At 36.1% G+C, this 72,089-nt stretch overlaps 2 protein-coding genes across 2 annotated transcripts; both read left to right on the forward strand.

The window, feature by feature from the left end:
• Positions 1–1,275: 1,275 nt before the first annotated feature.
• On the forward strand, positions 1,276–54,127 carry pkhd1l1.1 (PKHD1 like 1, tandem duplicate 1). The gene is made up of 77 exons (XM_046835209.1): positions 1,276–1,418; positions 2,315–2,458; positions 2,569–2,646; positions 2,881–3,025; positions 3,700–3,808; positions 3,904–3,961; positions 4,058–4,151; positions 4,258–4,311; positions 4,387–4,460; positions 4,569–4,611; positions 4,737–4,807; positions 6,332–6,442; positions 6,533–6,622; positions 7,479–7,744; positions 8,216–8,307; positions 8,889–9,048; positions 9,164–9,299; positions 9,471–9,614; positions 10,133–10,287; positions 10,896–11,006; positions 11,104–11,262; positions 11,451–11,575; positions 11,689–11,846; positions 12,351–12,517; positions 12,909–13,196; positions 14,128–14,250; positions 15,079–15,184; positions 15,290–15,397; positions 15,503–15,667; positions 16,818–16,939; positions 17,331–17,463; positions 17,832–18,024; positions 18,133–18,275; positions 19,386–19,490; positions 19,922–20,110; positions 20,633–20,803; positions 20,999–21,204; positions 21,847–22,822; positions 23,517–23,765; positions 23,875–24,024; positions 24,233–24,407; positions 26,229–26,379; positions 27,981–28,137; positions 28,483–28,692; positions 29,224–29,353; positions 29,584–29,825; positions 30,008–30,144; positions 30,263–31,292; positions 34,540–34,731; positions 34,936–35,087; positions 35,280–35,439; positions 35,574–35,742; positions 36,219–36,307; positions 36,553–36,698; positions 37,387–37,516; positions 38,313–38,431; positions 39,164–39,293; positions 39,416–39,589; positions 39,743–39,846; positions 40,675–40,801; positions 41,139–41,260; positions 41,361–41,451; positions 42,033–42,181; positions 42,407–42,529; positions 42,629–42,740; positions 44,241–44,357; positions 44,449–44,614; positions 47,019–47,251; positions 47,381–47,548; positions 49,061–49,218; positions 49,328–49,463; positions 49,888–50,235; positions 50,329–50,480; positions 51,580–51,726; positions 52,251–52,404; positions 53,321–53,398; positions 53,530–54,127. Exons 2-77 carry the CDS (start codon positions 2,368–2,370, stop codon positions 53,715–53,717), a joined length of 12,684 nt encoding a protein of 4,227 aa, XP_046691165.1. The 5' UTR covers positions 1,276–1,418; positions 2,315–2,367; the 3' UTR covers positions 53,718–54,127.
• Positions 54,128–62,999: 8,872 nt separating this feature from the next.
• Positions 63,000–65,106, forward strand: gdf6b (growth differentiation factor 6b). Its single transcript, XM_046835168.1, has 2 exons — positions 63,000–63,303; positions 63,694–65,106. The coding sequence occupies exons 1-2, from the start codon at positions 63,006–63,008 to the stop codon at positions 64,572–64,574; spliced, it is 1,179 nt and encodes a 392-aa protein (XP_046691124.1). The 5' UTR covers positions 63,000–63,005; the 3' UTR covers positions 64,575–65,106.
• Positions 65,107–72,089: the final 6,983 nt, after the last annotated feature.

Consider the following 72,089-nt stretch of genomic DNA (forward strand, 5'->3'; position numbering starts at 1 on the left):
CCACCAGAACTCTTCCTAGAGCGGGCCACCGGGCCAAACTGAGCGATCAGGGGAGAAGGGCCTTAGACAGCGAGGTGACCAAGAACCCGATAGTCACTCTGAAAGAGCTCCAGCAATTCTCTGTGGAGAGAGGAGAACCTCAAGAACAATAACCATCTCTGCAGCACTCCACCAATCAGGTCTGTATGGTAGAGTGGCCAAATGGAAGCCACTCCTCAGTAAAATGCAGAGGACTGCATGTCTGGTGTTTGCTAAAAGGCACCTGAAGGACTCTCAGACCACGAGAAACAAAGATTGACCTTTTTGGCCTGAATGCTAAGCGTCGTGTGGAATCAGGTACCGCTCATTACCTGTCCAATACCATCCCTACAGTGAAGCATGGTGGTGGCAGCATCATGTGGGGCAGCTGTGGGATGTTTTTCAACGTCAGGAACTGGGAGACTAGTCAGGGTCGAGGGAAAGATGAATGCAGCAATGTACAAAGACATCCTTGATGAAAACCTGCTCCAGAGCTCTCTGGACCTCAGACTGAGGCAATGGTTCATTTACCACCAGGACAATGACCCTAAGCACACAGCCAAAATAACAAAGAAGTGGCTACTGGACAACTCTTACATATATATATATATATATATATATATATATATATATATATATATATATATATATATATATATATAGGAAATCTAACTTTGCACCAGAAAACGAGTATTTTGATTATCAGTACATCTGATTGTGCTCCAGCACCTGAGCAAAAAATTCCTCACATCACTAAAACACAGACCACATTGTTGTCTATTTACACCACTTGGCTCTGGACACACTGTCCATTTACATAAATAGTAAAATGTCTTTGTTCTGATGATGACGTCATGGCACAGGAGCATGTCAGACATTGACATTGTGAATCTGATTACACAATGAAATGATAAGGGTTATGTAACACTTTAATTGCATTCAATTATAAGATTACACCGCTAGCAGCTAAACTGTTTTTACCTATTTAACTACTTTGATTATTGCATACTTGGGGAAACCAAAATTGGTGGTCAAACCTACTTTTTTTGTCATTCTTGTCCAGAAGTAATTAGTAGTAAATTTCTAGAATTCAGCAACAGAGACATCAGACGGGTTTTTCCCACACTCACAATGTCTTTGTACCTGGCTTCATTTCACCAGGTGGCCTGACAGGTTTTTTTTTTTTTTAGCTAAAATAGATTCCCCAGATAAGATGACTGACAGCATCCAGACGAAACGTGACTCGGGTGTTCTAGGCATTGTTACTGTATACAAACAACTACACGCGATGCTGTGGAGTTCTGCTCTACCTGCTTCTAGGTATTGGGAATATAAAAGGTCCAAGCTCATGACTTGCACGACATGAATAGACAGTGTGCCTGAGAGTGCAACTTTTACAGGTACGTGTCATCGGAAAAATATAATAATAATCATTCTTTTAATAATAATATGTATTATAATAATAACAATAAGGTTATTTGAGCTAAATTTGAACATAAATTTGCAGCTATGAGTCTTTTTAGTTACAAATGTATTGCTTTTTTACATATTTTTTTCCTGCAAACATTTTTGTTGATTGATTTCTACCTGTTTCAGTACTTAAGTTTTAGTACTATGCTCAATTAATTGCAATTACATGACATGACATAAATGACATACCTTCTAATAAACAGTACAGCTCTAATATCACCCCTTTAGCCCCGTGTGCTGCTCAGTTGTTTCAGGGTTATTGTGTTGTTGCAGTAAATGTTTGCAGACACATTTCATGTAGTTAGTTTTGTTAATTTGTTGTTAAAAATGTTGTTTTATTTTAAAATGATATTTGACATATTTCATATTTACCTCATCACCTACTTTTTCATATATGCAATTGTTTCTTGCATGCATCACATTAACCAGCATAAAAAAGGATTACTAATACGGCGCTGGTCAGAAGTTTGAAAACCCCTTTTAGTCTTTTAGGTTTAGGTTTTTGAAAATTTAAGTGTAAAAGCCATAAATGTCAAATTTGGACACATCTGTCCACAGAACGTTCTTTCAGTCGTTTACTTTTGTTTTTGAATTTTGCTTTGTTTGTTGCTTATAAACAAAAGATACATGCATGTGTTATTAGCACATGCATATACACACACACACACACACACACACACACACACACACACGCACACACACACACACACACACACACAGCCCTGGCTAGTCACATAACTACACCCACATGCAACTTTATGCTCTAATATAAAACCTGTAAATATGAGTTATTTAATTTTCCACCTTTTTCTCAAAAAATTCACAGAACAACAGCCAGTGCTGAGTTGAATGTCTTTCCGCATGTGACCAGATCCCTGGATGCGCACGCCTGGATCAGTCAACATGCAAAACGCAGGAGGGCACATGTACTTGTGCCTTTTGATATGGATTCTACTGATCAACTTTTCAGGTAAGATATGAAAGCATCCCTTTATGTTCAGTGGCAATGAACAATTTACAGCATGCTTATATTAATTAAATCATATCATAATCACACAATAAATATAAACTATTCTCTAGGAGCCCAACGTGTTCTGAGCGTGACCCCCAAACTGGGCAGTATGAATGGAGCAACCCGGCTGACCATTCAGGGAAGTGGTAGGTATTATTATTATTATTATTGTTGTTGTTATTTATTTATTTCTCATTATTATTATTATTATTATTATTATTATTATTATTATTATTATTATTATTATAAACATTAATATTGCACTTATTGGATACTTCAGCTACCTGACACTTTGCAAATACTGATTTTTAATGGGTTTTTTTTTTTTCAAATGATAAAGAATATTTTATTAAATATTTGTTTGGTTTTTTTTATTTCAGGTTTTGCCCAGCAGAGTCAATTCAGTTTTGATACCAGCAACCCAGACATTGGCAACACTGTGACTCTGGTGTCAAGCACCAGATCATTTCCTTGCGACGTTGAGAAAGATGCCACCCTTTCCACCAAAATCACATGCTACACTAGGTATCTCACACAAGTTATTACTACCAGGGCCAGCTAAAATAAAGAGCTACTTTTTGTTTCTATAATAACACCAAATGTAAAACTTGTGTGTCTGCATTATACTTATCATCAAGAGCTGGTCATTGGAAAAAGCAACATATGTAATGTGGAAAAAATATAAATGTTAACTCTTTACCATACTTAATTAAATTATAAATGATAAAGAAGCATTTTATTTTGATTACGATTATATTGCCATCCATAGGAAATATTTCGACAATATGTTGCTACAATAAATTAATTATAATTAATCCTAATAATTAAATATGAATTAAATACTAATTAAATATATTCATATACATCATTACTCAGCACATCGAGATGGTAGTGTTATCAAATGAGATAGATAAACTAATATAATTTGCTTACCTTTCACCAGCAATAGCAAGCTAGCTAATATTATACAGTTAGATTGTATAAATTATATTGCAATTAACAGCATACTAGCTTACACTAGGCTATTTAATGTATGGCAAATTTGTTATTAAAAAAAGTAATGGAAAACAAATACACAGAACAGTAAAAAGGAGAGGCTGAGGCTGAATTCTTTCTAGACCAGACAACACTTTCTGACAGTTGTGTCGATTTATTATGTTTGATGAAACTTGGCTAAAACTTTCTTGTCTTTTTTTCAGACCAATGCCACAAGATAACTACATGCTTGCAGTCAAAGTGGATGGAGTTCCCATACCTACTACTGGAGTGTGCAGTGGAAATCCATGGAATTACTGGTGTATTTTCTATGTACGTTTAATTCCAGTTTCATTCTCATTGCTTTGTTTTATACACTCTAGCACACGTGCTATTGTGCATTGTAATTGTTTTTCTCGAATTCTTAGACTCGTTGGTACAGGACACCTTCCATCCAGTCTATCACCCCTCTAAGTGGTCTTCCAGGTGCAGTTTTATTTAATTAATCTGTAATAAATACTTTAGCATATAATCACATGATTGGCTAAAACTCATTTTGAGAAATGTTGAATAATCCTACAGGCACTGTAGTTACTCTCCGGGGGAGAATTTTTACTGATGTCTATGGCAGCAATACAGCAACAAGCTCCAATGGATATAATGCCAGATTTCTGAGGTAAAACGATTACATGGTTGATCAAACTTTATATATGCAGCATATAGTGTTGAGCTACAACTAAAACTGTTTGTATTTTGTTTTTTAATGTTTTCTGTAAATATAGAGCATATATGGGTGGAATGCCATGTGATCTTTTGATCCCTAATTCAGACACACTGTGAGTACACACCATTTGTGCCATAAATGATAGATTTATTTCAATAATTATTACACAGTTGCCCTTTTGCCTTAGGTATGGTTTGACTTTGGATTCTAACACCAGCGATTGGGGATACATGAGCTGTAAAGTGACTGGAACATATGTAGGTAAGGGAACCTATTGCCGATTTGTGTCACTCAAATATTTCCATTGCACCAGGATCTAATATGTAGTGGACTTTAATAATGCTGATTCATTCATGTTGTTTTAACTAGGACATCACAACCTCAGCTACATTATTGACAGTGAATTCGGAAGGTCAGTGAAATACTAAAAAACTTGCTGCATATCTGAAATACTAAAAGACAGAAATGTCTATCAAAATCTATATCATTCTGCTATCAAAATTAAATAGGCTATTTTACATATATCTTGTTTTTCAGGAGCTTGCCAGACTTCGGGACCTACCGTGTGTCAGCTCTGAATAAGCTTTCGATGTTCCAAACGTTTGCAGGTAAATAAATGGGTGTGGAGGTAAAGAAGGGGAATGTACAGGATGTGTACTGGATAAACAATAATAAAAGTGACACTATGTGAAAATATTGTTAAATTGAACTAAAATATCCATATTTATTAAATAAAACTAATAGGGTTTTATTTGTTATAATATTTTATTAATAGACAAGCTGTAGCTGATAGATGTAGCGATAGATCTTTACAGCTGAAAGTGACAAGGAAAATCTATTTGAGGTTAAATGTGATCGACTAACATCAACTTTATTACTGATTATAAATTTTGTATAGCTGTATACTATAAGGTCATGCAGTACTAAAGGTATCGAAAGGAGGTTTCTCATGAAAATATTGTGAATCCTGGGATGAGCACAAGCCTATCAAAATGGTTACAGCAGTAGCTATTAGTTACAAATCGACAGTTTCAAGGGAAGATTTTGATAATAATAATAATAATAATAATAATAATAATAATAATAATAATAATACCTCACACTGCTAAATAAAAGAGCATTCAGATTCAATTCGGATTAATTTATTTCAGATAAAACTAGGATTTTATTCCAAATTCAAGAATTTGGAATGAAACAGACATGCGCACACACACACACACCGACACACACACACACAGATCAGCAAAGAAATTGTTCTTGATTAATGAGAAACACTGTATAATTAGTCCACAGGACACAATAGGGCTTTTAACACAATTTCACTCTTGTAATACAGAAGCAGGGTTAGCATGGCTATTTACCCAGGGTTATGAAACCCTTCTCTGAAGTAAAGTTATCATGCAACATAATTGTGCCGAACATGTACAGTGTAAAACGATGTGGTGTTAGAATATTACAGTTGTGTGCTGTATTGATCCAGTCAAAGCAAAATAACTACAAAATAATTACAAATAACAAAATAACTACAACACCACAGGTTTTAGGAATGTGTACTGTGAAACAGATAATAACCAGGAATAATCAAGTGAAGTATGAGCAGTGTGAAATGTGAAACTCTATATCTCTGAGTTCTCTTTAGCTTTAGAATAACCCAGAGATCACTACTCGACATGTGAAAAGTGCTATTTAGTCTAATGAACCAACAAAACACATTTCTATTTACAAGTAATATTAATATTTTTTTCTTTAATCTGATGAAAAGATTGTTTAAATCAAAATTGAAAATGGCAAAATTGATATGGATTATTGAAATGAAATAAAATAAACTTAAATAAAATTGTTTTTTAAATTGCCTAATCCACTTGGCTGATTGGGAATCCAGTACACCGGACATACAATGCCATACCATTACTAGCTTTTTTTTATTTATTCTTTATTGAACCAGAATTAAACTCATTGAGATGAAATCTCTTTTACATGTGTGACCTGACCAGAAAGGCAGCAAAACACACACAAGTTAAATATGAGAACAATGAAAATAATTTATAATAGGAATACAATTAAATATGTCTTACAAAGTCCTGAACTCATTGTATAATAATGGGCATTATATTACCACTTGTTTGTTACAGAGGTTACTGGAGTGTACCCTTCTCAGGGCAGTCTGCATGGCGGCACGTTGCTCACCATTCAGGGGAACTACTTTGATCAGACAGATGCTCCAGCGAAGGTTTTACTAGGAGGTACTAGTTGTCTTTATTTCACTGTTCATTTAAGAATTAAAAAGAGTCGCAGGAGAAATATCTGTACAATGACTATTTGTTTTTCTCAAGGTCGGGAATGTACAGTACAGAATGTAACTGATGGAGCGATCGTTTGTGTGACACCAGCATATGAATGGAGTTACATGACAGTGTTTCCAGGTAAAATTTTGCATAATCACTGTCCTGGCTGGCTTTGTTAAGTGCAGTACTTGGTTACAAAACAGCTTCTTACAATTTCTGACGGCATTGTTATCTCATGTTCTTTCTCTTATACACCGAAGCTTTGAAGTTTGAAAGCAGTCTGTCAGTCAAGTGATAACAATCACAAACTCCTGTATACTTGGATAATCTCACGCACACAGCGGAGTCTAATGAAACGTATAGTTGAACTGAAGTCTATTGAAATGGCAAGAAACCCTGAATTATAGATTTTTAAATTTGAAGTATTCACCTGTTTGGAAAGAAGATTCAATCTATTTATATCTTAATTATCTCCTTGAATAAGTAGATGATTGAATCCTGATTTCATTCATTATTTGTGGAGGTTCATCCCAGTTTATTCCAAAGGTGATTAAGGTTAGAGCACTGTAGCAGGCTATGCAAGATCTTCCACTTCAAACTTTGTACAGCATATTTTCATAGTTCTGGCTTAGTGCACATGGGCTTTGTCATGTTTAAACAGGTCTGGATCTCCTAGTTCAAGTAAAGGGAAAATGTAATGCTAGACATCTATATTATTACAATTATTAGACAGAATATTACAATTGTGTGACTACACTTTTGTGGCAATGGTACTTATGGTCCCAGTACTATCCATACTATTAATCCATATAGTCTAACTGTCTTATAATGTGGTTATTCAGACAACAGGGAAAAAATGGGCAATACAAAGATTTATGGTAATAGAATACTACAATTTGTTTTTTACTCTGGTGCAAATAATTTATCTATGAGAATTGTATTGTATTTATGTAATTAATTACTACATTATATAATAAAATATGTATATTTGCAGGTGGACGAGGGTTGAAAATGGAAATGTGGAATAACAGCAGACCACAGCGTTTAGAGGAGGTTCTAAGCTATAACTCCAGTCGGCCAGGGTACTCAGTCCAGTGGGTGGACACCCTGTCCTATGTGTGGCCCCTGGAATTGGACTATTTTGTGTCTCGGTTTAGCGGGTTCTTCGTTCCTGTGGAAACTGACAATTACTATTTTATAGTTAAAGCAGATGACCGAGTTCAAATGTATTTCAGTAAAACTGGCCGGCCCACAGATAAGGTACAACTTAAGTTTCGGAAGCACTGCATTATTAAATTACACACATATATATCTTTTTTTGATTTTCTTCTGTTCATTTTTAAAGTTGTTTGTACAGTATTTTCATTTAACTGACAGGCCATTTTAGACAGTAAAATTATAATTATATTATAATTTATAAAGTATAAATTATAATTACAATAATAATGATATAGGTATAAATATAATTATTAAATTGTAATTATAATTAACATTTTTTATCATTTATAATTTTATACTTAAAAAATTGTTTTTTTCAATGCATTTATTCATAAACATAAATTACAAGTAAAAAAAAGCCTCTTGACTTGACTACAGGTAATTTATGTTTATGAATAAATGTACTAAATTGAAATCAGTGTATCAGTGTATATGAAATGAGAATAGCTATTTATCCAACAAAATTCATACATCATACATTTTCATAAGTAAGTTTTTTATTTCTTCAACAAGGTCCTCATTGCATATACTACACAGTGGACCAATGTTTACAACCGCATGTCAACACAGAAGTCTGAAGTCATGAGTTTGGAGGCCGGAAAGCCGTAAGTGGAAGTCAGTGTATTCATCTTACAGTTCTTGTGAACTGTGCGTGGAAGATGGAATGAATCTTTCCATGGTACTTTGATGTATAATGTAAAAAACAGTCCAGCGTTAATGAAATTGACGGGCGAGCTCCAGATCTGCGGTGACCTAGACCAGAATAACGCAATTTATGGTAACATACAAACAAACTAGTACATAAATAAATACATTCTGAACAGTTTATTGAGAATTCTACTTGTAGCTATTGTGATTGTATTAAATATACAATTCATAACCAGATGTTTTGCTCCGAAAACAGCAGTGAAAATGAAATAGCTTAAATTCCAGCCGTAGTGTTCTTCAGCTTGTTCCTTTTTGGAACCCGCTTGAATGTTTTTTTTTTTAGATCCCTTGCTAACAGTGTTTCCCAGTGTTTCAGACAGGGCTCCAATTAATTCTTTATAAACTTAAAATACTCATCATTTCACAAGATCTAGTGAAAGTTACCTAATTCACAGACTTTTATATATTGACATGATGCTTGTTTTTAATTTTGTATGTGTCTTCAGATATATTTTCCGATTCATTTCTCTCCATGCAGATACTACATTGAGGTCCTGCATCAAGAGTATGGAGGCATTGCTTCAGTCGATGTGGGATTTTACAGAGAAACAAGCACTTTTACTGCTCAGCAAACTGTAGATGCTGTGAATGAGATACAAGTTATAAACGCCAGCTATAATGTCCTGGATGAGATCCAGGTTGGAGTTTTATAGATTATTGCTTATTTTTGTCTCATTTTAATACAATAAATATATACAGTTGAATGCTGATGTATTTATTTGAGTGTATTGAAATTTTTTTGTGTGGTTTTAGATGATTGCTTTTAAAGACTGGAGCGCAGTTGCACCAGTCCAGGAAGTGCAAACAGTGACTATAACCAGTGATTGCTTTTCTCTGGGCACTTGTGACTACACCTATTATGGCCTTGTCTACGGAACGAGCAGAACAGGTTTAGTTAGACTTTTGTCTCTGGAAAGACCTTTATAGACTTAATTATAAAAAGTTAAAAGTAAAAGCAATGTCGCAAAAGAAATCTATCTTTAGAACCTGCATTTGATTTAGACATTGTCATATTGCATTATTTTGATGGCACAAATGATCCAATTTTGTCCTGCAACAGGGCCCATCCCTGTCAGCGCACCTGCTCAGGTGTTACAGGCTGAATTGAATGCTCTTTGGTCCATTAAACCTGACACGGTCATTGTCACAATGGAGCAGTTGGACAATCAGTTACAGTACTCCATTACTTTCAATTCAACCAGAGGTAAGAAAGTAAATGGCCCTAAAGGATTTGTCTTTTGTCTCTTCATGAACAAATGTATAGAACAGTAAAAATTTTATTTGTGTAAATACTGTATGCAAAATCACCCAAAATCACGCTATTTACACAATGCCAGAGCACTTAAATAGTTAAATAGCAGTTAAATAGGGCTTTGCTCAAGGGCCCTCAGTGGCATTTTGGTGGCGCTGGGATTGAACTCACAATCTTTTGATCACATAAAAGAGATAAAATTATAAATGGATATTTTTTATAACAGTCAGCTCTGGTCCTGAATGGGAGATCTACATTAATGTTTCCTTTGAATGTTTTAACGTTTCTATAGTAACAAGTAATTAATAATTATTACATTTCTTTAATACAATCTAACAATTATGGACGAAGCATTATACATTATACATTTAAGAATGAAAAAAAAAACAGTTTTGAACTAAAATGGAATATTCTGTAAGCTATGGTAATTACTACAAAGCCATGACACCGTCACAATGTCTCCCTTTCAGGTGACTTTCTAGATCTTCAGTACTGGACAAATGGAGCAAATGTGAGCATCAACATTATGGAGGCAATAAAAGGAAAAGCAGATCTGAAAAACTTTACCCTGGTGTGGGGAGGAATTCCTTCCAATCCTCTGGCTTACAATGCTACAGTGACTGAGGTCTCAGATCTTTTTTTATTTATTTTTTGCTTCCTGATATTTTATCTTTAAGAAACCTCTAACCTCCACAACCCAGAAGCAGCACCCAGCACATCATAATTCAACTGCATCATTGTTTGTGATCTTAATCTTAACTTCTATCTGACTGGAAAGCAAAACCAGTGAAGTACTAAGACTTGCATTTACTCCTTAACAAGCTCTACATTTACCGTACATTATTGTCTGTAGTCTAGACTAATTATACTGTAAGTCTAAATAAATGTAACATTTATGACTAAGGAATGGTAATATACATAGCAGATAATGATCTTTTGCTTTTAAAGTTGACTTTTTTGCAATATGTCTCTTAGATACATCAAAAATGTTTCAAATGTTAAGATATATTACTCAGTCACATTTAAAAGTTTTTTTACCTTGACATTTTAACAATATAAAAATTCATTACAACATGCAATATATGACACTAGTAACCTCCAGTTGCACTAAAAAGTTCATTATTCTAACGCAAAATATGTAAAATGTGGAAAGGCTAGAGACTTTTTTAATATTGTAATTTCAAAGAATTTGAATGCTTCATGAAGATAAATATACATTTCTTCCACATACAGGTGACTGCTGCACTGACAGCCATGGCGTCTGCTGCTTGTCCCAAGGAGCTGTTAAATGTGGAAAATTCTGCTATTAAATATCTCAGAGACTATGAGACTAACATTACAGGGGTAAGCACATGAACATATCAAACTAATACAATTCATATTCCTCCAGGTTTTAGAACAAAGAAAATCGTTCTATAGTATGGTATGTATGCTATTTCAGTTTACAGGTGATGTAAGCACGAGAGGGACAAGAGTCTCTGACACCGATGCCTTCTGTGGATTCTGGTCTCTGATCAACCCAACCATTGTGTTTAAATCAGATGATGTGACTGCATCTGGAGCTACGTATGGGTCTGTGTCGCTTCAGCAGTATGGCACAGTAAGCACATGTACTAATATATACTATATGGTTAATACTTCCCTAAAACATGCATTCTGTATGTGTTAGTTTAAACTCTAGATGTGAGAAATGGATTGATTGTAGCTTTTAATATTTTACTTTTTACTATTTTACTAGATCTTTGAATGTGTATTCGCACTTTTCACACTTTTGTCTTTTTGTCATAGCTTTGCTTTGCATATAAAGGTTACCCAAAGAATGGACTGGAATTGGTGTTTACATACCAAAATAGTTTAGGAGCTGTCTCCCAAGTTACCAGCGTCATCCCAGTATTGTATGAACAAGGAGGAGCGTAAGTATCATTGCAATTCATTTGATTAAATGTTTCCTGATGGGCATTGATTCGTTTAGTTAATTTTATTCTTTGGGACATTATAGCAATTCATCATGTATTTTTTTTTACAGATGGAAATATGTGTGTGTAGACCTTTTATCTGGTGTGCAGGGAAGGTACCCAGGTAGAAACTACCAACTTTTACAGGTTAATCTGTATAAAGACTCAGGGGATTACTACATCGACATGGTTCAGCTTGGGCGAGCAGCCACTGTGAGCGACACAAATGGTTTGTAAAGAAAAAAAAATATATATATATATATATATATATATATATATATATATATATATATATATATATAAATTCCTTGTCATGTTACTATCAGTAAAGTCAGTACTCATGAACTAAGCAAATATTTTTTGATGTGTGTGTAATTAGGAACACTCAGTTGCTAGCTTGGTGACCATGAACACTGTAGACTGTGGGAATTGTAGTCTGTGGTGGCCAAGCTTGACCTGGCGGGTCACATGACATAAATCACATTGACTATCATCTACACCATTAGGCTTTATGACTTTTTTTTATTATTATTATATTTTTTTATATATATAATTTTTTACACATATTTGATAATATAAAAACTGAATTTTAGATTCACAAGATTAATGTGTTTCAGCAGGTAATAAGCCACTGAAGGACTCACTACTACATTTTGTTGTTTAAAATGCATCATGGTAATAAAACTGACTTTGACGCCAAACTATTAACTAAATATTCTTTTCTTTTCACTAGTCGCTCTCTTGAAGAGAAAACCTCCAGCTCTGGCTGATTCTGGTCAATTCATTCAGAGTCTCTCAGTGCAGAAGCTCACTAATTCATCTGATGTCACCTACAAGATCACTACCTCTCCATTCAACTGTGCCTCTGATTTTCCTCTGATAGAGATCGGCTTCCTGCAGGTATTTTGTGCGTCAAAATGTTTGTGTTTGGATGGTGATTAAGCAAAGGTTTTGGTGAAACGGTGGCATTTTTATATCATGACAACTTCCACCCTTTTGTTAATAGCAAAAATAGCACATTACATTACAGTTAATGTACAGTACATTATACACATTTTTCTTCAGATTTGTTCTTTTTTTTTTTTTTTTAACTCAATTGTCTTCAGGTATTCCAGCTGAATTGATGTGCCCTCGTTTTCTCATCTCAGCTTATTTCTTATCATTCAGTAGTTCACCTAGATGTTGCCATTGCTGCCATTTTGGAAAAATAATTTTTTAAGAAATAAGAAAAGTCATTTTCTATGTTAAATGTTTTGTGTCCAATGTAATAAATTTTTTTCTTATTCTCAAGAAAAAAACCACTAGTCAGGACATGCTAGTGCTGGCTCAGGACACTGCCACCGTCACAGTGACTCGCTTACAGAGAGCCAGTCCTCCTCTCAAAGGCACCTTCAGCGTGGAGATCTTCGGCCAGATAGTAAAAGATCTGTCTGTGAACATCAATGAAGATGACCTGAAGTATGCACTGCAAGGAATTCCAGACCTAGGCATGCTGAGTGTAAAGAGTACAATGAGCTGTAAAGGAAACGTTTGGGAAATTAATTGGCTCACCATGCCTGGAAACCAACCTCTGCTGAAGGTAAAACATCATCTACTTAATGATAAATAATAATAATAATAATAATAATAATAATAATAATAATAATAATAATAATAATAATAATAATAATTCATTTGCTCATAAGCCCAGTAAATAAAAAAAAAAAAAAAAAAAACACGTTATTAATTATTTTTCCAATTATTTCTAACATTCTGTAGTTAGTTTATTATATATTAGGGCTGTCAAAATTGGCACGTTAATAACGAGTTAACGCAAATGTATTTTAACAGCACTGATTTTATTAACACATTTCTGTTTGACAATTTTTATAAAAAATATTAATAAATAAATATAAAAGAGGCAAAATGAAAACCTTCAACGCAACAAACATTTATTAATGACATTCTTGCTTTACTCAGATATAAAAAAATAATAATAACAATAAACTCAATCGAACAATTATTTTTAATCGCTAAACATTTGTTTTACTGATGTGCCGAGTCTAAAATCAAGCACCAAAATCACAAAACCATCCGTGTGGAAACATAAGATGCGTTTTGGTTTCCTGATGATTTACATAATTTAAAACACCATAATTACTTTAAAACCTTTACAGGAATATTTTGTCTCCATGCTCTGTGTTGAGGAAGGTTTCACTAATAATGAACATACATTTGAATGAAGCATCCATATTTGTCCATGCCCATGTTGATTAGAATATTAAAAACTTGAAAGTTTTTATTAATATAAAGTACATTTAGAACAGATATAAATGTGTGATTAAGGTTCGGTTAATCAAGATAAATATATGAATCGATTGACAGCCCTTATATATATCTAGATACTAATCAATTTAAGATTAGTGTTATATTATATAATGTTTTTTTGTACTATTTAAAAATGTTGAGAAATTATAAAATGTTAGCTGATTTAATAACTGATATTTTTGATGTATGTGTTTTTTTACTAGATCAATGATTCTGCTATAGTAGGTGTGAACCCCTCTGTGAAAGCACAGACTAAGCAGCAAGGTGGACTTATGAAACAAAGCATCATGGGAGATTTTCTGCGTGTGCCCACAAATAAAACACAGGTACTTGTTGCTCCGGACTTTTACTCTTCTAACACATTTCAGTATTGAAAGAATTTGCTCAGCCATTCTATATAGCATTATGTAGTCACAGAGGGGTCTGTATTAAAACTTATAGCTTTTATTTTATTACTATAAGTCATTCATATGAAATCTGGCAAAAGTGCATTTTATGTTTCTTTAGAATTCATGAGATGTCATATCAGGTCAAATGTTCTTCTGGAATGTGTTTACGAGTTGGGAGTGTTTAGCATTGTTTTCTTCACCCTGTGACTTTGAATGAGGTGTTTAATTATAATTCAGTGTATTGGACGTTGGTTTGTGCACTCTTTTTTCCTAGTATGTGCACTGTTTGTGGTATGTGAGGAATGCTTAATGAACTTCTGAAATGATCTTTAAAAATACACCTAATGATTTTGTACAAGCAGCTTTCAACTGCCATGACACAGAAAATCTGTTCCTTGAATTTAAACCACACAAAAACCATGAGGTTCTGTCATTCCTTTGTATACATTTTTTTACTTAAGTTTGGCAAAGTTTGCGTAATCCATTTACTTCTTGTTTCTTTATTGACATTTTTATTCCGTAGTATTGTATTTTATTGTCTTTGTTTAAATCACTGCTGGTGACTTTAAATAATGCAATAAATCCACCATAATGCATTTATAATCTAAGAGGTATTTCAACACATAGAATCAACTGTCTGGGTTAGAAAGAATTAATCCAAGACACTATTGTTGATCTTGGTGGCAAAATAATATATTCAATTCGGTCTGATTTGAACCACAGGGCACACAATATTTCTAAACAACCTATCAAATGTCTTTCCAGGTCCAAGTTTTTATCAATGGCATCCCATCAGTATGTTCAGGTGACTGCGGCTTTACATGGAGTGAATCTAAGACCCCGACTGTCACAGGCATCTCCCCAACGCAAGGTAAAACATCTGACATAATTTTGTGATGCAAACTTGGTTGCCATTTAAACTACATATGTATATATGTATAATTCAATGATGACATGACATCTACTTGTTTTACAGGTGCCAGTGCTTTAGGAACTGTTCTGACCATCTCAGGATCAGGATTTTCCAACTCTAATGCTATAATACAGATTGGAAACATCCAATGCTCAGTTCTCCAGGTTACAAGTGAGTTGAAATATTCAACCCAATACCCAATACTCATTCAAAAACAAATCTCTTGTTCTTAATAATCTAGACAGGGATTTATTCAACAATCTGTTTGTGTTTCAGATACATCACTAACCTGTAGTGTTGGCCCTGCGAGTGCTGGATTGTATCCAGTCACTGTGAGTTTCCCTACTTTGGGTAACGCTTACTATGACGGTGGCAACATCTTCAATTTCACCTACCAGATGGGTGTGACCTCCATTGAACCCAGTGCAGGCAGTGTTACTGGTAAACATAAATTAAAAAAGACTCAGTCCATACTTTCAAACAGTGATGAATGAAGTACACAAAGCATACACATGACACTGATTAATGTCTAATAAATTATCATGTACCTTCTTTTCAACTTATTTCAAAAGAATCACGCAAATAAGGCCACAGGTGTTGTGGCGAGTTCGAGTCAGGAGTTTCTTCCATCATTTATTCTTCTCAAAATGTTCTGTTTGCTGTTGAATGCTGAACTGAATGTTGGTGCTAACTAGATACCACCAACCGGCAATAGTGGTTCTCGCTTGAATGTCGTCTTGGGTGAACCACGTGACCCCAGTGATACGTTCAGCTTTGAAAAGCTCCTCTCTGCTTTAGCTACGTCACTGGATGAGAAAAACATATTCTTAGAGCAGTCCACAAATTTAGATACATTTCTGAGAGTTTCCTTTCATGTAGAAATATCACCCTAAATGCATTTATTGCACAATTAAATTCACATGTGATTCTGCAAAATTTCGCAAGCTATCCCATTAGCCTATTAAATGCTTTTGCACCCCCACAGGTTCATTGACCAATGCATGATATGATAATAAAAAAGAAATATATATATATATATATATATATATATATATATATATATATATATATATATGCCATGTCGCCAAGTTTAAAACAGAGTATGTGCTCTATACTGATTGGTGAATTGCTGCGTGATTGACCATTTACGTTTTTATTTACTTATAAATACAACTGATTTTGCGAAATGTAGTGGAGTAACTATATAATTATATAGTATTTAAATATAAAGTAAATATATACTAAATGTAGTGAAGTTAAAGTTAAAAATCTCCCCAAGGGGAAATACTTCAGAAGAATATATATACGGGAGAAAACCTTACATTTAGAATCACATTTATTTAATTACTGTCCACCATTGCTTTTAAAGCATACATTTCATTTTACTTTATTGTACATCATTACGGCTATGACTTGACTAAGTAAAGTAAGATAACATTTACAGATTCAAAATTGTTCCCCTTGCAGATCTGCTGATACAGGCATTTGACTTCTTTTGTATAAATAAATGTACATCTCTACTATATTAGTAGAAATATATATATTCCATATCTCAGGCTTTTATTTCTACCTACACCATGTTGTTTTACAGGGGGCACAATCATAACTGTTTCTGGTTATGGATTCAGCCAGGACACCACAGCCAATGTTGGAAATGCTCAGTGTGATGTAATTGATGTGAATCTCAACCAGCTTGTGTGCCGGGTTCCTGCTGTAAGTGAATTCATGCTCCTACTGTATATATGAAATATATATAAGTATATAAATAAGCTGTTTGTCCCCCACCTTAATAAAACATTATATATATATATATATATATATATATATATATATATATATATATATATATATATATATATATATATATATATATATATATCTTTAATACAAATATTTTCATATATTTAGAATGTTTTATGATTATTAAATATTTATATTTTCTGTATTAAGACTTAATTGGCTTGTGAACAATTTTTCTTCCATTAAAATGTTTTGGTTTTTTAAAATGGTTGTTGACTAAAATGTCAACTGATTGAAGGCCATTTTCACTGCTGGTTTGTTTAATCTGTCTGCTTAATTGTCTAAGAGCTGCCTAATGTTTTAGGGATTACCAGGAGCAAAAACAGTGACCGTGACAATGGGAAATGTTAAGGTCACATCTCGAAACTTGTTTACGTACGACACTAACCTAACAGCCACAATTACTGAAGTGAGCCCACAAACAACAACAGTGTTTGGTAAGATCTTTGAATCATGTAATGCAGTATTCATATCTGTCCAGAATCTATTCTATTTCTCTTACCCACTAACCTCTTACCAGACATCCTTCTTGTAAATATTTCTCTCTATCTTTACTGGACTTCTACCAGGCCTTTCAAAATCACTTGCTCTGATTGCAATCTTCACATCCAGACAGGATGCTAGTTGTCATTCTCAGGCCTTGCACAACCTGGATTGAGCAACCTGTCATTTTCTTAAAAGAAAAAACTTGACAAATATAAATTTAAATGTCAGTTAAAAAGGTTAAAAGAGTGCACTGACATCATTTTTCAGTGACTTTGTTGATGAAATGGAGTGATTAACCTCTTTTTGCTGTACGGTAAAGGAATCAGGACTCTCACCGTCAACGGTACCAACTTTGGCACCCAGGTCAATGGAAGTGCAGTCCTTGTTGGCGGTATTGCGTGTGATAGACTGCAGTGGGCCAGTACTATGATTACCTGCCTGTTACCCACACTCCCCCCTGGGCTTTATGACATTAAAGTTATAGTGGGGAACCAGGGTTACCCTTTAATCAGGTATTAAAGGAATTTGCAATTCATATCAATCATTTTTTAACAACCATTGATACTCGTTGCTTATTGATATTTCTTAATTTTTAATCTTCATGTTAACCTGGAACACAGCTCTGATGTGAACGCCACCATCGAATACATCTTACTCCTGACAGGAGTCTCCCCACAGCATGGCTCTCTGTATGGAGGAACCAAATTAACCATCACTGGTTCTGGATTTAGCCCTGTTCTGGAAGACAATGCTGTTACACTAGGTAGGGTACTTGGGCATAACAGTCAATAGAAATGAATTGTATTACTTCTTTGTTTGATTTTTCAATAATGTCACCCCAGAGTGTTACATTTCTGTTATATATTACCACACAGTACACCAGTCCTGTGTTCTTGTGTGAAAGTGCAAATCGTCTGCTTAAATAAGTAAAAGTAAAGGACTCCTTTTCCATTTCTACTTGAGTAAAAATAATAAAAGTACTTAAGTACCAAAGGTCCGTCTATGTAAATAATGAATACAGTTCATTGATACATTCTCCTACATATCATACTTATTTATAAGGAGATAGTTTTCTATAATTGCAGAGGCACAGTGAGAGAACCCTTACTCCACACACTTTTACCAGAACAATGGGATTTTTCTCACCATAGCCTCTCATTTAACACAACCTAAGTATTTACTTCAAAGTGGTTAGGAACAGCATGTTCTATTCAAATGTGGTGAAATTTAAACAATCTGATAAAGTAAAGATACTTGGAAAATGTACAGTAAAAATGCTTTGTCATTGTACACCACTGGCAATTTGTCAATTATTATAAATAAGTTATTCATGAACAACCAGGATCTATTTGTCATTGTTGAATGACCAAAGAACAAGTGCCAGAGTACTTACTTTATAACACCTATAAGCTGTCACTCACTTAAGTCTGTCTTTTATAAGACAAAAAAATGCAGTTTTTCGTGTTACTGAGGAACCGGAAAGCACCAAGTCTTTTGTTCTGAAGACTCTCCCGTGTCTGTAAAACCTGCAAACTGTTACAAAGCTCTGTCATTAGAGATTAAATGTTCCTTCTATAAATATTAGGTAAACAGAAATCTTCACAAAACCAGTCCCTAGGCTTCACGAAACGTAATTTACACACCTTTTTTCATTAAGTTAAAACACATTTTTTAGCATTTTTGATTGACATGGATTGTCCACCATAGAAGTTCCTGCAAATGAGGTGTTACAAAAAAATAAATAAATAAATTACACATTACAGGTACATTAATATAATTTTAAGAGGTCAGAGTTGAAATTATAGACAACCACCTGAACAATCAGAATTCAGAAGTGCTGTGGTATATGAGTGTTTTTGTGTGTTTTTTACAGGTGACACAGTTTGTAAAGTGACTGCTGCCTCAGACAATCAGCTGCAGTGTGTGGTTCAAAAAAAAAATCAAACATACACTGTCACAAACCAAGGCATCGACCCAAGTAGGTTTACATTCAACCTTCCTCTGTCTTAAAGTGAATCTGAATGCCAAGATGCACTGATAGTGTGGCTTTAAATGTTCTATAGGAAAAGCATACACAAGATATTTAGAAAAACACTAATTAATCATTTGTATTGCTCAGATAGATTTAGCTATATTTAGGCTGGAAGATGCTGAATTATTTGTCTTTGTGTGTGAATACGTGTAAGATGATCCTCTCATAGATAGCTGTAGTCATAATTTAATCCAATCTCTTCATGTGACAAATCCGTAGAGATCTATCTATAATGCTATACATGTTAATACTAATATAAGTAGATATTTACTTTATTTGCTTTTAACATTATATGTATATAAGGCAAGCATTTAACACTCTATCGGACACTAGTCAATTGAACACACCTGCCTGTGTGTGGCTCTGTATGTTTTCAGCCTATGGTCAGGGGTACGCATGGAGCCCAACTACAGTCTTAGCATCTGTAGGGGACACAGTGGTCTGGATATGGCAGGCTCCAGCATTTGTTCAAGGCCTGGGCTACAGAGTGTTCAGCGTGGACAATCCCAGCAGCACCGAGTATAATGGCGTGTCCTTCAACAGCGGAAATTCCAAAACAGCCAATGGTACTCAGACCATAACACCTTATGTTAATTGTTTTTCCAAAAGTCAAGAAAAAAGAAAGAAATGTCAAGAATAATATTACTATGGAAGGTACCAATTTATAAAATAGTAATGTCAATAGTTTACAATCTCAAGGATAAAAATACAAGACTAAATTGTTTTAGGAATACAAAATATAGATTGGACCAGACACTGACCCCTGAAGCACACCATTACAATGTTTTACAAAACTACACATAAGCAAACATGAAATAGGTCACAAAGGACTTCAAATTTAAATGTTGTAAAAATGTGTTGATGACTAATTGTACTTATGTTGAATGCATTCTTAGCTATTAGCCAGTCTAATTACAATACATGCCTAATTACCACTTGTGAAAGCTCTAAGAATAAAGGAACATTAAAATGCTTTATTATAGGTATTGTCATGTCCTGTTTTTTAAAATTAGGGCAAAAAAACAACAAAAAAACATCTAATCCTGCTGGAATGTGTATGTGAGTGTTTCTTGTCCTGTTGTCTGCAGGGTTCTTCAGTTATTATTTCACAGCTCCTGGGGTTTACTATTACAGCAGTGGCTATATCGACTCAGCAAACCAGACCAGCATGCAGGGCGTGGTGAATGTCAGACCACTAGAGGAGAGAAGTATTAAGCTAAATGTCACTGTAGCAGGATTTCAGGCTCTAGAGATTCAAGGTACAAATTTACAATGCTTATCTTCTTAACCCAAAATTAATTAATATACACGGCATCTGTAGTTAAGTTTGAAAGACAATTATATATGGCATTTGAAGTCTAAATCCAAATTTTTTTGCTAATGAAGAATCATTTAAATGATTAAATCTCAAAGTCAAGAGCTAGGCTTAACTTGCATTAACACTTGCCCTCTAGGATCAACACGTCTTCGCAGATCAGTTTCTGACTGTGTGGCCTTCCCTGAGTGCACCGACTCTAACACAAGCTCCAACAGCCAATCTTTCAGTTTCTCCAGCTGTTCCAGCCCCATTGTCAACTCCATCTCACCTGATCATGGCACATATCATGACCCCATCATTATCCAAGGATCTGGCTTCAGCAGCATCACTTGTGCCATTCAGGTAAAGATATGGTAGTCTAAGCTTTGTTTCCAAAGCCTAATGAGTTTAAACAAATTAAGAGTTTGCTACATATTATTCCAAGTTACTTAAATTCTACTCACTTCTACAGAATTCAGTAAAACCTTGTAAGAAAGCCTTAATAAGGCTAATGCCTATGTTTACATAGAAACTATTAACAACAGAGTAAATACAACAATTAGGACATTTAAAATGGAAGCACAAGTGAGTGGTCAGATGTGATCTATGGATCAAAGACCATAGACAGCATCCATTTATACATCCCCAGTTCAGGCTGGTCAGTGGTTTAAATAGTCTATATTTCGTACATAGTGCCAGCTAGGCTTATTTCTATCTCTTGGTTTTTTCCAATGATTTCAGGACATGATTTCAGGAATAGATGATGATAAAAATATGGATACATTCGTCCACTAAACAGTATGTGAAATGTTTTCAGGTTTTGTCTTGGTTTGCAATGGGTTTTTGATTGAAACTTTGGTTACTATGGGATTTTTAATGTGTGTTCATGCATTAAGTGTCTGTACAGTGTGTTCCATTTTCATTCATGTCTTTCATGCACATGATCTGATATGTGATTTGATATCACTGATCTGATAAGCATCTTTGTCTCATGCACTGTTACAGGTCACGATCGGAAACATTTCATGCAATGTCATCAACAGTACCTCCACTATGATTCAATGCCTCCTCAGTGCTGATAGTGGAACACCTGTTGGCATTCTTTTGCCTGTCCAAGTCCAGATCAACAACCTGGGCACCGCCCTGCTCACTATGCCTAGTGAATCTGCCCGGCGTTATGCTGTCATGCCTGTGTTGGATTCAGTTTCACCCTCAGTGGGCAGCACAACTGGTTATACACGCCTCCTTCTCACTGGATCTGGTTTGACTGCAGGCAAAGTCACAGTGGCTGGCTATCCATGTATCACAGTGTCCAGCAATTACACTAATATCATATGCGACACATCTCCTTCCTCAGCTCAGACGGGAAATGTTGCTGTTCAAGTGGGTGCAGTTTCTTCATCCTGCAGTGCTGACTGTTCGTTTCAATATTCCTCCTCCCTGGCACCAACAGTTTCTTCGATCTCCCCCAACTCTATTACTGGAAACCAAACAACTGTAGTTGTATCTGGAAGTGGTTTCGGCAGCTATATCGAAGACCTCAGGGTGTATGCAGGCAACATCAAGTTAGAAGTTAAAGCCGTCACAGACAGCATTCTCACACTGCAGGTTGGCCCTCTGCCTGCAGGGACTCATGCCCTAAAATTGATTGTCATGAGTAAGGGACTAGCATTAGGAAATGCCACAATTACCAGCCAGGCACAGGCCAGCCTACAGCCCAGCTCAGGCAGTCTAGCAGGAGGGACGCTTCTAACAATCACAGGCAATGGATTCGCAGCAGGAAACACCAGTGTGATGCTGGGTTCATACCCATGCACCATAATGACTCTAACTCCTTCCATGGTGACTTGCTTGACACGTTCCTTTACTGAAGCACAAGTGCAAGTCAATATTAAGGTCTTTGGAGTGAATTACCCACCTCTAAGCTTCAACTACACTCGCAATCAAACTCCCAACATCACCAGGGTTAGCCCTACAACAGGTACAAGCAATAAATACATGCTATTAAGTGACATTATTCATTTGTTAAAAATCAAATAAATAATGTCACATTATTATGTCTTAAATATCAGATTATTTACATTTACATGGTGTACTTACAAAATAAAAGGAAATTCAATTATTTTGTAGTAGTATACTGCATTTAACATTGCCACAAAGCAGCTTTAAAGACATTTATATGTTAACAACATAAATTTTAAATGTATAAATCAGTCCTATAAATTAATCTTTAATGAACAAGCCAAAAGTGACTTAAAGAGAAAAGAAAAGTATTAGAAAGGTGTTGGACCAACATAAGCAGCTTAAAAAGCTTCAATACATTTTGGAATTATTCCTGCAAGTCTTTAAAAGAAGAGCTTTGGGGTAATATGCAGTTACCGTGAAGCCTGGATTATATGTACTTTTACATAAATTACACATATGAGCATGTGAACAATACACATACATTCAAAGTTACACGTCAAGGTTAATCCAGGCCTAAGGGCACAAAACCTGCTTATTGACAGCATCACAAACCTTTTTGTCTCCTGTTTGCATCCCCATCTCTCCATTTTACTCAGTTTACTTTTATTATAATAAACATTTTCAACTGGGATGCACAAAATACATTAGAATGATACAATGTCAAACAATCTTCTCTTTTTACACCTCATATTTTTTTTTAAACACAACAGGTCCCAGTGGAACAGAGATCACAGTTTCAGGATCTGGTTTTGGCTCAGCAGCTGGTCTGGTTTCCATGCTGATAGATGGTGCACCATGTAATATTTCATCCATCACAGACACAACTATACAGTGCACTGTGGGTGAACATGCAGGGGGAACGTTCCCAGTTACACTGTATCACCAGAACAAAGGTTATGCTTTGACCCAGGCTAACTTCAGCTATGAGTTGCGTATGACACAAGTCGTGCCTAACAAAGGTAATCTTAGTTTACAGATAACATTACATTACGTATCTCTTTTTGAGGCACAAATGTTGTAATATATTCTAGTAACACAACCACTTTTTATTTTTTGCTGCTACTTCAGGAAGCTATGGAGGTGGTGCAGTAGTAGCAGTCCAAGGCTCTGGATTTGACCCAAACTTTTCACAAATTCTGATCTGTAATACACAATGCAATGTCAACCGAAACACATCAACTTCAACAAATCTGTACTGCCAGGTGCCACCCAACAATGGTACATCAGGAGAATATCAAAGCAGACATCATGGCATATCTTCTGACCCATTTATGTTCATCATCATAAAGAGATATTTGCATGACACTAAAATATGTAAAAAATGTCTTAAATAGCACATAACGTTTTGTCAAAGACAAGAAAGCAACAATGCAAGTGACAGGTGCAAGAATGATCGAGATAAAGAGTGTTTACATGATTTTGACAGGAACTCAAGCTGTGTTGTCATGCACGGTGGTAGTGCTGAATAGATACGGATCAGCCAACATTACAAATGGCTACACATACAAAACCAGTCTTACACCTGTCATCACGGATGTCTCACCTCGCCGAGGAGGAACAGCTGGAGGCACTTTGCTTACAATCGCTGGCTACGGTTTCAGGTCTGTTATCATGAATTACAATTTGAAAATGAATAGAAAAATAAATAGAAATCTTTTTGTCAATTGTAGGGCGGGGAACCACCCACTGGTCCAACGGCGGTTTCCAGAGGCGTGGCGAAGGATTCTCGCACGTTCTAATCTTTCCTTTCACATTAGATAATAAGATTTGGATTAATATATTACTTCATTTTTGTTATTGACCTCTTATCTGACTCCATTTAGATAAAACAATAAATATTTGCATAGGTTGTTATTTTACTAATAGTATAATTTTGATGGATGTTTGTCTAGTTATTCTGATTAAGCTCTGGCATTACACTCGTTCATTCGGTTCACACAGTCGCACATGATCCTAGTATGGGCCCTATAATTAATATACTGGTCAACGGTCATAAGCGAATCAGTATTGGTCGCTGCCAGAGGTTGGACTATATGTAGCGGCCGCTCTCTGCGTGCTCAACTTTAAACATACTTTATTTAGTCCCCTTAGAGGTGACACTTAATTATTACAATAATTATTTCTAACCACAGATAATGAATAGAATAATATTGAAATAATCAGAGGTTGAGGCTGACCCTATTTAGAGTGATTAGAAATGTTACTCTAAACGGAAATACATATTGTTAGCCTCCACGCTTCTAAGTACACTTAAACTAACGCCAAGTGCTAGTCGATCTCTAAAATCCTCAGTTGATGTATTATTCACTATCTAACTGGGATTTAGGCCGATCCTAGCCTGATTTTCAGTCCTTACGGTAACTGCGGATGCAACGTTATTACTTGCAGTGTCAACATTTACCGAGCAACACAGAATAAAATCAAACATAACAATTTATTAACCAGGTAAGAAAATCACAATTCAAAGCCAATTTATAGTTCAATTAAAATATAACATAAATACAAACCAATAGTATTTACATTTAAACAGGAAATATAAAACCTTTCATACCTGGTACAAAACGACACACAGTAATCGTGCGGGATATCTGTTTACAGATTCCCTGAATTGTTGGTCAGTTCTCCTTAAATACCCAGATAGAGTAAGCATTATGTAAACATTATTTAGTCATGGAAGTTTGCATTGATTGGTTCTTACAGACCTGTGGGAGGCACCTCGCCTGTATACATCTGTAGTGGGGCACGCCCCTTGTATAGAGTTATGTTTTCTTTAACTTTATTAAAACCTTTTTTTATTATTTGTTCTATTGCTGTGGGAATGGGACCTGTGTACCAGTCGCGATAAACCTTTGTAAAGAAATGAAACATGAACATTTTCTGTCGTTATTTACATGTGATATGACCTTTCTTACACATAATCATCCGGTGTGCTGTAGAATGTTCTGTGTTGAGGATGTAACAGGAAAAGGAGGGGAAGAGGGGTCAGACACTTGTCTGCAGATCCACCATTTGTATGGAGATGTGGTGGTCAAGACCAAGGGTAGCTCTCCGGGGAGCCTACTGTATTCCAGGAAATGTTCTGGTTCTCGAAAGGGGGGTTGCGGGGTCGTTAGTCCCCTGCCGTGAGTCCTGGAGGAAAACGTGTTAGGGCCCACATCCTGGCCCACACCCCTCTCGGGCATCCATGCTGTGTTCTCGGGGGCGGGCCGACCTTTTGGTCAGGATCAAGCAAAAGTCTTACACAATCATGGGATGAAAAGTTGGATCTTCAAATGAGATAGAGCAGTGTTTTCCACACATTACTCAACAGTATGATAATTAACAAGGATTTCTAAATTTCTCACAGCTTATGTAATACAAATGAACTGATTTAATGTTACAAATCTTATTTCTGACTCTGTTCCCTGCTTTTGCACACACAGTGGAGGGATGGTTAGTGTGACAATCGCAGGGTCAGTGTGTGACGTCCAGTCAGCCAATGACACCCAGGTCATCTGTGTGACCAATGCCCAGGCCAACTCCCAGCAAACTAAGGTCTTGGTGAATGTCGGAGACAGAGGAATGGCCCAGACGGTAAACCTCTTATCACCTACACAAAGCTCTTCTCACATACACATGCATAACAAAAAACAATTAGGTGAATATTTTATTATTATATTACATATTTAATGATTTTATTATTAAATGTATTTAATACATATATAACAAAAATGTTTCTCAACTCACCAAAATGTAGGATAAATGTAGCTTAATTTATCAAAGCACTGAAAAGTGCCTAGAGCATCTAGCACTAACAGCCATGTCATGATCAATGTCACTAAGATCCCATTTTCTCACAAAACTGATTATATAACTTTAATATAAACTGACCCTCTTGACCGAGGCCTACATGCATTTACATACTGACCTGCTGCTAATATGTGTTCAGTAAGTATATGATGTAGGTTAATTGTATGAGTTTTAGCAAACAAAATAGGTCTTGTTGTCATTTTTAAAGCAACATTCGCTTTAAAACTTACATTCTTTTATTGCTAGAAAATGACACCTCACTGAACAAAAACAAACTGGCAATTTTTGTGCCATTTTTTTCCTCATAACACCGAAAAAAACTTAAATTACTCTGTCTATTTTGATCGTACAGATAAAAGTCAATACATCAATTGAATTTGTAAAGAGTCTATTATTTGTATGCACTCATAATAACAACAAAAACACTGTGCTTTTGTAAAATAAAGAAAACAGACCGGGTGCGCTCTCCGCCGTCTCTCTGCCATCTCTCTTCACAGACTCATAAATATAACAACCTGAATCTCAGTAAATACTTGCCTCACAGACATAATAAATATATGGACAGGAAGCTTGAAATGTCTTCTTTTAAATAAACCAAATCGAATATCAAATATTCTTTGATTATGTAATTCATATGAAAGTTAGTTTATGTACTGTTTATCAAGTATCACATATTATCACTAATGTGACCCTGCCTCACACTGAGCGTGCTGTTTATATGGAATTTATTTGAGGTAATCATGTACACACTACTGAAAAATGGCATAAAACATTTAGAACCTATGCTAGACCCATAACATATTTGGCAGTGATTTATTCAGTGGTTGCTTTCTTAACATGTGAAGTGGGAGCTCAGTGGTTAAGCTCTTGACCTTCTAAATGGAAGGTTGTGAGTCCATATCCCTGTACTACCAAGCTACAACTAAGCAGTTGTGCAAATGAGATAGCTGTAGGTTGGTCTGGATATGGGTGTCTGCTGCATAATGCAAATTCCACATTTTAATATTTTAACTATATAAAAGTATACAGAATCTAATTTTATATAGTATATATGAATATCATTTAAGTAGCCACTTTTTGGTTTAAAGTGTCCTATTTTCATTTTCGTTCATAGCCCAAGTTGTTGTACTTGATCAGTAGGATGGATAGTATAGCAAAAAAAAGAACAGCCTTATTTTTAGCATTTCACAATTCATTGGAATTTCAGTTTGCAATCTGTAAGTATGATCTAGTTGATCATGGCCATAAATAGAACAGATTAAATACAGCCAGATTAAATCGTGCCATTTCATGTAGAGCGTAAAGATATAAAGATAGAGCTACCATTATAGAAGTAATAATGTTTTTTACAGTGTAAATACTTTAACATCCACCTCTCGTTTTAGGATAATGCAAACTTTTTTTACATTGATGTGTGGTCATCTCGGTACACATGGGGCGGAGAATCACCCCCTGATGAGGGCACTTTTGCTGTGATCACTAAAGGACAGACGATCCTCCTGGATGTTAGCACACCAGTGTTGAAGATGCTTCTCATCCAAGGTAGGAGGGGGAGGAACCGAAAACCTGGGGATATCAGCTTATCAGGACCTTATAGAGTTTCCTCTGGTTCAGTGGAATAATAATAAGGCATATCCAGCACAACATACAGAAACTTCCCTGGAAATACACTCTGAATAGTCACAACACAAACACTTTTGCACATTTATTTACTCTTAGGGACAATTGTATGTTTTTGAGAGATGAAAGGAAACTTCAAAAAACAATTTGAGATTTTGCCCAGATAGTAAAAAAATTCCACTCTACCCACTCTTTCAGCACAGCATCCTGTTTAGCCTGTTAAGATATATTTTTCCCATATTCACTTATGTCGTGTCTTATGCTCAGGTGGAACATTGATCTTTGACGAAGCAGATATTGAGCTGCAGGCAGAAAACATTCTTATCACAGATGGTGGAACTCTTCAGATTGGAACTGAGGCCAAACCATTCCAGCACAAGGCAATCATCACACTACATGGCCATCTTCGTGCTCCTGAACTTCCTGTCTACGGGGCTAAAACCCTGGGGGTTAGAGAAGGAGTCCTGGACTTGCATGGTACAACATTAGATTTACACCATTTGGCAGACACTCTTATACAGACTTGTATTTAGCTAATTTATCTAAAAATATGCAAAAAAATATATACCTGTAATCTAAAATATAAAATATAGAAATGGAATCTAAAATATAGTTCAGAATCCAGTTTTAAAATGTCTAGACTAAACTAGTTTAGCTTTTGCTGCAGATCCTTATTGCTAATCACATGCACTAGAGATCAGACAGAAGGATCTTTTGTCAAACATTTTTTATTCAACTTACATTCCCTACTTTGATTAGTGATCTAAGGATGTAGCTTGTTTGACAGGTTTATTTGACAGAGAAGTATGCATTTATTTTACGGTCATTTATATTCTGAATCTGTGATGCTAGTCAAAAAATGTATCTACGAAACAGAATATAATTAGTCCAATTTGTCTTATTTATATTTTGAAATTATAGATTTTATGTAAATGGTTTGTGGCTTTACAAATGTATAATAATATATAATATTTCATATATGTCAAATCATTTTTTATCCTTGTTCAGGTATCCCTATACCTATCACCTGGACACGCCTTGCTCAAACCGCTAACAATGGTTCCAATACTCTCGTTTTGATGGACTCCGTAACCTGGAAAGTTGGAGATGAAATTGTCATTGCATCAACAGGTGCCAGGTAAAGAATAATCCATAAACCATTGCAGTACCTTAGTGATAAGTCCAGTAATTGCAAATGTTTTGCCTTATTGCCATTGACAACAAAGCTTAAGGCAACATGATGTTGATCTATATATATTGATGCTGATAATAATATAAAATGTACAATATAATGAATATCAGGAACTATTTCACTCTTTTGTTAAATACATTAATAGTGGTTAATGTGGATTGTGGGTAATATTACAGGCACAGTCAACAGCAAAATGAAGTGATGACGATTGCATCTGTGTCACCTGATGGTCAAACCTTAACACTGACTAGTCCTCTGAGTTACACCCACCTTGGAATAACTGTCACATTACCTGATGGCACCATGTTTGAGGCAAGGGCTGAGGTTGGCGTGCTTACCAGGAACATCGTTGTCCGTGGGTCCATTAACACAGAATGGAATGATAAAATCCAGGCATGTCCTGATGGATTTAATACAGGTGGGAATTTCATTCTTTATTTTTATTATAATATTGAATGATTATTTTATCCAAAGTTAGCATAAAAAATTTATTTTTGTGGTTAACCTTATTCACATGGTTCACTGTCTGAATAAGTGAACCATATGAATAAACTGTGCATTGGTTTGTATGTTAATTGCAATGCACATATGTGATTTCAGGGGAGTTTGCCACCCAGACTTGCTTTCAAGGGAGATTTGGGGAAGAAACTGGAAGTGACCAGTTTGGTGGCTGTATTATGTTCCATGCACCTCGGCCTGGTGAAAATCTGGCAATAGGAAGAATTGAATATGTTGAGGTATCAAATTGCATTAATAATGTGTTCATTTTATATCTACCACACATATGCCATTATTTGTATAATACCCTACTAGGCACTTTTTTAAATTGTGTAATCATTTGTGTCCTTTTGGCAGATATTCAATGCTGGCCAGGCCTTTCGTCTGGGTCGTTACCCCATCCACTGGCATTTGATGGGAGACATTAATTTCAAGTCTTACGTTCGTGGCTGTGGCATCCACCAGACCTACAACCGTGCAGTCACCATTCATAACACACACAGGCTGCTGGTGGAACATAATGTCATCTATAACATTATGGGAGGAGCCTTTTTTATTGAGGATGGCATAGAGACAGGCAATATTCTGCAGTACAACCTGGCAGTGTTTGTTCGTCAGAGCACTAGTCTACTAAATGACGACGTGACACCAGCTGGCTACTGGGTCACCAACCCTAACAATACCATCAGACACAATGCAGCTGCTGGAGGAACACACTTTGGGTACTGGTACCGAATGCATGACCATCCAGATGGCCCTTCCTATGACAGTAATATCTGCCAGAAGATGGTGCCTTTGGGTGAGTTCTATAACAATACAGCTCACTCTCAAGGCTGGTTTGGCCTGTGGATCTTCCAAGAGTTCTTCCCCAAGAAGGACGGCAAGTGCAGCTCTACTATACCTGAGCCAGCTGTGTTCCGCAAACTCACATCCTGGAACAACGAGAAGGGAGCAGAGTGGGTGAATGCAGGAGCGGTGCAATTCAACAACTTTCTCATGGTTAACAATGAGGTTGCAGGAGTGGAGACCAAGCGCATTATCCAGCAGCATGTCAGCGGTTGGGGGCTAGACAAAGGTGCAGGACTGGTCAACAGCACTATAGTGGGGCATGTAGATGAGCTTGGCCTGGGGACAAACTACTGTACCAGTCGTGCAATTGTCCTGCCCCTGGAAGATGGCATGAGTGTCATCAACACTACATTTATTAACTTTGACCGGCCAAATTGTGCTGTTGTTGGGGTGACCACTATACAAGGAACCAGTGGCGACTTTGCTGGGGGATGGACTGTCAAATTTAGTGGAATTCAATTTTACCAGTCACCCAACAAGGCTAACTTTAGATGGGAACATGAAATTGCTCTATTGGATGTTGATGGATCACTGACAGGTATTAATTATATTTTATTAATACATTGTTTAGAAAAGCATTTTTAATAAGTATTTTAACAAGATATAACACAACAAAGTCAGTTGGTAGGGTTCCTCAAAGGAGTGTTGGTTAGTTCCCTATAAGAAATCTCTCTGGTAAAGAAATATTCTGTTGTATAACAATATGTTACTGTTCATAACCCCGGTTCTCTGAAACATCGAGTGGAGAGATCTACATATGGGAAATGCATCCGTACCTGACCTCTGCAGAAGCATCCAATTGGACCAAGTATGGCTTGACAGACAGGAGCGTGTGCCCAATGGCAGGTAAAAGAATGCCCCTTACCCGAGTGCACAAAGCCTTTTCTCAGTTGAGCAAGCGGGGCAAACTTGGTGGCTCTCTCCACTTGATGTTTCAGAAAACCGGGGTTACGAATAACCTATTGTTCTCTTTCATCATCTCATGTTCGAGATCCACCTATGGGAAATATAGACAACTCCCTGGTTGGCCAATACACTCACAGCGAGGCCCTGCAAGCCAGAGGATGGCCCTCAAGGTGGTGCTCAGCACGTCACAGAGTAGCAACCCCTCACACACTGCGAGGGTGAAAAACCCAGCCATGAAAATCATGACACGTGGTAACATGCACGTTAAAACTCTGATGACACCCAACATGCGGGCTGCATGCAGAAAAGAAAATGTTGATACACATGTGATTGGACATGTGATTGGGTGCCAGGAAAAGGTACAGACTATCATGCTTGAAAACATGCATAACTGGGCTGGGCAGTCAGGTTTAAAAGAAGTGCAGGCCTAGTAGCACAAGGCTACGAAGAGCCCACACTTAAGACTGCCTGAGCCACTAAGTCTGGGTAACATCAAGCCGGTAGTACCTGACAAAGGTATGTGGAGAGGACCAGCTTACAGCTTAACCCCTCCAAACAGAGCCCAAGAAGCAGCCAAGCCTCTAGTTGAGTGAACTCTGGGGCCACCTGGATTCTGCACTCCCTTAGATTCAAAAGCTGGGAAGCATTTAGGCATGAAGGTCAGGTTAGGCCTGAGCAAAACCTTATCTCCATTGAAAGAGAATTTGGTGCACATGGAATGAACCGAGAGTTCATGCAAATCACTGACACATTTGGTGGTAGCCAAAGGCAGTGCGTCCACGCCAAGGGGGGCATTCCCGTCCTCGAACAGATCGAGGAAATGCGCTTCTGCTACCGTTGCACGCTCATTGTAACAGAATTTAGCTCCAAACCCAAAAATGTGACATCCTGTGCGGAAGTGAAATTGCTTTTGCTCACATTGACTCTGAAACTGAGATTTTGCTGAAACCCGAGCAAAAAGACAGTGTTTCAAATCACTTTCTCTCTTGAATCGGCTATAATCAGCCAATCGTCTATATATGTCAGGATTCTGAGACCCGCTGTTCTCAGCGGCGCAAGCCCTGCCTCCGCACACAAACAAAAAGTCCTCGGACTTAGTGCAAGCCCGAATAGAAGGACAGTGAATTCGTAACACACGCCTTCATAGGCATAATTAAAGAATCTCATGTGCGAAGGATAAATGCTTATATTCAAAAAGCATCGCTCAGATCGATTGCGCAGAACCAATTGTTCTGATTTATCAAATGTACAAGAGCCATGTGATAGCATTCTGAAATTGTATTTCCTTAAATGTTTGTTTAACATTCTGAGATCCAGAATAGGACGAAGAGACCCATCCTTTTTTGGGACTAGGAAATAGCTTATTGCTTAGGTCCATCTCGAGGAGGGATGAGATTTCGTCTTTCAGAATGCGAGCGGAGCTTTCGTCCATGTGGGACAAAATAACTTAGTTTAAACGCGGGGGTCCTCTGGAAAACAGAAGTCTGTTACCCCTTGTGATTGTGTGAATCACCCATTCAGGGGCTGAATGACAGACAGCCAGCCTGAGAAGCGATCCATCTTACCTGGTAGGACAGGCTTGGTTGGGCAAGCAGCCCGCCCTGAGTTGAGTGAAGGTGTCTGGCGATGGAAGGCTCGATAAAAGGGGGGTCACGCATGCCGAGACTCACCATATCCTTAACCTAAAGCCCTGCAAGACCGTGATTCAGATCGAGTGGATCTCCCCAACAATACTTCATGTGTTTTGCACATGCAGGGAGGACGGGAAGAAGCTGCTTTCTAGGGATGCGAGGAGGTCCGCCTCACCCTCATCCCCGGAAACGGTCGGTCCGTTGGGGAAACGGTTGTCGGCCGGCAATAAATCCTCGAACAAGGATGGGCACAGGTCGGCCCAGTTTGAGGAAGCTGCACCGCGGGAAGCCCTCGGGTGCGCAGTGGCGTTGCCTTTTTCCCCCTCCAAGTCAGACAACTCAAAGTCGACACACTGGGAAGCGGCTGTTTTGAGCCTGTGATGCAGGAGACTTTTCGGGAGCGCTAGACAATGGCTACAGTTGTCTGGAAGGTTGATCGATTCCTGTGCATGTTTAAGACCCAGGCAGACAATGCAGAAGGGATTGGAATCCCTAGCGGCAATGAGTGCGCCGCACTTGGCCGAACAGGCCTGCGACAGGTTGTCCACCGGTGTAGCCGGTGCTGACTTAGAAATGCGGCTCATGAAAGCTAGCCTGGCTAAGGACAAGCACGTCCGGCAGAGGCTTAACAGAAGATGTGTCCTCCTGAAGACAAATAGTGCGGTCCAAGAACCAGGAAGCTGTAAGGTAGGATTACAGAAGTCGCGAGAAGCGAATGTTAACTGAGGAAAGGTAGTGCGTGCATGTGCTTTATGCACTCGGGTAAGGGGCAAGCCAGACTCGGGTAAGAGTCAAGCCAGACTTGGTGCAATTGGATGCTTCTGCAGAGGTCAGGTAGGGATACCCTTCCCATAGGTAGACCTCGAACACGAGATGATAAAAGAGAACCCTATATAGCCCTATACATTTCATATGGTGTATTTAAAAAATATTGGGAAAGGAAAAAGAAAGTTCAATTAGACCATTTTTGTCCAGATGGATGCTACTGAGGCTTACTCTTCCTCTACTTTAAGGGTAACAGCAACTTTGAGAAAGATGTTTGAACATTTTTAAAAATGCATTTGCCTTTGATACTAACAAATGCATTCTGGTCCTCAATGGGTTAATGTTATTTTACATTATAAATAAGCTTTGAAAATGCTATAGTAACATTTGTTGACATGAATTAGTTAGCTAGCTGACTAGCAGGGAATTAGTGTTTTTTATCCTCCTTCTTAAAACATTTTCTTGTCATCTCCATATCAAAAGGTAATTCTGACTACAAGGTAGTGCCAAAGAGCAACCTGCTGGATCCTGCCCACTGCTTTGGCAATGCTTCATGGAGCATAGGCTTCCCCGGGACAGTGTGTGATAACACAATAAACTTCCACCGACTAGGGATTAATTCCTCTTTACCCTCTTCACTTTTGTTTAAGGATCTCATACTCACCAATACATATGGTATGGAATATAATTAACTTACATTCACTTTATAATTGTGGTACATAACGGCAAGACATTGTGCTATTTTTAGTTTAGTTTCTCACTATCATACATAGTACAAATAACTGTGTTTAGATATAACACAGTGTAACCAATATTGCACAGCTACCCTTTTTTGTGTGTTTTTTTTTATATGATTTGTATATTGTTATATTTTTCCAGGCACAAGCGTTGTTCCCTTTGCTGATAAACTGATTACCCATAAATCTGGTTGGATGGCTCTAATTCCAACTGACAAAACCTACACCTGGTACTTTCGCAATGCTTTGCAAATAAGCAACATCTCATATAGCGCTGTGTTTTATGGCTTCAAGGTAAGTCCTTAAATAAATTGTATTCAATTTTATTTGTGAAGCACTTTTCACAATGGATATTGTTGCAAATCAGCTTTGCATAAATACAGAAAGAGTTTAAAAACATTTCATGAACCATTTTATTATATTGTAAGATTTTATACATTTATAAAATGTGTATGCTGTTTTCTCTTTTTTTCTCTCCCCAAATAGCCTCAGGATTATGTGATAATAAATCACAATCTGACTCAGAGTCCTGACCAGGTGTTTGTGATGGACCGTAGAAATGGATCAGCCAATCCCCTGAATCCTGATGTGAATATAAATGGAGACTGGTACATGGACAAGTCCTCCAACAACCTCTACTACATTGGTAAATCTGTTGGTGTACATTCTGTAAATCCTCATAAGATACATATTATTTAAGATGTGTAACATGAAAAACTAGAAAAAAGGAAATATTTTGCTCTCATGCGCTGATCTCAACCATGCTGTATTACTTTTCAGTATCCGGCAAAACAACTGCTTCTAAAAGACGACGGAGGAATAGCGTAGACAGATCGACCTCAGACATTTCAGTGGCATTTGGAGTTTATAACTGCTTCTACACCAATTGTGCACCACCTCAACCAGCCACTGTTGCACCACCTCCCAGCCGCCGACCTGCCAACTTCATGTATGTTACATACATTCTGTGGAAATATAAATGTAATATAAATGTGTAAACTAATTGCAGAATTACAGTTCACATACTAAGTCCAAAGTCTAAATACTTAGATTTCTATCTTTATCACAGTTACCTTGCCTTATGCCATTGCTTCTTTTTATCTCTATGTCTATAAACTGTAATGTATTTATATCTATTCATAAGCTATCCACATCGTCAAGTTCCTTGATCATGTATTGATGTTGTATTGATCATTTACATTAAATGATTAAAAGCTGGTATGATATTGACGAAGGCAGAGAATCCTGATTTCTGGATTGTATTTACCAGTATTGTTATAAAAATATTATTCTGCCATGTAACAAAAATTAGGATCATGTTTTTTTTTTTTTAACCCTCTAGAAACTGCTAAATTGTCAATTTATAAGAAGAATGTATGTGAATGTTGGAAGGAATATGTTATATGCATATGTTATGATTTGTAGTGCCTGGTCCAATCAGTCATTCTGGCTGTCATCTGCGGAGAATAACTTCACTGTACCGAAAGAAGGTGCCAATGTTGTCATTCCCTCAGGTATCGTACTGATTTCTTAAAAGTTTTTGTATAATTACAAAATAGTTTTTGGAACATTTTTAGTACCAAAACTGGTTGGTAGGATATTTACTGTGTTACATTATTTTGGCTGTTTCACAGTTGTGGTCTTTATGCATTTTATTTAATATTTATCTTTTGAAAAGTGCAACATTTTTACATTTTTTATATATTTTTTTTCTTCAAACACCAACAAAAGTTGATCCTGTTCTATTTTGCATCCACAGGCAAATGGGTAGTTTTAGATACTTCTTTACCACCCTTAAAGAACCTCACAGTGATGGGAGTCCTGGAAATTCCAGATAACATGACAACCATGTCCAACCGCACCACAGACAGTATTGTCCTCGATGCTACTTATATTTCAATTCTGGTCAGTCTTCCTATAAATTATTGGACACACAGATTTACGAGTTGCAATTATAATTACATTTCTCCATCCCCGTCCACACCCTTACACCAAAATGTATTCAAATTCTAGTTTTTCTAAAATCCTCCTGTTGAAAGCAAATACTCCTGACAAATAATGTTACTAAACTGTACAATTCCTTATAACTGGCACTGGCATCAAGGCATAATTTATTTTATGTGGAAAGGTGAATATTTTGTATTCTGCCTGTCCACTACCTTTAAACCTTTCTTCAACATGCTAATTATATGATACCACTGGCATTGACCTTGACATATGTATCAGTAGAAGATTGCTGAGGATTGAGCCGCCAGGAAGAAGGAAAAGAGAAAGGCTAAACAGGAAGTTTATGGATGTGGTGAGGGAAGACATGCAGGTTGTTGGTTTAAAAGAGGCAGATGTAGAGGTCAGAGAAGTATGGAGACGGATGATCCGCTGTGGAAGAAAAAAAAATAGACATGCACTGACATGTGAAAGCTACATTATACATTATAGACATTATGCACCCCAGCTACAAGAAAAAGTACAGTTTGGTAACTTTTCTGTTTTTGACAGTGTAGAACAAATATGAAAGGCTCAGGGGTGTCATTATAGTCATAATATTTCATATCTGTAATATTTAAAAAACAATATTCTTTGTGTTCTCACACAGGGAGGACGTTTGATTGCTGGATGGTCAGACCAGCCCTTCAGCGGACAACTAAAAATCATTCTGAGGGGAAACCAACGCACACTCGAGTGGCCTCTGCCAGCTGGACAAAACCAAGGATCTAAAGTGCTGGGTAAGGGAGTAATCACACATGTTCTAATATAATCTATGTATAAGTTGCTTGTGGATCATGTTACTTATCAATATAAGATTTTTATCAACTGGATACATTACATCCAAAATGTTTGGCAAAAACATTTATGTAACTGTAAACTGTAAATCATAATACACACCATGGTTCAGAACTTACATAATAAAGGTAGATTGGCAAGGGTTCTCCTTGTGTAACTGTGAAAATACAGTATTCTTTATTTGTGACCCAGAAATGTGTACATGTGTGTGAACAATAAGCAGAAATCTTTACTATTCAGGGTAAAGACCCCTTTGATGGTATAGTGGTCAATTGATGAACTGGGAGTTCTGAACTGATATTTTCAACAAAGAGTAATGAGGCAATTGACAGCAAGGAAGTCTTTTTAATAAACAGGAGAGTTTGATTAGCTTATTTGAGAGGTGGTATAATTATTAAAACTTACAGTACCAAAAAAAGGTACCAGTGTTGTCTTTTCTTCTCAGGACATATCTTTTTAAATGATTACAGGTAATGAGCAACAGGTAATGAGAGGAAATTCTGCTAGCTCATTATCTAAGATTATTCTAAAAAATATTTAATAGTTAATATTGCTCTCTAAAGATTTGGCTGGATTACTTAGCTTGTGTTTGAATGCAGCAACAGTGCAGCTTGGCACATATGTAATGCATCTTTATTTTAATCATTCATGTCTTTATTTGTTGTGTTTGTGTGCAATTTTGGTATAAAATTTACAAGCTGCAATTTCTTAAACAAAACTGTGATGTTTGTTATTTAGGTGTGTTTGGTTCTCTTGACCTCTATGGCATGCCACATAGAGTTTATCGCACTAAACTTGCCAGCACTGCTTGGGGCGGCTCCAGCTCTCTCTCACTTCAGGAGCCTGTGGACTGGCAGGTAAGGATACTTTCATATGCAAGAAAAAATAAGTGCATTATACATAATCTGCAAATTTCTGTGATCATTTTACCTACTACATATTGTGCATAAATGTGCACTTTGTAGTTTCTGGGTCAAAAAAAAAGTAAATGCAAAAAATAGTTTTTTTTACCTTTAATTCATCCCAAGAAGTTTTGGCATATGGCATGCAACAAAACAAGTCTAAAATCCAAACGTTAGAAAAAATGTTTATTGATGTCCTACCACAAATTGGAGCTACTGTTAATACTCATATATTGATTATTGTCTGGCATATCCCAAAGTGTTTTAAAGATTTTATGCCAAAGCAATTTGCCAGTTCATATTTTCATGCAAATAAATGCCCTTTCACTTAAGACTTTACCATATCATTTATTATACACCTTACAACACATTTATTATCAGTCTTCAGATTTTGTAGAATAATTTATATATATATATATATATATATATATATATATATATATATATATATATATATATATATATAAATATATATAATTTATGTATTTTTTGTAAATGCTGTTATATCACTTTACTTTTAGATTTTTTCCTGACTAATGTAAACTTGTATGAATCATTTTCCTTATGATGGCCATAATTAGGAATCATTTTGGCCCTTGTTTAATTTTTAACAAAAACTGGCAAAAGTGAAAAAAACATAAGTGGAGGAATATCTGTATCGGTTGCTCTCTGTGTATTTGTTACCAGGCAGGAGATGAGATTGTGTTGTCGACCACCAGTTATGATCCATGGCAGACAGAGACTCGTACTATATCAGCAGTCTCCAACAATGGCCTTACACTAACCTTGGATCAGCCGCTCACATACACACACATCGGTTAGTCCAGTACAGTTTACAATAAAACCTGCATTGATGATTAGTTTAAAGATAAAACGTTGTTTACAATAAAACAAAGATGTCTATTCAAAGCAACCGAATTACTTGTTCAACTGATGCAGCGGAGAACTACACAGCACCAGGAACATCCAAGACCTACAGGCTAGCTGGTGATGTGGGTCTGCTAAGCAGGAACATTAAGATCATTGGGGGAGATTATCCAGAACTTTTCAGTGAGTCATTCGGAGCCAGAGTGTTAGTTGGATCCTTCTCTGCTGGAGGAATTGACTACAGAGGTATAAGGCTTGAATACCCCACCCAAAACATGAAATACTTGGCTCAAAAGAAATTGAGAAAACTCTCAGAAAATATATAAAATGGCTTGTTTTATACACATATTAACACTAATCTAAAGAGATTTTATTTCTATTACTGTATAATTTATCTAGGAAAGGCCCAGATTAGGGACGTGGAGTTTTACCACACTGGACAGGAGGGATGGACAGACAGCACCGATCCTCGATACTCTGTGGCTTTCCTTAACTTGGGAATGGTGAGAAGCAAGAGTCGTCCTTCCCTGATTCTGTTCTGATTAAATGATTTTTATAGAATGTCTTCTATTGCATAATGAAAATAGAGTTGATATAGAAATAGAATTCAGGGATTCGGTTTTAAAACATTGTTAAATCTTTTGGAGATAAAAAAAAAATGTCTCGTAGATATGGTGAAGCTTTATCATAATGGGATTTTTTTTACATTTATGGGAGAAGTCTGCACTGTCAGCCCTTTAGAACTGTTAGTAGGTTTTCAGCTGCAGAAAAGTTTGTTTGTTTGTTTTGTTTTATTTAGAAAATAAAAAAGAGCAGATGTTATATTGTCTACAGCTGATGTAACATGTCTATCAGGAACCAGGAGCCCCTGGAACAGTTCCAAGAAGTAGAGAGAGAATTGTGGGCCCTATCCTTAAATATAAATTTATTTTTTCTTTTGATAGCATACACAACCATACTTCATTGTCTTGAGTAAACACCACCACTATTACAAAAACAAATCATACAAATCAATATTCCTTCCTATTTTTAATCATTCATTACATTTCAGGAACATATATATTAATTTAATAAAGTATAAATATTTCCAAAGTGGTGATTTGGGGCCTTTGTAGCATCCAGGCCCATTTACCTGGTAAACCCCCTTGTAACAGCACCCCGGTAGTAACTCATTTGTTTTGCAGATGTTCCACAACCTAGAAGTAGAGAGTCTGATGTGGCATAATCACTGGTGCTGTGATACAAAAACAATAACTCTTCTGACACCACATCATACATTACTTTCCTAATGTTATTTTGTTGTTGTTTCCTTACATCTCATATTTTCACAGGTGAGTCAGAATGAGTCTTATGTTAAAGGATGTGCGTTTCACCATGGCTTTGCTCCTGCTATCGGGATCTTTGGAACAGACGGAATGACTGTTGATGACAATATCATTCATCACACTGTAGGAGAAGGTATCACACCTCAATCACTATTATATAGACAAGGTTTTAGAGTCTTTCTGCATTTAGTAGAAAATTAAACGAAACTTGGGAATGTTACTGTAAATGTAACAAAGCTTGCTAAGATTAGTCATTTTTTCTCCTAAATTATATTGTTCAAGTTACATTTTTGTATCAGTTGTTAAGCTGAAAGTGTCCGATTGAGTATCAGAAGTTCAAACTTGCATGTTTCTCACAATTGCAACTTACTATTACAAGAGTAATACTATGAGGAAGCTAGAGGCAACATGGGCTTCTCTAAAGCTAATGCTTTAAGTACAGTGTAATTAAAATACCTGTGTTCTGATAGGAATCAGAGTGTGGGGCAATAAGGTCACGCTCCGGGGGAATCTGGTTACACTGACACTTTGGCCAGGGTCATACAATGGAAGACAAGAGCTTTTGAATTCCAACTGGCCGGCAGCTATTGAGGTGTTACACAATAACACACAGCATGTCTCTGAAACATCGTTATTACAGAAAAATAGTGGATTTATATCAAGTGTTGAACATTTTCTTTTTCTGATTCAAGGCTAACATGGGGGATAATGTAGTTCTTCAGGGGAACATTGTTGCTGGATATGAAAGAGTGGGATTTCGAATCAATGGAGAACCATGTCCAGGTAAAGACAGAGAAATTGCAGCATTCCCATAACAGTTGACAAAACAGTTGACAAGACAGTCTCAAGACTGTCTTAATTTAAGCACCTTATAGAACCATTTAAAAGAAACATACAGTATTAAATTTAAATATATTGAATATATGCAAATTTAATTCAAATTTGTATGAGGTTGTTTAAATATCTGTACATTTCTACACATTTCCAGATTTCTATATTGATAGATTGTTTAGTTTATTTCTAGCATTTCTTTTTAAAAAGAAGCTAAGGAAGTTCCAATATAATAAAATCATTTGAAACTTGTAATTATAAATGTGTCTAGAAATAGGTGTACAGGCCTTACAGTATACTTCTTATATACTAATCAATATATTATAAAACCTTTCAATTATACAAAGGTCTCTTCACTTGCCAATACATCACTATATGCAGGGAGGTATCATATATACATAAACTGATATATCCTATAGATAAATCACATAATGATCATATTTAAAATTGAATATGTTGTCTCATATACAGTGTATGTCATCCACTAGGCAGCAGAATGAAGTGATTACATTTGATTTGTTTCGTCACTATAGGATCTTTGAATCCAGTGGATCAGTGGCAGCAGAACGAGGTTCACGGCGGTCTGTTCGGAGTCTACATGAATAAAGATGGACTGTCTGACTGTTCTCAAATCCAAGGATTTACCATTTGGAGAAGTTTTGATTATGGAATTTATTTCCAGGTATAACTTCTATCAGTCAATCATATCAATTATACAGCTCACATAATAAGAATCTATGTATATTTTTTTCTCAATTCTGTTTACAGTAATTACAATGTAATACATACAGTACATTATTTTTATTAAGCAGGGCTGTCATGTCATAGTGATCTCCATGTACATAAAGCTCACACGTGCATTAAATCTAGTTTCCACTACTCATCCCTCTCGTCTGCTCTCGTTAAGGTGTACATGAGTATCATAGTTTCCAATGTGACCCTTGTTGACAATGGAATGGGGATCATGCCATTAATCTATGAGCCTCCATCAGTCACTCATGAATACTCCAATAAATCTGTCATCATCCAGGTAAGAACCGAACATATTGCATTGACATATTTAATATCATGTTCAAATAAATTTTCAATCAGCTGTATTTATAAATGTGTCACAATCATATTTTTTTAGGATTCCTTAATTGTTGGCAGTAGCCCCAACTTCAACTGCACTGACACACTGTCTGTAAATGACACCAATATTGCTCTGAGTGGAGGGCAGAGGGCACCCCGGCCTCTTAATGGTACTGTCTGACAACAAATTATAATATGTATAAAACAATTATCTGCATCTTTAATATTCTGTATTTGGTAAATGGTTAGGGCACTGGGCACTAAGATGCAATGACTGTGCCCCTGTACAAGCCTTTCAACTCTGCATACTCCATAAGATGTAACCAAAGATGCCTACATACAAGAGCTTCAAAAATAGATCTATTCAGAAATGTGATCCCGTGGGATGTAACAGAGGCCTTTTGAGTGGGAGGTTATTACATTTAGGCATTGTGGAAACATGTTGCATAAAGGTTATACAGACATGCACATTAATTAATGTCAATATTATTTTATATAAACAAAAACTTACAATAAACATGTTCCTATCAGACATACAGTTCCAAATGCTTGCAAACATTTTGTCTTTTATGGTTTTTGAGAGACACCTGCATGTTTATTTTGCAAAAAAAAACCTAGATCATGTTGTTACAGATGTTACATTAAATAAAATAGTCCCTTAGCATTAATAACAGCTTTACACATGCTTGGCATGTCTTGACACATAGACAGTTAGTTTCTCCAAACATTTAGCTGTAATACTTTTTACACAGCTTAGACATATGCTTCAGGTCATTGTCTTCTTGTATGGGGAAGTTGTTTCCAATGAGCCACATCCAGATGGAATTGTATGGTGTTGAAGTATGGAATAGCAGCCATGTTGGTTCATTTTTCCTTTCAACCAGAATAAGTCTTCAACCTTCCCTGCTCCAAATAACCCCAAACCATTAAGCTTTCTTCTCTGTGTTTGACTGTGGATGTGAGGCAGTCTGCTAACATTTTCTCTAATGTTTTCTGTCATAAATAAGTAAAAAAATGTCACATTTAGTCTTTTCTGTCCACAGAACTCTTTTCCAATCATTCACTGTCCAATTCTCAATTCAAAAATGAGTTTTTGCTTTTATCCTAGTTTGTTGCATATAAACAGAAGAAACATGCATGTGTCTCAAAAACCAAAAAAAGAATGTGTTTTCAACCTTTTGACAGGTATATGAAATTTGCTTTTGAGAAGTAGAAAATTGGCATATTATCAGGTTGGGGCTCAAACCAGGGTCCGCCAAAGGGATGTGTGCAAACCCAACTGCAGAGACACTACCTGAAATGGAGAAAAACCCATTTTTTAATTTTATTTAAATGTACAAGGGGTCAACAAAAATTTGCTAAGAAAAATCCATAATCTAAATCTATAATAAATTCAAAAACAGGAGAAACCGATCTATACAGGACATCTCTGGCGACATCTGGTGGAAAAAAGCGGAAAACACAAGAAAATACATATAGAAATAAGAAATATTCATATAAGAAAATATATACATATATTATTGTGTTCATACTTAAACTAGATTAACTAACATAAAGTAGATTAACTATTACATCTGATAGTGTCTGTAGTTGACATCATATAAAACACATGAATTACATGCAGAATGATTTGGAAGATGATTTAACATTGTACATTTTGTATCTGGCAGGTGGAAGGTCTGGAATATGTTGGCCAACATTTGAATCTGCTCACAATCATGCTCCAATGAAACCTCACGATTTACTCATGAGCTACAACACCATTAGTGGATTCATGAGTGTCAAAAGTAACACGAATCATTTATATATTTATCATTTCAAAGTGGTACGTAAAAGTGGCTTTTGTGTGGGGTTTGAACCTGCTCTCATTTCTTCCAGGAACTACATTTGTTGGGTTTAGGAATGTGTGCTCAAGTGAAACGAATTACATGTTTTTCACCAATCCGAACAATGAGGACCTGCAGCACCCGATCAGTGTTCAGTCAATCACTAAGAGTAACAGCACGGAGGAGGCTCAAGTGTTCGTTCATCATCCAGATCTGTCGTGAGTTGTGCTGCCCCCAGACATGCACTCATATTACATTTTCTCTTCCCGTCACCTTTTTTCCTTTTTTTTTTTTTAAATACCTGTCAGTATACTAATCAAATAGCTTTATGGCCAACCTAACCCTAAACTGTTTTTATGCCTTCACACACTTTATTAACAACCACACAAAATAAAAATAATCTGGACATGAATTTAGATGTAATGAACTCAAGCAATGGCTTTTATTATAAATTCACCCCAGTACAGTACACAGTGAACTAAAACAAAGTTCCTCCAGAACAAAGATATACAGGCCTATTCACAGGACATTACATGAAATGCATGTTTGCAAACAAAATCTAGTGCAACATCAAAAATTAACAACACTGTAAAAATACAGCGCGACAAGTACATGGGGTTAAATATATTGTGAGTAAAGAATTGACAATAGGACAAAAGAAATAATAACCTCTAAAAGGACAATGATCTGTTTTGTATATGTGGTAAATGATGCACTGCAGTGGCTGAGCTGCATTATTGGATGTTTTACTGCATGGCGTAGGAGTGTTGTCAAAAAATGTTTTGTAATTTATATGTTTTTCATATACAATATATACAGGGAGTGCAGAATTATTAGGCAAGTTGTATTTTTGAGGATTAATTTTATTTGAGGATTTAATTTGAACAACAACCATGTTCTCAATGAACACAAAAAACTCATTAATATCAAAGCTGAATATTTTTGGAAGTAGTTTTTAGTTTTAGCTATTTTAGGGGGATATCTGTGTGTGCAGGTGACTATTACTGTGCATAATTATTAGGCAACAACAAAAACAAATTCATACCCATTTCAATTATTTATTTTACCAGTGAAACCAATATAACATCTCAACATTCACAAATATACATTTCTGACATTCAAAACCAAACAAAAACAAATCAGTGACCAATATAGCCACCTTTCTTTGCAAGGACACTCAAAAGCCTGCCATCCATGGATTCTGTCAGTGTTTTGATCTGTTCACCATCAACATTGCGTGCAGCAGCAACCACAGCCTCCCAGACACTGTTCAGAGAGGTGTACTGTTTTCCCTCCTTGTAAATCGCACATTTGATGATGGACCACAGGTTCTCAATGGGGTTCAGATCAGGTGAACAAGGAGGCCATATCATTAGATTTTCTTCTTTTATACCCTTTCTTGCCAGCCACGCTGTGGAGTACTTGGACGTGTGTGATGGAGCATTGTCCTGCATGAAAATCATGTTTTTCTTGAAGGATGCAGACTTCTTCCTGTACCACTGCTTGAAGAAGGTGTCTTCCAGAAACTGGCAGTAGGACTGGGAGTTCAGCTTGACTCCATCCTCAACCCGAAAAGGCCCCACAAGCTCATCTTTGATGATACCAGCCCAAACCAGTACTCCACCTCCACCTTGCTGGCGTCTGAGTCGGACTGGAGCTCTCTGCCCTTTACCAATCCAGCCACGGGCCCATCCATCTGGCCCATCAAGACTCACTCTCATTTCATCAGTCCATAAAACCTTAGAAAAATCAGTCTTGAGATATTTCTTGGCCCAGTCTTGACGTTTCAGCTTGTGTGTCTTGTTCAGTGGTGGTCGACTTTCTGCCTTTCTTACCTTGGCCATGTCTCTGAGTATTGCACACCTTGTGCTTTTGGGCACTCAGTGATGTTGCAGCTCTGAAATATGGCCAAACTGGTGGCAAGTGGCATCTTGGCAGCTGCACGCTTGACTTTTCTCAGTTCACGGGCAGTTATTTTGCGCCTTGGTTTTCCACACGCTTCTTGCGACCCTGTCGACTATTTTGAATGAAACGCTTGATTGTTCGATGATCACGCTTCAGAAGCTTGGCTATTTTAAGACTGCTGCATCCCTCTGCAATATATCTCACTATTTTTGACTTTTCTGAGCCTGTCAAGTCCTTCTTTTGACCCATTTTGCCAAAGGAAAGGAAGTTGCCTAATAATTATGCACACCTGATATAGGGTGTTGATGTCATTAGACCACACCCCTTCTCATTACAGAGATGCACATCACCTAATATGCTTAATTGGTAGTAGGCTTTCCAGCCTATACAGCTTGGAGTAAGACAACATGCATAACGAGGATGATGTGGTCAAAATACTCATTTGCCTAATAATTCTGCACTCCCTGTATAATATACAATATACATACACAATATATGTAAAAGCATATACAAACTAATTTGCTGTAAAAACTACTAATTTTAACCTATAATAAATATACAGATATAGTTTTTTCCCCTCAGGCTGCCACACCTCCAGTATTAACTTAAACTGTTTTCCCACTAGTTGTAAAACCACAGCCATTTCAAGCTGAATATGATTTATCATGAGTTCTCCTGTTGTTTTTCTAATCTGCAATTTTGATTAATTAATTGCAGCAAAGTGAACCCATCTGACTGTGTGGATATGGACTGTGATGCTAAGAAGAAAAGCATGATAAAGGACCTGGATGGTAGTTTCCTAGGGGCAGTGGGGGCAGTCATTCCATTCTCTGAGTACGAGTGGGATGGGGATCCCCGACATGGCTTGGGAGACTATCGCATTCCCAAAGTCATGCTTACTTACCTTAATGGCAGCCGAATCCCTGTAGCTAATGTAGCCCCATACAAAGGTGAGTCTGATGAGTTAATTGTTTTATGTACGTGTTAATATTGAGTGCACGCCTATTACTTTCCTATTGCTGTAGCACACTTCAAGATCGACTTGTAAATTGATATAATGCATAGTGATGTTCATACAGGTGTGATCCGGGACTCAACCTGCACATTAATGAGAACCTGGCAGGCCTACAAGTGCTTTGGGATGAACTACAGGATGCTGGTGATAGAGAGTATGGATGCAGACTCTGAAACCAGACGCCTGTCCCCTGTAGCTGTCCTGGGAGATGGATATGTAGACCTGTTGAATGGTAAATATAAATAAGTTATAATAAACAGATCATGCGTTCAGGTGTACACAGATACAGATTAGGATCGGAGGCATCTTATTAGTTTGTTTCTAAGGAAGTTATCCAGAATAGGTTACATGACATAAGAATATAAGAATATAGGTATGCATTAGAATTGGGATACTGTGGGATATGAGATTGCAAATGTTTATGTGTAAGTTGGATCTCTTTCTTTACTTTGAATATTGTAAATGTGTACTACTATGTGATGCACTAAGGTTAAAGTAGATTGATGTTTAAAATTTAATTAAATTGTTAGGAAAATGTTGCAGATACAATCCAAAATAATGACTGTGTGTAGGATTGAAAGAGAAGAAAAGAATATAGGCCATGTCTGATTGAAATCTGATACAGTTATAGATACTCATATTCCCTGACAAATATTCTGATTATCTGATCTAGTAAATTTGATACAGATAGAGTCATTGCATTTCATCCTTGTTGTCTTTTTTCACATCACTATTACTAGTACTACTAATATTTAATACTATTTTGGGAGTCTGCTTCTTTTCATGCTGAGGAAGAGCACTACGGACGCAATATCTACTTTAGGAATGTTGATGGTGAAGTATAGAGAATGTCAGAAGCAGTTGCATTGTGTGTTTGTGGATCTAAAGAAAGTGTACGACAGGGTGGCAAGAGAGGAGTTGTGGTATTGTTGAACCCTGGGGTCAACAGTGCAAAGTAATGGAGAGTATGTTAGAAAAGTAAAGAAACATTTTGGAGACAAGGTGAAAAAGGCACGATTAAGATGGTTTGGACATGTGCAGTGGAGGGACATGGGGTATATCGGTAGGAGAATGGCAAGTCAAGTCTGTTTCTATATTGCTTTTCACAACAGACATTGTCTCAAAGCAGCTTTACAGAAATCAACAGTTAAGGTAAATGATGTGTATTTATCCCTGATGAGCAGCCCTGGTGACTGTGGCAAGGAAAACTCCTTCAGATGTTATGAGGAAGAAACCTTGAGAGGAACCAGACTCAAAAAGGGAACCCATCATTATTTGGGTGATTTTAAGACTGTGATTATAGTCTTTAAACAATAAAGAACACTGGAGAGTGAGAACTAACATTAGCACTAGAATGTAAGATTATGAGTGATGTACTTTTCTCTCTTATAAAGTCATTTGAGTTTATGGAACCTGGAGCTACTAAGCAACAAATAAAATAGCTCAACATTTGCGATCATCATAGATCCAACACCAGTAGAATGCTGAGGATGGAGCCGCCAGGAAGGAGGGGAAGTAGAAGGCCAAGGAGAAGGTTGATGGATGTGGTGAGGGAAGACATGTAGGTAGTTGGTTTGAAGGAGGCAGATGTAGAGGACAGAGTAGTATAGAGACGGATGATCCACTGTGGCAAACCCCTAAGAGGAGCAGCTGAAAAAAGATGATGATGATTTTGGTAGTTTAATACTTGTATTTATCATTAGGTGTTTTTAACAATATCATTATGTCCTGTTTCTTTGCACAGGCCCGCAGGACCACGGCTGGTGCGCCGGTTATACTTGTCAAAAGAGAGTGTCGCTCTTCCACAGCATTGTAGCCACCAACAAATCCTTTGACATCTATTTCACTGGTGTGTCCCCTCAAAAACTGAGGCTTATGATGCTCAATGCTAATCCCCAAGAGGTACAAGCTTAATTGTTTTAAGTTTCACAAACCTTTCATTAGGATATCATTTACTGGTCAATTGAAAGTTTGCATGTTTGGGCTTAGGAACTTTTTTTTTTTTTTCCAGACTGTGAAAGTGGCTGTATTTTACTCAAATCCTCAGCGTTTGGATGTCTACGTCAGTGATCAACTGGTTGCGCCAAACAATGCTCAGTGGAATACTGGCCACACTGACTACACCTTGCTTAAACCTACATTTCCTGGTATTGTTTAATCCAAAAGTCATAAATATTGTCAATTTGTAAAACTGGGTTTCATTTACGAAGCTAGATTTAAAAACATTTATTCACAAATTATTGTCAGAAAAAGACAGAAAATTAAGTAATTATTACATCATTACATTAGTTTGAAGCTGGTGCTCTGCAATGACCGAGCTGCATATTGGAAGATTTACTGTATGTTCTGTTCTGTAACATTTGATGAATTAGCAACATAATCACATCAACAAAAAATATTAACATTTGCATAAATATAATAGGAGGATTCCAGGATTTACATTGAATGTTACTAAAATGATTATCAAATGAGGCCCACTGAATGACAGCAGTTAGCTTGCTTGGATTCTATGTGCAGTTCCTTCCAGTATTCTAACACCATCCTCTTACTTCTCCACTCTCACTTCTGCAGGACAATATGTCCCTACACTTAGTGGCACGGCTGGCTCCAATTTCTTTGACCCTGACTACAAAATGATGCATGTCCTCCTGCAAGGCTCTACCCCTGTCCAGATCATCACATCTCCATTGCTCTTCATTTCCTTCAACCTCCCAGCCATGACAGAGGAGGAGTTTTTTGGGGACCAGCTGATCAACAACCTGGCTATTTTCTTGAAGATTCCTGCCTACAAGATTCGTATCACCAACATTGTGCGGGAGAACAGCGGGGCACAGAGGCGAAAACGTTCCACTGGATTAACGGTGGAGGTGGAGATCAAGGAACCTCCCACCAACCAGACGTCTGCGAATAGCACAAGTGGTGAGCAGACACTCAGCACCTGGCAGTAGTGGAGAAGACTTTTTAGAGTTTTTACTGTGAGCACAAAACATTCTACATTTCCATTTCCTGCAGATTCAGATCAGTTCACAATGTTGAAGGCTGCTGCTGACACACTTGCCCAAGCTGCTGTCTCTGGCAATCTCAGTCAGTCCATTGGTTTTAATGTCTCCTCAGTGGGTGTCATTGTTCCACCTCCACCAGCTAATGACCCAACTTGGAGCCAGGTAATAGGAATGAGCTATTTCTGTATTTTTATTTTAATGTAATGTTTTCATTGGCACCTAATTTAGCAAGAATTTATGTAATATTATATTTCAGGAAAATGAGCAGTGCAACCCAGCATTTGTTTTTCAAGAGCTTCTCCCACATGCATAACTTTCTGACATTGTAATTATTAAATAATATGGGGTGTTTGCAACAGATCTTGGTAGTTCACAGTTAAAATATTGGGCAGTTTTGTTTTTTGTTTTTTTAAGAAAAATTAGACTTATGAACAAACAGAACTTTAAAAAGTAAAAAGGCATCATTATAAGGGTTCATTTGTGGCTGCAGAGCCAAATTTTGGAGCTGAGGTCTACTGCAGCTCAGTCTTGCCCAGATTGTAGATCTTTGTGAGTTTCCCTATGAATAACCTCACTGACATATCTTCTTCTACTTTTGGCTGCTCCCATACTACTTTGTCCTTAACATCTCACTCCTTAAAACCAACTACCTGCATGTCTTCCTTCACCACATCCAATAAACCTTCTCCTTGGCCTTCCACTTTTCCTCCTTCCTGGCGGCTCCATCCTTAGCATTCTCCTACCAATATACCCCTTGCCCATCCTCCACACATGTCCAAACCATTTTAATCGTGCCTTTCCTTTCTCTCCAGCACATACCTCCACCTCTCCAGGTTCTTCTCAACCTGCTCCCTACCTTTGCCACAAATCACAATATCATCCGCAAATCATAGTCCATGGAGACTCCTGTCTGACCTCGTCTGTCAACCTGTCCATCACCACTGCAAACAGGAAAGGGCTCAGAGCTGATCCTTGATGCAGTCCCACCTCCACCTTTAACCAATCTGTCGTTCCTACTGCACACTTTACTGCTGTCACACATGTCCTCTTAACTGACACATCTAAAAAACAAATATTGTCTCGAGGGTAATGGAAGTCTTGTGTACAACATTAGTTTTATTACCAAATGATATAATGCAATGTTCAACCCAAATAGTTTCATTGTCAAATTATTTATATATTAGATTGGAGCATTTTAAGTAATCACCGCAATAGTGATTATGTGCAGCCAGTCACACTGATGCCGTCTCTCTGTGGGCAGGTGGCGAATCAGGAGGTGACACGTGAGACTCAGTCAGTGCAGATGGTGAGCAGTGTGTCCACTCTGATGGTGGTGGTGGAACCAGTGGCAGGGCTTAATCCTGGAACTCTCAGCATACAACCTGTCATCATGGCCTTGGACCAACAGGTAAGGCATTTAAAAACATGGTCTGAACAGATAAATAAATGAATGGATCTAGGATATCTAGATCCTATAAGGGGCAGTTTGTATTTATTCCAGTGTTCTCTTTTGCTAGGCAAATCACAACTGGTATGATGTATGATGCTTAAAAGTTCTTTCTTCTCACTACATGAATCCATTTCAGCTGCTGAAACAGAATGTTTGTATTGACTAAGGGGAGGGGGAGCTTATTTATGTATGTTTACATGGTAGTGCAGTTTGTTCCATTATAAAATATTGCATTCTACATCTTCAAATGAAAGCTGGTACATTTATATTCAAGTGTCACTGTGTACTGTACATGTAATATGTGTATTTATTTGTAATGTATATGTGTAATAAATAATCACTTATCAAGCACTTGATGTTAATCTTGAAACACTTTATAATTAGCTATGTAACCGTAAAAGCCCTGATTATGACAACATTATAATTCTATACACAGCATTATTTCTGACATCTTCTGATACTCAGGGTTTTTTTGTCTGCAGGGTAACTGTGTATCTGTTGGGGTAACATCGCTCACAATTACAGCTGTGCTTAAAGATGCATTTGGAAACCTAGAAGATGGCTTGTTTGGAACTACAACCATCCCCTTCCAAAGCTGCTTTGCCAATTACACTGACCTGGCCATCAATACCACTGGTGGGTAGCTTGGAATTTATCATTTTTTTGTTAAAAGTGCAAGCTTTGTGTTTGCTATTTATAACCATTTGTTTAATATGACTGTAATCATTTTAAAGCAATTCCACAATGTTTTTAATGTAGTCCTTGTACCATATTAAAAATATATACCATATATCGAACAGTATTTATAAAAATTCAGATGCAAATGTACTAATCTACAGTCTGTACTAATTTACACATTTACACATTACCACTTGTGCTATTCGCAGAAGTCTGGTTGGTGGGAGCAACAAAACATTGTGGAATTGCTTTAAAATGATTACAGTCATATTAAACAAATGGTTATAAATAGCAAACACAAAGCTTGCACTTTTATCATGTGTAAATTATACATTATTGTTTGTGTTTATTTTTCTCAAAACACTAAAGTACTTCTTTAATTAATATGGTTTTAACTACATACATACACTATAAGAAAAATGGTTTCTGGACACCTAACCATAAGTTTGTTATGTGCTTTTTAAACTTTATATTACATTTAGTCCCCAGTTTGCTGTTATAATAACCTCCATTATTCTGGGAAGATGTTCCACAAGATTTTTGAATGTGCTTGTGGAGATTTGTTCTCATTCAGCCACAAGAGTGTTAGGTAAGTCAAGTTCTGATGTAGGTGAGGTGAGGAGATGTGGGGTGCAGTTAGTGTTTCAATTCATCCCAAAGGTGTTCAGTAGGGTTCAGGTCAGAGCTCTAAAGCAGACCAGTCAAGATCTTTCACTCCAACCCATGTAAACCATATCTTCATGGAGCTGGCTTTGTGGCATTGTCATGCTGGAACAAGCTGGGTCTCTTTTTTCAAATGATGGAAAAATGTAATGTTACTGCATTGTATAAAATTTTATAAAAAAAGTGTTTTGGGTTTTTTTTTTCGCCACAGGGAAGAACATGACACTGGCTTTTACTCTGAACGAATGGACAGCGCAGTCCCGATCCTTCACTGTAAACTCACTCTCAAGTAAGTCTGTTTTCTTTAGTACTAGCATGATTGGCAGGACTCATTTCTCAACACATGCTGCAAATGTTCTTATAATCCAGTCTTGTCATATATCACCACTTCATCATCTGTGTCTACTTATTGTCCACCAGCCACAACCTTCACCACAACCTCCACTACACAATCCACCACAACGAAGACCACCACAATGCAAGATCCAAATGATGACCACAACAGCATCTTTGACTCCAGTCCTGGCTTCACAACGCACACTGTGTATATGATAATGCTACTCGGTGTACTGCATCTAATCTACACTGTGGTTTTGGAGAACAAATAAAGCAAATGTACCTAATTTTGTGATAAATAGCTTGATGACAATGGATGCGTAACAAAATCTGAATATATTTCTTTTCTTTTTATTCTTTTCATAAATACTTTTAAAGGTAAAAGTGTGTGTTGACATATTGCTACAAAAAAAATTTCAGCTCTGACATATTTACAGTTATTAACTGATTACATATAGTAAATATAAATATTCTGTTGTTTTCCCTGCATATTCTACACAACAAAGACATATAACAATAACATGTCTTCATGTGTATTTTTTTTCACATATATTACATGTAATATTATACATCTTATACACCTGACCATATGATTGGTATGTGCTTTTTGAACTTCTTGTTCCACGTTTAGTTCCCATTTGCCGTTATAATAAGCTCCACTGTCTTGGGAAGATGTTCCAATAAATGTTGTAGTGTGTTTTTGGAGAGTTGTGCTCATTCAGCCACAGGGGTGTTAGTAAAGTCAGGCACTGATGTAGAATGATGAGGCCTCGGTGCAGTCAGCATGCCAATTTATCTTAAAGGTGTTCATTAGTGTGGAGGTCAGAGCTCTGTAGCAGGCCACTCAAGATCTTCCACTCCAACCCAACCATGTAAACCATATATGTTCATGGAGCTTGCTTTGTGTACAGAGGCATTGCCATACCTAAACAGGTTTGGGTCTGCTAGATCAAGTGAAATTGTGCCTGTAACTGAATAGCGCATGCATAAAAGTACATCTGGAGTCTAATCAATGTGAACAAAATAACCAGTGGTGGACAAAGGACAAAGGATAACAAAGGATGCATGTAATTCGTTACTGTATTAAATAGTCTTTCCTATATCTGTACTGAAATATTTCTATTTGAGAAGATTTTAAATATTAAAGTCAAATATTACTTTATGCTAAACTGCATTTTGTCAAATCAGTTCTTTTTTATTAATGAGTGGATAAAAATGTAACTGGTCAAGCACACAGCAAAAAACCAACCAGGGTCGAGAACGCACTCTGCTTGGTGGTATTCACTCCTCACCAACATACAGTTCAGCATCAGTTCCACAGCAAACAGAACATTTTGAGAAAGATAAATGATGGAAGAAACTCACAACAACATGCCACAACACCAGTGGCCTTATTTGTGCTTTTTTGAGTATTTGTAAAAAGGTTTTGCGCTCATGATAACTTCAATAGATATCAATTAGTGTTTGACTCATTAATATCATTCTATTACAGTTTTTCTCAGCCGCTTTGGAGCATTTCTCGAATCATCCTTAAGATTTGCAAATCAGTAAGTGCATTCTCAAAACAATGTGAACAAACAGCACAATACATTGGATTTCTTACAAATGCCTGTTTTCTGCTCAAAATCCTTAGTACTTCTCTCAAAATTAAGTATTTGTGTCAATGAACATATCATTGCCATCAAAATAACAAGTCCTTTTATCATTGTCTACGAACAAGATAGTCAAAATGTTTAGTCATTTTTTCAATATGACATTGCTTTATTTTAGTTTTTTCTGATGTAAACTATGTTTTGGATTACAAGTATTGAAAATGCAAGGCTGAATTGGCAACTGTGAATTTCAACAGCACAAATTTATGATCGTAAGAGACTGGACAGGATTCACACTTTTTTTATTTTTCTTTACTAGTGGACTGACTAAAAAATTTCAATATAATGTAATTGTGATAGAAAATAAAAGACACAAATTAAAATTCCAAAAGGTAAACATAGCACTATACAGTGTAATCTGTCTCTACCCCCTGACGTCCCAGTCTGTCGGGCCACAGAATTTCATCCACATCACAACAGATAACATCCCTTGCAATACCATTGTGACTGACAACATGGCCCACAACAGTGGCTCTAATTTCATCTGAAATATATCTCTGTCTCTGGCCTCTTCTTCCTCTTCCTCTATTTTGCCTCCTTACCCTTCCAGCATGCATCCTTATTCTTGGCTCTCGAACATGTTCGTTTCCTAGTTCTTCATCCATTTTCAACAATTGTAAATCTGTGTTTTGCTCTGTCTGTATACACTTTAATTGAAGGTTCACAAGATTCACCTTTGACCTGTTTTAGAGAACTAGTTGATTATTGGTTGATCTGATGCTGTACACTCTCCTTCATTAGTGATATTCAAGATTCATCTGCACAATTCATCAAGTCACATTTACAAAAAAAGGTTTAATAGAAATTGTAGATAACAGATGATTACAACTGGTTGAACCATTTTGCATTCAATGACTTATGCAATGAACTGATGCCTAAATGTTTTGGGGTTAAAACCATTTAGGTGAAACTAGTATAATACATTTTGATCAACATGACATAAACAACTGATAATGTAGGAAACATCAGACAATTGTACACAATCAATTAAACGAGTGTACAAAAGCATTCGCAATTTGATCAAAGCAACAAGAAATGTTTATATGATGAGCACAAATGAGTAAATGATTTGGAGGTTGGACAAGTAGTTTTGAGAATTTTCTTTCTGATCTGAGAAATGCTCCAAAGCGACTGAGAAAACTGTAATAGATTGGTGTGCTAAGCGTAACATTAGAGTCTTTTCACATAAACTGAGTTGAGTCTTGATAATAGGACATTATAACCATAAAAATCATAGCATTTTAGATACTTTAGTTCATTTGAAGACTTTTGTACTTTCCACAACCGCAATTTTACTTTTACTGAAGAAATATTTTATCTAGTGTAGCTCTACTTTAACTTTACTTTTAAAGTACATGGTTTGTATACTTCAGCTACCACTGAAAATAACTAAACTCCATTTACATAAAGCAGCTAACAGTTTTTCTCAGCTGCTTTGAAGCATTCTCGAATCATTCTTAATATTTGCAAACCAGTAAGTGCATTCTCAAAACAATGTGAACAAACAGCACAATACATTGGATTTTTGCAAAAGTCTGTATTTATTTCCTAAAATCCAATGTAAATTAAAATCTCTCAAAAGTATTTGTGTCAATGAACATATCATTGCCATCAAAATAACAAGTCCTTTTATCATTGTTTACGAACAAGATAGTCAAAATGTTTAGTCATTTTTCAATATGACAATGCTTTATTTTAGTATTTCCTGATGTAAACTATGTTTTGGATTACAAGTATTGAAAATGCAAGGCTGAATTGGCAACTGTGAATTTCAACAGCACAAATTTATGATCGTAAGAGACTGGACAGGATTCACACTTTTACTGTACTCTACAAGTGTTTGTTTGTTTTTAGTTCTTCATCTATTTTCAGAATTTATAATTTTGTGTTTTGCTCTGTCTGTATACACTTTAATTGAAGGTTCACAAGATTCACCTTTGACCTGTTTTAGAGAACTAGTTGATTATTGGTTGATCTGATGCTGTACACTCTCCTTCATTAGTGATATTCAAGATTCATCTGCACAATTCATCAAGACACATTTACCAAAAAGTTTAATAGAACTGTGAAGAAGAAGAGCTTGACAAATTTTGACAACTGGTTCAACCATTTTGCACTCAATGACTTATGCAATGAAATGATGCCTAAATGTTTTGGGGTTAAAACCATTTAGGTGAAACTAGTATAATACATTTTGATCAACATGACATAAACAACTGATAATGTAGGAAACATCAGACAATTGTACACAATCAATTAAACGAGTGTACAAAAGCATTTACAATTTGATAAAAGCAACAAGAAATGTTTATATGATGAGCACAAGTGACTAAATGATGTGGAGTTTGAACAAGTAGTTTTGAGAATTTCATTTCTGATCTGAGAAATGCTCCAAAGCGACTGAGAAAAACTGTAATAGATTGGTGTGCTAAGCGTAACATTAGAGTCTTTTCACATAAACTGAGTTGAGTCTTGATAATAGGACATTATAACCATAAAAAAATCATAGCATTTTAGATACTTTAGTTCATTTGAAGACTTTTGTACTTTCCACAACCGCAATTTTACTTTTACTGAAGAAATATTTTATCTAGTGTAGCTCTACTTTAACTTTACTTTTAAAGTACATGGTTTGTATACTTCAGCTACCACTGAAAATAACTAAACTCCATTTACATAAAGCAGCTAACAGTTTTTCTCAGCTGCTTTGAAGCATTTCTCGAATCATTCTTAATATTTGCAAACCAGTAAGTGCATTCTCAAAACAATGTGTACAAACAGCACAATACATTGGATTTTTTGCAAAAGTCTGTATTTATTTCCTAAAATCCAATGTAAATTAAAATCTCTCAAAAGTATTTGTGTCAATGAACATGTCATCAGAATGAAAAGTCCTTTGTCATTGTTCACAAACAAAATCATTAAAATGTTTGGTCACAGTTTCAGGATTTCTGAACTATGGTTTGGATCAAAGTAACTGAAAAAGCACAAAATTATACTTCCTTCTGTACGGCATCTATGAATTTCAGCAGCACAAATTTATTTATTTGATTGCATATTTGATGTATTTTTTGATTGCAAAAGAGACCGGACAGGATTCACACTTTTACTGTACTCTACAAGTGTTTGTTTGTTTTTAGTTCTTCATCCATTTTCAGAATTTATAATTTTGTGTTTTGCTCTGTCTGTATACACTTTAATTGAAGGTTCACAAGATTCACCTTTGACCTGTTTTAGAGAACTAGTTGATTATTGGTTGATCTGATGCTGTACACTCTCCTTCATTAGTGATATTCAAGATTCATCTGCACAATTCATCAAGTCACATTTACAAAAAAAGGTTTAATAGAAATTGTAGATAACAGATGATTACAACTGGTTGAACCATTTTGCATTCAATGAATTATACAATGTACCGATGCCAAGAATTTCTGGGGGTTAAAACTATTCAGGTGAAACCAGTATAATATATTTTGATCAACATGACATAAACAACTGATAATGTAGGAAACATCAGACAATTGTACACAATCAATTAAACGAGTGTACAAAAGCATTTACAATTTGATAAAAGCAACAAGAAATGTTTATATGATGAGCACAAATGAGTAAATGATTTGGAGGTTGGACAAGTAGTTTTGAGAATTTTCTTTCTGATCTGAGAAATGCTCCAAAGCGACTGAGAAAACTGTAATAGATTGGTGTGCTAAGCGTAACATTAGAGTCTTTTCACATAAACTGAGTTGAGTCTTGATAATAGGACATTATAACCATAAAAATCATAGCATTTTAGATACTTTAGTTCATTTGAAGACTTTTGTACTTTCCACAACCGCAATTTTACTTTTACTGAAGAAATATTTTATCTAGTGTAGCTCTACTTTAACTTTACTTTTAAAGTACATGGTTTGTATACTTCAGCTACCACTGAAAATAACTAAACTCCATTTACATAAAGCAGCTAACAGTTTTTCTCAGCTGCTTTGAAGCATTTCTCGAATCATTCTTAATATTTGCAAACCAGTAAGTGCATTCTCAAAACAATGTGTACAAACAGCACAATACATTGGATTTTTTGCAAAAGTCTGTATTTATTTCCTAAAATCCAATGTAAATTAAAATCTCTCAAAAGTATTTGTGTCAATGAACATGTCATCAGAATGAAAAGTCCCTTTGTCATTGTTCACAAACAAAATCATTAAAATGTTTGGTCACAGTTTCAGGATTTCTGAACTATGGTTTGGATCAAAGTAACTGAAAAAGCACAAAATTATACTTCCTTCTGTACGGCATCTATGAATTTCAGCAGCACAAATTTATTTATTTGATTGCATATTTGATGTATTTTTTGATTGCAAAAGAGACCGGACAGGATTCACACTTTTACTGTACTCTACAAGTGTTTGTTTGTTTTTTAGTTCTTCATCTATTTTCAGAATTTATAATTTTGTGTTTTGCTCTGTCTGTATACACTTTAATTGAAGGTTCACAAGATTCACCTTTGACCTATTTTAGAGAACTAGTTGATTATTGGTTGATCTGATGCCTGTTCACTCGCCTTCATTAGTAAAATTCAAGATTCATCTGCACAATTCATCAATTCAAGAAACATTTAACAAAAAGTTTAATAGAACTGTGAAGAAGAAGAGCTTGACAAATTTTGACAACTGGTTTAACCATTTTGCATTCAATGACTTATGCAATGAACTGATGCCTAAATGTTTTGGGGTTAAAACCATTTAGGTGAAACCATTATAATATATTTTGATCAACATGACATAAACAACTGATAATGTAGGAAACAATTGTACACAATCGATTAAATGATGTACAAAAGCATTTACAATTTGATAAAAGCAACAAGAAATGTTTATATGATGAGCACAAATGAGTAAATGATTTGGAGGTTGGACAAGTAGTTTTGAGAATTTTCTTTCTGATCTGAGAAACGCTCCAAACCAACTGCCAAAAACTGTAAATGAATTTGCAGCAATTGAACAGTAGAGGGCCTCGGAACCCACATGGAGAAGATTTTAATGTCTTCAATTGGCTCCTGCCCAGGGTGTATTTATGGCTCTGGATCTACAGCAACCCTGACCAGGAATAAATAAATAAATAAATAGATAAATAGATAGATAGATAGATAGATAGATAGATAGATAGATAGATAGATAGATAGATAGATAGATAGATAGATAGATAGATAGATAGATAGATAGATAGATAGATAGATCAAGCTTTGCATTAATTAATTAAACAATTAGATAAAAACAGATAGATAGATAGATAGATAGATAGATAGATAGATAGATAGATAGATAGATAGATAGATCAAGGTCTGCAATAAATAAATAAATAAATAAATAGATAGATAGACAGATAGATAGATAGACAGATAGATAGATAGATAGATAGATAGATAGATAGATAGATAGATAGATAGATAGATAGATAGATAGCAAATTGACAGTGGAGAAATTACTACCACATTGTCGAGAGAGAGAGAGAGAGAGAGAGAGAGAGAGAGAGAGACTGGGCCTCACGTTGTACATGTGCCCCCATCTTGGTCATAAATCCGGAGACTTTCCTACAAACATAAGCTATATTCTAGGAGTATATGGCAGAAATATACCTTCAGTTATATTCATTTAGAGGATTTTAGTATTTGGCACAGTCGATCATTCAATTACAATTATCATATTTATACAACGAGGCAGTTGAAGAGTAAGGACCTTGCTGGGACTTAAATGCACTGAGCTGCCACTTATCTGTTGTAAATGAACTGGCGAATACAGAAGAAACCCACACTAACATATTGAAAACATGCACAGGCTTTGCACATACAATAACACAAGTTATACTGGGACACTAAAGCTGTGAGGCAACGGCACTACCTGTTGCAAACAGAATTCAAGTTTTTATTCTTGCATCCAGTCATAATGTTTGTATTATGTCATTTTTTATATTAATTATAGTTTTGTATCATTGCATGTGTGTTTTTGCATCTTATAAATGATGGAGTGTTGCAGTGAACTACTACAGTCAAGTCAAGTCAAGTCAAGTTTATTTGTATAGCGCTTTTCACAACAGACATTGTCTCAAAGCAGCTTTACACAAATCAACAGTGATGGTGAATGGTGTGCATTTGTCCCTGATGAGCAAGCCGTGGCGACTGTGGCAAGGAAAAACTCCCTTAGATGTTATGAGGAAGAAACCTTGAGAGGAACCAGACTCAAAAGGGGAACCCATCCTCATCTGGGTGACATCAAGAGTTTGATCATAAATCTTTCAACAATACAGAACACTGGAGAGTGAGAACTAACATGATTACTGGAGTATAAGATTATAAGTAATGTTCTTTCTGCAGTCTTAAACAGTCTATATGGTTAGTAGCTCCGAGTTTTATAAGCTCAGCATTTGTGATCACCACAGATCCAGCATCAGCTTCTCCATGCCAGAGCCTTTAAACACTCCAGGAGGTCCAATGTCAAAACTCCACACATGTAGCGGGATCCTACAGTACATATTATAAAAATCACAGCTCCATCAATGATGGTTACCTACGATATTCTGGCTTCTACTTCATGCCAAAGTGGATAAGCACAATAACAGTTGTAGCTCATTGTTCATCAAATGTTTTTAAGTAAACAGTGATCAGATCAGGACTAGCATATAAACAATAAACATTTATTATATGGAAAGGTCACCCATTTTATATGCAAATACTTTTTGTCCCCATCAAAACCACATGCCTAAATCTTGCACTGTAGAAATGCAGCTTCTTGAAGTTCTTAAAGCACATTTGCCTCATTGTCCTGATTCAATGCTGGTGGCCTTTTATAAACATGCTTGTGGTTTAATGTGGTTAACTTCTAGCTGTATAAAGTTATCTTTACATGGAAACATCGTATTCATTTATATTCGATTATTAGATTTTAGTAGATCTTTAGATAGATAGATAGATAGATAGATAGATAGATAGATAGATAGATAGATAGATAGATAGATAGATAGATAGATAGATAGATAGATAGATAGATAGATAGATAGATAGATCAAGCTCTGCAATAACTAAATAAACAAATAAATAATTAGATAAATAAACAGATGATAGATAGATAGATAGATAGATAGATAGATAGATAGATAGATAGATAGATAGATAGATAGATAGATAGATAGATGGATGGATGGATGGATGGATGGATGGATAGATAGATAGATAGATAGATAGATAGATAGATAGATAGATAGATAGATAGATAGATAGATAGATAGATAGATAGATAGATAGATAGATAGATCAAGCTCTGCAATAAATAAATAAACAAATAAATAATTAGATAAATAAACAGATGATAGATAGATAGATAGATAGATAGATAGATAGATAGATAGATAGATAGATAGATAGATAGATAGATAGATAGATAGATAGATAGATAGATAGATAGATCAAGCTCTGCAATAAATAAATAAACAAATAAATAATTAGATAAATAAACAGATGATAGATGATAGATAGATAGATAGATAGATAGATAGATAGATAGATAGATAGATAGATAGATAGATAGATAGATAGATAGATAGATAGATAGATAGATAGATAGATAGATAGATAGATAGATAGATAGATAGATAGATAGACAGACAGACAGACAGACAGACAGACAGACAGACAGACAGACAGACAGATAGATAGATAGATAGATAGATAGATAGATAGATAGATAGATAGATAGATACTTGATGATATGCGTCTCTTGCTGCCTTTGCGCTTTGGGACCGAAACGCTATGCTGCTCTCTCTCTCTCTCTCTCTCTCTCTCTCTCTCTCTCACACGTGCTCCAGTCGCTCATATAAAAGTAAGCCATTATTCTGATGTTTCCTGTATGCGTTTGCACTATGCACTGCCTCGGGCTCCTGCTCTTCCTCCTGCAGCTCTGTGCGCGTCTTGACGCGGCGGCTGTGGAGTTGCTCCCCGGTAAAAGTCCCTTATCACCGACCTCGTTTCCACACACACTCGCCTCATCCAGCACCAAGCGCTTCCCCAGAGCGAGAAAAGACTCCGTAGAGCCTCACGACTACATGCTGTCTATCTATAAGACTTTTTCGGCTGCAGAGAAACTGGGACTGAACGCGAGCTTTTTCCGTTCGTCTAAAGCCGCAAACACCATTACGAGTTTTGTGGATAATGGACAAGGTAAGAGGGTCTGGATAAAATTTCACCGCTTTTATCATGTTTATAATTAGCGAGATTATATTTCATTTTTTACAGTGATCAGTAATTTAGCCTGTGTACTTCTTTTGGGAAAAGTTCCTTAATTGTACACCTTGGTACTCAGTAGATAGTAGATGGAGGTCTTTAAGGGGTCCCACAGAAGATAAGAAAGAAAGAAACTTAACTTCAGTGTACAGGTGTATATCATTGGTGTACCAAAATGTTAACGTCAATTTAAATACAGCAAAAAATACTATACATTATAATACAGTAATTAATTTTAGTTTTTTACTTTTAGAAGAAAAATATTAATGTTCTTTGGTATCTCTCTGTGTAAATATATACAAGATTTATTTCTGCTTTCTCTTTTAGATGACTCTCCAAACTCTCCACTATGGACCCAGAAGTATCTCTTTGACATCTCAACCCTTTCTGAAGTCGAGCTGCTGGGTGCTGAAATAAGAATCTACACAAAAGCCTCTGGACACTTCCCAACATCTGACGCAGGTTCCATGGAGATTCAGCTTCTTTCCTGCCAGACTCACAAACGTCTGGATTCCAAAATCCTAGACTTGCAGGATTCTCACAAAGCAAGATGGGAAGTCCTGGATGTGTGGGAAATTTTCTCAGAACGGCATATGCATACAAAACGAAACTTCTTCTGTCTGGAGCTCAGAGCTTCCTTTGACAATCCTGAGAGGGAAATCGACTTAAGGCAGCTTGGATTACACAGATACGGGCGCCCACAGCAGAAGAAAGCCATATTGCTCGTGTTCACCAAGTCAAAGAAGAGGCAGAGCTTGTACTATGAAAAAAATGGAAAAATTAAATTGGACCCTGAGCATGCCGGAAAGGAGAAATTCCCTCGGGTAAAACCTAAGCGGAAGCGCCGGACAGCGTTAAACAACAAGGGCAAAAAAACGGGGAGAAAGTCTAAGTCTCGATGCAGCAAGAAGCCATTGCATGTAAATTTCAAAGAACTAGGTTGGGATGACTGGATTATCGCCCCTTTGGATTATGAAGCATATCATTGTGAGGGTATATGTAACTTTCCTCTTCGGTCTCATTTAGAGCCCACTAATCATGCCATCATACAGACTTTGATAAACTCTATGAACCCTGGCAACATGCCACCCAGCTGCTGTGTGCCTTCTAAACTTAGCCCCATCAGCATCCTGTACATCGATGCTGGGAATAATGTAGTGTACAAACAATATGAGGACATGGTTGTGGAATCATGTGGGTGCAGGTGACTGAGTGTGCTCTACAATTTTTAGAGAACAAATACTCAATCACGCCTCTGAGATTAATCTAGAGACTGGAGTTAAACATTAGAGCTTGTAGACCAGTCATTAGTAGCTACAATTCCATAATGCGAAGTATTCACCAATGAAAATATGAGATTAGATCTGAAGCCATGGTTATATCATATTCTGGAATTAAACACTAGCCTTCACAACAGACAAAAATAGATTAAGCAAGATCATTTTAAATTTGACTGCTCTACCTTATACATTTACTTTCACCCAATAAGATACTATATAATACAACATAATAAAATGCCAGAATGAACAGGATATCCGTCATTTTGTAAATGACTTGTACAATCATTGATTTCATGGTAAATATAGTAAATCTCTTTCTAATTTAAACTGTATTCTAATAAATTATTCTAACCAATACTGTAGGTATAACTTTGTATTTAAGACCTGTACTTTTGTAGACTAAAATTGTGTATCTACCTCATCGAATAGCATTTTATATCTTTCTATATGTATACGAGTGTAAGATTTATTTCAACATTTTTGTAAATACTGTAGCCAAAAAAGGAAGCTTTATTCTTCTAATAAAAGAATAAACAAATGAATAAATTATATATTAAAATGATATATGTTATTAAAAATAAATATGTTATTAATTAGGCCAACAATCTTTTAATGGGTAGTGGTGTTGAATAGAAGATTGGTTGGGAGGAAAATAATCCAGGACAGTGTGGTGTGTTACATTACCAGACCGAAGCAGATGATTTGTCTATAACTGCTCATCACATAACTGTATTAAACATTAATGTGCCAACAATTAGAATACAATACAATACTCATGAACATATCATGTAGATAGATAGATAGATAGATAGATAGATAGATAGATAGATAGATAGATAGATAGATAGATAGATAGATAGATAGATAGATAGATAGATAGATATGACACTAGAGACTCTATCTGTAAGAAAAATTCACCTCAACTACAATTAAAAGTTAAATAGAATAATAAATAAATAAAATAGAAATAGATTTATTTCTAAGTATCCTTCTGTTATGTAAATACTATACAATGAATGATTGAGTTGTTACTATAGTAACAACTATAATGAATACATTAATAGAAGACCCGTGACTTGAATTATATCCAGCTTTACAGCCAACCCTGCTGTTCTATCTCTCTCTCTCTCTCTCTCTCTCTCTCTCTCTCTCTCTCTCTCTCTCTCTCGCTCTCGCTCTCGCTCTCTTTCTCTCACACAATTGATAATTAATTAATTAATTAATTACTTCTGACTAATCACATTTGAGAATTCAACATTCAACTAGACTATTTCTCAAGATGAGTTTAATAGTTGCCTAAGTGGTGCTTGTGTATCAGTGGCATAAGTTCACTACAGTTAATATTTAATCAAATAATGTCTATGTTGCAGGTAAGGATGAAGAAATGAGGAAAGCAGTGTACATTTTTAAGATCTTTTTGTTTAACTGGAATAAAATGGTAACCTGGGGTATCCGCGTACTTTTTCCAGCGAAGATAAAAGGGCAAGTTTCAGTGTTTAGCAAAGGTGAAAGAGGGGTCAACAGATACTTAGTGCCATGTTCCTTGGGTGGCCTGGTTTTGTGAATGGCCAAGTGTGTATACATTCGCTCTGTCTCTGTCTCTTTCTCTCTCTTACTGTATTTATGTGTTTCTATGTTTTTCTGTCCTTCTTGCAAACATATACACATGCAAACATAGACACACATAAACACACACAACACACACACATTGGCAAAGAGTGGACAGATGCACAGTGGTTGACCCCCAGTGACCAATGGTTTCATTCATTCTCTGTCTGGGTTAGGACAAAGCAAGCAACGATGCTACTTTCAGATTAGGCTTGCTTTTTGCTTCAGGTCAAAGGTCGAGTGTCCCTTTGTGTTTAGCCTCTAAGAATTTCAAAGGTACACATGCAGTAAAGAAAGAGGAAGCAATCAACACAGCAAGAGAACAAGGAGAGGAATGTGTGTGACATTGCCTGATTGGCCCTCTGTCTTTCCAGCACACTGTCACTCCATGGACTACGCAAGAAGATAAAAAAAAGGCGCAACAAATACAAGCAACAAAGCGTGTTCTCAACAACAGATGGGAGTTTTGGCTCGATGGCACATCCAGGCTGAACTGACATGACATTAATTAATTGAAATAGTCTTCCATAGAGTTTCCTACATCAGCATTAAGTGGTCACACCAGCACCTTGAACACTTTCTCTAACTTCATAAGATAATTCTTAGTTCGCTAAAAAGATTGTGACATGCTCCTCAGAGGTCAGATTAGGGCCAATGCAAGTGAAAACAATCAGCAACATACTTCTTGATGTAGTCCTGTTTGGTTTTTTTGTTGTTTTTTTACTTTTAGATTCAGACCCTAGTGTATCTACTATGTCCATGACTTTTCAATTCAATTCAATTCAATTCAATGTATATATTTGTGTAGCACTTTTAAAAATAGACACACTCACAACGCACCTTTACAGAAATAAATAGCTTACACATAAATTAGTACACATAAAGTTTATCCCTAATGAACAGGCCAGTGGTGACTGTGGCAAGGAAAGATTCCCTGAGGCAGTGGTGGACAGTAATGAACTAAATGTAATTCGGTTCTGTACTTAAGTAGCTTTTCGTGTGTATCTGTACTTTACTGAAATATTTCTGTTTGGGAAGATTAACTTCATTACTTTATATTATATTTTCATACTCCCGCTATATACACCCGTTATATACTCTTTTCATAGTACTTGGGATACTGAAGTAGATTTGAAGGCAAATACAGATTTTTTTACTTTTACTGGAGAAATATTTTACCGAGTAAATCTCTATTTTAACTCAAGTACATGCTTTTTGTACTTCGTCTACGACTGCCCTGAGGTAATAGGAGGAAGAAACCTTGAGAGGAACCAAACTAAAAGGAGCGTCATCCTCACCTGAGTGACACAGAATGTCCATTAATCATAGGTACAACTTTTCCCTGATGAAGACTGAGGCATAAAACTCTATGAAAAATGTTAACTGTAGCTGTAGTTCTAAGCTATTTAGAAGATATTATATTAATTACAGTCCAAATACATATTCCTGGTTTTGAAGTTTAACCTTCCTCAGTAACTTAATGGACCTTTAGATTGTGCATGTATAACTATCCTCAGCAGCAGCAAAAAGAACTCCATCCAGAAATAGGGCATCATGATGAATCAGGCAGGTTCAGAAAGACCAAACAGACAGAATATCAGTACCTCAGGAGCATGTTTAACTTTGAGTCTTAGCTTAAGATGCAAAAGTACATGGTACATGTACAAATAAGGCATTGGTATATTACATAAGGTCAGCGGTGCATGCTCAACATGCTAACGAATGATAAATCATCTTTATTACATATTTATCACTTTTAAAATATTTTAGTTTTTAAAACGCCACCATTTTTAATTGCAAATCTATTTTTCAATCTTTGTTAAATTATAGTAACATTCTTTTAAACATTACTTTTTCAAGATGATTCCAAATATTGTTTAGCTGAATTCTATAATGGACTGTGTGATAATGAGTCAGAATATGCAATAATCAAATCCAGTCTACTAATTTGATTTGTCGAGCAGCATTTAAAAGTGTTTATATTCACTGTAACTGCATTGGAGAAGTTTCACTGTGTGTATCACTCCACTCATCTGTGTTTGTCACGCAAAATTCCTCTTTCTAATACAAAACAGTTACTACAGTAGAGTTACTGACATCATCAGCAGACATGGCAAACCATACTTTACAGAAATAAATAGCTTACACATAAATTAGTACACATAAAGTTTATCCCTAATGAACAGGCCAGTGGTGACTGTGGCAAGGAAAGATTCCCTGAGGCAGTGGTGGACAGTAATGAACTAAATGTAATTCGGTTCTGTACTTAAGTAGCTTTTCGTGTGTATCTGTACTTTACTGAAATATTTCTGTTTGGGAAGATTAACTTCATTACTTTATATTATATTTTCATACTCCCGCTATATACACCCGTTATATACTCTTTTCATAGTACTTGGGATACTGAAGTAGATTTGAAGGCAAATACAGATTTTTTTACTTTTACTGGAGAAATATTTTACCGAGTAAATCTCTATTTTAACTCAAGTACATGCTTTTTGTACTTCGTCTACGACTGCCCTGAGGTAATAGGAGGAAGAAACCTTGAGAGGAACCAAACTAAAAAGGGAGCGTCATCCTCACCTGAGTGACACAGAATGTCCATTAATCATAGGTACAACTTTTCCCTGATGAAGACTGAGGCATAAAACTCTATGAAAAATGTTAACTGTAGCTGTAGTTCTAAGCTATTTAGAAGATATTATATTAATTACAGTCCAAATACATATTCCTGGTTTTGAAGTTTAACCTTCCTCAGTAACTTAATGGACCTTTAGATTGTGCATGTATAACTATCCTCAGCAGCAGCAAAAAGAACTCCATCCAGAAATAGGGCATCATGATGAATCAGGCAGGTTCAGAAAGACCAAACAGACAGAATATCAGTACCTCAGGAGCATGTTTAACTTTGAGTCTTAGCTTAAGATGCAAAAGTACATGGTACATGTACAAATAAGGCATTGGTATATTACATAAGGTCAGCGGTGCATGCTCAACATGCTAACGAATGATAAATCATCTTTATTACATATTTATCACTTTTAAAATATTTTAGTTTTTAAAACGCCACCATTTTTAATTGCAAATCTATTTTTCAATCTTTGTTAAATTATAGTAACATTCTTTTAAACATTACTTTTTCGAAGATGATTCCAAATATTGTTTAGCTGAATTCTATAATGGACTGTGTGATAATGAGTCAGAATATGCAATAATCAAATCCAGTCTACTAATTTGATTTGTCGAGCAGCATTTAAAAGTGTTTATATTCACTGTAACTGCATTGGAGAAGTTTCACTGTGTGTATCACTCCACTCATCTGTGTTTGTCACGCAAAATTCCTCTTTCTAATACAAAACAGTTACTACAGTAGAGTTACTGACATCATCAGCAGACATGGCAAACCATACTTTTCAGAAATAACTTTTGATATCTTTTGACTTAAATTATGGAGGCCTGTTTGAAGAAGATGAAAAGGAAGCACCAGTAACACCTTTAATAAGAATTGTACAAACGTGTATGCTAGTAAAATGTGCTATGTAGAGAATATATACATATGCATATATATATATATATATATATATATATATATATATATATATATATATATATATATATATATATATATATATTCAGAGTTTAGTCTGAATGAGCTGTTTGCTCTTATTTCACCTCTTTTGTTTGCTACCCAGACAATGTGTGCTTTTTTTTCTTTCAGATCGCCAAACATTTGCAACCTAGAAAACAACTGATAAAATAGAGCGGTGAAAGGAGGTTTGCAGAGTCAACTCATAAGAGGAAAGTGCCCCGGTGTGTTTAGATAGCTGTAACGAAGGGCAGCAGGTTAATCTGCCCCACTTAACTCCTGAACACTAACCACTGATTTAAGGCCAGCTGTAGGGGCAACATAAAACTGTAGAGAATGAAATAGAAGTGATCTCGGGCCAGCTGGCTAACATACCAAAAAACTTCAGTCTTCAGACATTGACATGAAATCTATTTTTGCCACTATTATACTATATAGATTTTATATAGTCCAACTCTTACCATTTAAACTATATCTTCATGGCACTGCCTTTTTGTGCATTGACATTGTCATGCTGAAACAGATTTGGGTCTTCAAGTTCAAGTGAAAGAAAAGCATCAAAATGCATCCCATAGAACTGTGTGCTTCCAACTTTGTGATAACAGTTTGGAGAAGAGTTACATATGGCTGGAAATGTCAGGTGTCCCAATACTTTTGTCTGCATAGTGTATCTAATGTACTATATGCAACAGAGGAGCAGAAATGTAAGATATTGTATTAAACTTTTACTGTATTGTGTAAATCAACATTACAAATATTGACTCCTGTATCTTTAAGGAGAAGAACCAGAGTTGGAAATAGACGTGTGAGAAAGACGATAAGGCTTTTTGGAAATGTATTCCATTTTTTTCTAATATAAAGTTTATCCAATTTTACATATTTATCATAGAAACCACTGCTAAATTTAAGAGGCATGGAATAAAAACACCATACACCTGAAATTTAGTGAAAACCCCTCGAGAAATTCATTTATTTTTCATATAAAGAAAGAACCTTGTAGATCTTACTGCAGCTCTGTACCCTGCCACACAGTTCACATCTGAACTATCGCTGCTCGTTCAAAGAGCCAAACCCTGCTTGCTGATCTTAATCATCACATACTCGAATCAAAGAGACATAGAAGGTGCTCTGCTGTAAAGCTGTTCAGGTCACAGTCATGCCAGCAGCTTTGCACTGTCTGTCAAGGGATAAAGCAAAGTGGTGGGACACAGATGTTTGCAATAGTTAGCGCTGGGGAACATATGGCTTTGGTTGTGGCAAAAGCAGCACTGCTTGTTCTGGGCTTAACCAACTGTATATTAGGTTTTTTTAGCCGAGGACTGAAAGTTTCTGCGAGACAGGTCTGACCTCTTCGCATGAGTTTTGACTGAATGATAATAAGAGTTCTGGACTTCTTTTATACATTAGCGGCAAAATTTGGATGACAGCAGCCGTAGCCTTGCTTTATAGTCTTTATAGGTGGAAATGTGAAACATATGGGGAGGGTCTAGATTGAGTATGTTCTTTTTCTATAATTATAAGTGCATGGAAAGAACCTTTTAATAGGACACATCACTGTATTCTTACATCAAAAGGCAATGATTGTAGATAAGTCAGACCGTACACCGTTTTTATTTATTTTGTCATTATATTTAGCATTCAAGACATACAGACTATTCATCTTATTTCAAGCAAGTCAATTCTCATGAGTCAAGTCTCACACTAACACATTCACAATGACAGAATTCTTTCAGGATTCACTATTCTGTACATGTATGTAAAGTAGGTATGTAAAATATGTATGTAAAGATGTATGAGCCTTGTGGACATGCTCATGCATCTTTATAAAGGCAAAGATTTACCAATATTCACTGTCCCTGTATTTAGTAATCAAGTAATTTGAGCACGTCTGGTTCTCTAAAGAATGGGATGAGATCACCATAAAGATACATTCTTGCACAACACTAATAAAACTGACATTAAATATGGTATCTGTTGTGGAAAGAATATTCTTCAGCACAGCATTGTATCTCTTATTGTTACTCTTTTTCAAACAAGTTTACCTTTGATTATCCCAAATGTTATTGTAACATTCAGTAAGTTTTCAACATGTTGTAAAAGATTAGATTATAATTGTCTATAAAAATGCATTAAAGGTAGACTGATCTGATAGCAGTGTAAAATATTTACATATGTACAGGTTGGTAGGGCTATAATATATGATATAAATAAATAATGACAGATGAATGAATAATATGAATATAAATAAA

The sequence above is a fragment of the Silurus meridionalis genome, chromosome 22 (genome assembly GCF_014805685.1).
Source record: "Silurus meridionalis isolate SWU-2019-XX chromosome 22, ASM1480568v1, whole genome shotgun sequence".
Taxonomy (NCBI): Eukaryota; Metazoa; Chordata; class Actinopteri; order Siluriformes; family Siluridae; genus Silurus; species Silurus meridionalis.

Excerpts from the sequence above, each read along its gene's own strand:
- gdf6b (XM_046835168.1), top strand. The coding sequence starts at position 63,006 with ATGCACTGCCTCGGGCTCCTGCTCTTCCTCCTGCAGCTCTGTGCGCGT. Across the intron at positions 63,304-63,693 it reads TTTTGTGGATAATGGACAAG|ATGACTCTCCAAACTCTCCA; the intron begins GTAAGAGGGTCT and ends TTTCTCTTTTAG.
- pkhd1l1.1 (XM_046835209.1), top strand. The coding sequence starts at position 2,368 with ATGCGCACGCCTGGATCAGTCAACATGCAAAACGCAGGAGGGCACATG. Across the intron at positions 4,808-6,331 it reads GATGTTCCAAACGTTTGCAG|AGGTTACTGGAGTGTACCCT; the intron begins GTAAATAAATGG and ends TGTTTGTTACAG. Across the intron at positions 19,491-19,921 it reads AAACCAAGGCATCGACCCAA|CCTATGGTCAGGGGTACGCA; the intron begins GTAGGTTTACAT and ends GTATGTTTTCAG.